General features: G+C 42.5%; 2 protein-coding genes across 2 annotated transcripts; both read right to left on the reverse strand.

The window, feature by feature from the left end:
• Positions 1-2,582: 2,582 nt before the first annotated feature.
• LOC125738056 (epiphycan-like) lies at positions 2,583-9,607 on the reverse strand. Its single transcript, XM_049006583.1, has 7 exons — positions 9,481-9,607; positions 8,390-8,602; positions 5,464-5,617; positions 5,190-5,348; positions 4,628-4,830; positions 4,225-4,320; positions 2,583-3,547 (listed from the first exon to the last, which is right to left on the reverse strand). Exons 2-7 carry the CDS (start codon positions 8,582-8,584, stop codon positions 3,386-3,388), a joined length of 969 nt encoding a protein of 322 aa, XP_048862540.1. The 5' UTR covers positions 8,585-8,602; positions 9,481-9,607; the 3' UTR covers positions 2,583-3,385.
• A 23,702-nt stretch (positions 9,608-33,309) lies between these two features.
• LOC125738043 (lumican-like) lies at positions 33,310-41,644 on the reverse strand. Its single transcript, XM_049006538.1, has 4 exons — positions 41,582-41,644; positions 36,047-36,282; positions 34,699-35,986; positions 33,310-34,519 (listed from the first exon to the last, which is right to left on the reverse strand). The coding sequence occupies exons 2-4, from the start codon at positions 36,254-36,256 to the stop codon at positions 34,371-34,373; spliced, it is 1,647 nt and encodes a 548-aa protein (XP_048862495.1). The 5' UTR covers positions 36,257-36,282; positions 41,582-41,644; the 3' UTR covers positions 33,310-34,370.
• Positions 41,645-63,518: the final 21,874 nt, after the last annotated feature.

Genomic DNA, 63,518 nt, shown 5'->3' on the forward strand with positions numbered 1-63,518 from the left:
GACCTATTAGGTCTTAATTAATATAGTGTGCGTAAACCTGTTGGAACTGTTTACGAGATGTGAGTTTGAATCTTCACTGTAATTATATTGACTACTGCGTAAAATTGACTTGTGATCATTAATGTTACATCATAATATCTGTGAAACTGTGAGTGGGACAACCACTTAAATTACAGCCGTACTTACAGAATTACAAAAGCATTTACATTTATCGCTATAGCTATGGCAATTAAGTTTAGGCTTATTATGAACTGGCTTTCATTCTCCTCACAAATTATCTGTGAGGTCATGTTAATTTTAACATGTATAAGCTCCAGAAGGTTTGCATGGCAGTAATTTATAGCTGTATCCATACAGAACATTAAATACTTGTGTAAAGGTCTTCTGCAAAAGTACTAATCGGGCTCTGTAACTGAAGCAGGGTGCTTCCCTTACACATCAGCTAGATAACACAGGAAAGACACCTGCGTAGCAAAAACCGGATGACATAAAGACAACTAAGTATAGTAGTGCAATTACAGTAAAACATTTTAGCAACTACATTGTCTACGCTGTCTTTCAAAAGCTTCAGAGAATGGTTGACTCATATTTTCCAGGAACACCTGAAAATTTGTCTCAAACGAACCTACACTGACCACCACCAGTTCACAGTCTACCATTGAGTTGTTCTATTGAAGTGATTTGCTTTGCACTGTTAGATGCTGTTTGTTTATTTGTATTTTGAGCCTTACTGGCTTTTTATCTGCCGTACTTGTATTATCTGCTTCAGTTGAATGATGCCTTGGGCATAGATGTCTGCCAAATAAGTAAATTGATAAATAAATTTCCCCAGTCTCAGACACCATTTTCTTTCAAACATCATTTAGCTGGAAAACCTGCCATTTGGGAAAATTATACTAAAAGTATAAAATAATTCATGGAACATATTGATCCACCCTTAACATATAACACTTGGTCCATCACCTTGGCAAACCTTTTCAGGTACATAAAGAAATGAATGAATGAGACTCATTGGTCCCTAAGATTTACTTATGCTGCAAAAATGGGTAAATCTGTAAATAGTTTTAAGGACCAGCCGTGCAACTGAAAATACTAATTTTATGAAGAGTGATTCTTCTGTATTGTCTAGCAAATTATTCTATCTACTGCTCTTTCAAATGTGTAGTGGAACACTGTATAAGGGAAAAATTTCTCATTTTCTGCTTATCAGCCTGAGCGCTACTGCTACAGCCTGACTGATTCTTTATGTGAGAGTTAAGAGTGGTAAGCAGGCAAGTTGGACACCTACAACCACGATAGACAGACAGACAGACAGATAGAAAATAGCATAAAATACAATACTCATCGCCCTTGGATTGAATATTGGTGCTGGTCATTATCTATATTGGTCACTGAAAGTCAGTTACACACTCATCTCTATAATATACAGTAGAAGCTAAGACATTGTCTTTGCCTGACACTAATGGTCAGTTATTCCTGTGGTATAGGTTAGATTATGTTCTCTTGACATTTGTGCTGCATTGCATGCTCATCCCTTCCATTTTCAATATGAGGTTTGTTGACAGAGACAAGTGCACAGCTTGCAAAACAGTATAATCTGTAAAGCTTCTTATATTTGAAACGCAGACGTATACTAGGAGCATCCCCCCAGGGAATGTAAATACTAATATGAGACAAACCCCGTATTCCCTGATTCATCTCCCCGCCCCTGCTGTGACAGACGCACCCAGCACTCCAGAATAAGGAAAGATCAAGAGTAAACAATTCTCCTAATAGAGTCACATCCTTGCTTCTGGATGAAAATGACTGTTTCGGTTATGATTGTCATCACTATCCCCCCTTTCCTTTGAGGAGTTCTTCTCACCCCCTTTTTCATTTTGTATTGATGCTGCCATCTCCCATAACCCCTTAGCAGCCCCTTAGGGGTTTCATTCAAGAAGGCCCAGGGCATTCTCTAAGATCACACCCACCCTGGACATCACCTGTTTGGCTTCTTACCATCAGGCGAAACCTACAGAGCCATGAAAAACACATGAAAAACAGCCTCTTCCTAAGATTTATGGCCGGACTGTGACACTCTTAATGCTGCCACTATAACGAACCACATTGAGGCAGGGGATCCAAATATAGACCAGACATAGAACCATAACCAAAAGCCAGAATCATTAAATTAAACAGGTCAGAAAGCCAGAAGGCCTATGCTGGAGTGAAGGGTAAGGTCAGCATATATGCAGAAACAGGAGAATGAAGACACACAATTTCACCAAGAAGCTATCAGGTTGGTTGAAACAAAATCTTGGTCTGGATTTGTACTTTCTACCTGAACTTTTCTACCTGTACCTGAACTTTTTACCTCTGCCTCTTATGCAGACTTTATTCTGTTAGATATACACCTTATTTGGTTATTTTGGTAGAATGACATACTTACATCTACCAGACACATTATTTAAGCACAGGTTTTCGTGACTTAAAAATGTGTAAATTACAGTGTAATGGTACTGCAACCCAGATTTTGTAAATTGTTTTATTTTTACTTAATGTAATTCAAATTACACATAACGTATTACAAATGCAACATGGACTTTTAGAGTTCAGTGTGTACAAACATTTGTCAGAAGGAGGTGAACATGAACCCACCAACGCTATATTCAAATGCAGTAAATGCTGCTGCTGTGTATGTGCAGACCTCTCTTTGTTATTGTATGAAACACTGCAGTTTGCTTCAGAATCAGCTTGGAATACAGTACATTAAACACCATCTTTATGTAAAGCATTTAATTAAATATAGCACCACTGATGATACGGAGGAAATTGATCTGTCAACTTGAGAAGTATTAGAAAAAGGTGCATCAAAATGATCATTTTAGAAATTGCTTTTATTTCTCTTATTGTACATTGCTTATGAATTACATTCATAAAATTTTGCACCCCCATGACTGGCTGCAGTTAAGATTACAGGGCCAGACATAGTTTGATTGCATGACTGAATTAATGTTTATTTGACTCTGTGCTCGTCTGCACTCTATAAGAGTGGATGGATTTATGTCTGAGTTATTGGTCTTTTTATGTGCTTATATGCGTTTGTCTATTTTAATTTTTGTGTGTGTGCTTTGTTTTTGTGTTTGCCTCTATACAGTTTCTGAAGGACGTGTTTGGAAGAATATTTATGTGTAGACTAGCGTGTGTCTTATTTGTATATACTTAGTTTATATGTTTGAGCTTGTACATTTTTCTGGGATTCTGTGCACATATGAGTGAATGAATGAATGAATGAATATGCTGCATTTGTATTGAAATGGTTTTGAATGTCTTTATATGTATGTATTATAGATGCTCACTTTTGAACATGTATGTATTTATATGTGTTCATATAGTTTTACACTAGTCACCCAATGGGAAGACGGGGCAAGCAAATGTAAGCCTGTGGGGTTTTGCTGAGGTTGATGGGGTTTCCGTCCAGTCGGATGTCCTCCAGTGCTCTGCGGACGTAGTTGCGATCCTTCAGGTTGCAGAATGTATCCTCATGTATCATCTGGATGTTGTTGTTCTGAAGGTTGAATAGGCAAATCCAGTAAGACACAAACTCTGATCACGCAGACCCTCATATACAGCTAAATTTGTGAGTGTTGGATAGCTACTAGCATTTAACTATGTTCTTGGAAACTGGAGTATGCTGAGAAAGACCAGATAAACATGGGGAGCATACTGTATGAAGCCTTGAGGTTGGGACTACAGTCATAAGCCAATGCATGTTATCATGGTCATTTAAAAATGCTATTTATCCTCCTTGGAATCCCTTCCAGGGGGCACCCCTGCCTTATGCCCTATGATTCATGGGAGAGGCTCCAGCACCCCCACCCCGCAACTACTCACGGGTACTGAAATTACTTTTACAACTAACCTTACAAGAGCTAGATACTAATTATGCTTCACATCCTGGCCTCATTAAAGTTCCACAGCCCTCACTTGCAAAGGATTTATTTTTAATTATCAATATAAAAAAAAAACAAAAAAAATCTAGTATAGTAAAATTCCAATTCATTTGCTCAGTTACTTTCTACATTTGCCTATGTTAAGGAGGGCACAGGTTGTAATCAACTATTACATGTACTTCCTTAAGAGCACAGCCTTGAGACAAATTGAGTGTAACAGAGATGCACGTAATTTATACTTCAGGAATTAACCATCAGAAACCAGCTGTGAGGTATTTGGCAGAGGGCTTACCTGCAGGTGTAAGGACCTCAGGCTGTCAGGCAGGGGCAGCGGAATGTAGTCAATGTCATTGTCAGTCAAGTAAAGGTATAACAGGTTGGGCATCTCCTACAAAAAAGCAATTTTCCACATATTACAAAGGAAGAAGTTGGTTTAAAATGCACTTATTTATTCTAGAAAGCAGAATCCCTGGAGTAACTGGGAGTCAGGGATCTTGCTCAAAGGCCCAATGGTGACATCACTCTACCAACCGAAGAATTTGAATGGGTGTCCTTTCAATTATAGGCATAGAGTCCTAACCCACTGAACCACACAAGGAAGCAATGTTTGAACGGAAAAATTACCATTGAATGTAATGTTATTGCAGAGACATTTCTGTGGAATGACTTTGCGATGTCCCTTGCTTGTGTCTCACCTTAAAGGCCTCCTTCTGGATGCCCTGGGAACCCAGCTGGTTATGGCTCACATCGATGAGAGTCATACTAGTGGGCAGTCTGGGCAGCCGGGTCACTTTGTTCTCTCGTAGTACCAGCTCCTCCAAGGCTGGTAAGGCTTTCAGTGCATCCTGATGTACCTCTGTGATTGTGTTACTGGTCAGGTCAATTCTCTTCAGTTTATCTACAGTGCAACAGGACACACAACTTAGTAGCTGTTCTTATCATTTGGATATATTTAGTATCTTACATTTGTAGTGCAGTTATAGTTTGTTTAAATAAATTAAAATAATCTTAGTCTCCCAAACCTGATCTAGAATACCGTAAATTGAGTCACAATTATTCAGTTATATGATTCATAAGTATAAGAACTATAACCATATTGAATGATGAATAAAAGATGTGTTAGTTTGCATTGATAAAACAACAATTGAGAAACAACATGGTTATTCATTATGAGAGGTTTTATTCAACGGGGGTATTAAATGAGTTAATGCCACTGGTTTGGATGCCAAGCAATGCAACTGTTCAAACGAAACATACTCATCTCTGCAAAGTCAGACTTGTGGACCTTGGAGATCTTGTTGTAACGAGCATAAAAGTGTGTGGTTTCCTTGGGTAGTGGGGGGATATTCTCTAGCTTGATATCATCACAGTAGACTGAGCCCCCAAGGCAGGTACAAAGCAGGCAGGTGGGCATGCCTGGGGTGGGAAAGAAGGAAAGGTAGGCTGAAGGGGCAATGCTGAAAACAGATGTCAGCCGGAAGAGACCCTCAAGGCATAACACTGTGCATTGAGCATTGAGTGTGCTGCAAACCTCCTTGAGCATCAGGCCCCATGAGCACTCCAGAGCCCCCGGAGCTCGGGGAAGGCACACGGGGTTGCAGGGGAAACTCTTCCTCTTCTTCCTCCAGTGAGGCTGCAGGGGAATGGTAATTGTCTTCTAAGGGAGGCAGTGTGCCAATCTCGATCTACAAATGACAAAACTGACTTTGAAATCTGACAACCCATCTTTAAATTATTCCTTAAAATGTGCAGGTTAAAATGTCCCTCCGCCCCCCCCCCTCCCCCCACACCCACCCATTGCCATCCTGTAAAATAAACTTCTTTAGATATCTAGTCTGTAAGGATTATACAAATACATAAAGTTTTATTTATTTGCAAGAAAAACAAAATACAACCCCAGGGTGAACAAATTTATCTTAATACTGATCATTTGTAGTTTGATTTAAATTCAATTAACGTGTATGATTTACTAGTCGGTTAAGGCGCTATGCAAATTCACAAATGGAAAGAAAGTTATGAATCCCTAGCAACAGCCTCTGATCTGGAGGATGCTGAAGTGTGTCTCAGAGAACTCAAGGGTAATATAAAAGGATCTGCAGGCGGCATAACAATGTGCATAAATGCACAATCAGAAAGAGACTAAAAGTAGGTCTTTGTGGGTGGCCAGGGGGAAAGAAATCTCTGCTCTCAAAAAAATTGTTTGAAATTTGTGAGAGATTCCCGGGGGTTAAAATATGACTTCTGGAACAAAAGGTCAAAGACACAAACCACGCTCAGCACAAAAAGATGCCTGTCAAGAACTTCATGCCAACTATATTGGTGGGACTATTAGGGTTTGGGCTGCCTTGTGGCTTCAGGTCTTAAAAACCTGTATTAATATTAAATTAAAATATTAATTCCACAATGTACCAGAGAATACTTGAAGCATAATGTAAAGCTATCAAAAAGTAATTCTATACTGAAAAATAGGTATTTCAATATAAGAGGAGAGAATAATTTGTAATGAAAAATTGGGGGAACTCAGCTCCATTCCTGCTAGAAATAAAATAGCCACACCCCAATAAACAAAATGTAGAACAGAAAAGAAATGTAATTCAGACCTGCCTGACAGATTGGCAAAAATTACAGAGGTCAGTGAAATCCACCTTGGGGAAAAATAATTGATTACCTCTACTGTAGACCTACACTGAACTACACTCACAACTGCATTTGTTTTGCAGACCAAAAGGGGGAGCTCATGACACACAAGAGCTTGTAGAACACATCATCAGTGCTTTGGCTGAAATTTGTGTTTCTAATGAGAGTCTTTGTCTAACTAAGAGACTCAAAGTAGCAGAATACTATGAACTCACTATGCAGAGTAAGCAACCAGAAGCTAAAGAGTGTGAATCTGTGCCTTTGAAGAGGAGAAGGTTTTCCACTCTGACTCAAGTAACTGCATAAATTTTAATATTTTAAAATCAACAATATCATGAAATGGAGTGATAATCTCCATTTTACCAACTGCCATAGGAATAGGGTCCTCATGTCTCAGATGAGTGGTTGGACGATGGGTAGATAGATAAATATGAATGTTATTTTGTGCTGGATATCAGACAGATAAAAGGCTTAAATGAATTGTGAATTATTGAATGATACAAAGCTTTGCCTTGAGAGATATGAGTTTCCACTCGGAAACAGCCAGACCTGAGGCCAATAGTCACTGTCATCACTTGTAACTATAACCTGCCCAAGAATCAAATTTGTCACAAAAACCTGCCTGTAGCAACGCTTCATATTATAATGCAGCATTATGTAATAATAAAGTGTGGCAAATATGTATTACATAATGTGTTATAACACACCATGTAACAATGCATTATGTAATACACCACACTATGTAATAACTCGACAAATTTCTAGCCTACATTAAAATTTTATAATTCAACATTAACCTATTATTATTATTATTTATTATTATTATTATTATTATAGTCAATCTATGTTCTTACCCTCACCTATGGTCATGAGCTGTGGGTAGTGACCAAAAGAATGAGGTCGCGAATACAAGCTGCTGAAATGGGTTTCCTCCCATTGACTGGGCTCTCCCTTAGAGATAGGGTGAGAAGCTCGCTCATTCGGGAGGGACTCAGAGTAGAGCCGCTGCTCCTCCGCATTGAGAGTAGCCAGATCAGGTGGCTCGGGCATCTAGTCAGAATGCCTCCTGGACGCCTCCCTGGTGAGGTGGGAGGAGGCCCCAGGGAAGACCCAGGACACGCTGGAGGGACTACGTCGGGATCCCCCCAGAGGAGCTGGATGAAGTTGCTGGGGAGAGGGAAATCTGGGTTTCCCTGCTTAGACTGCTGCCTCTGCGACCCGACCCGGAAAAGCGGTAGATAATGGATGGATGGATATTATTATTACATTGTCCAAAAAAGAGCATCAGTGTATTTTTTGTGATCTACCTGGCCAGGGTGACTTCTGTACCTCTTTGACAGAACAGCAGGCAAAAGTTCAAATAAAGAATGACCTAGAAAATAACGAGTGTGTTAAATCACTCGTTAATTTAGTTATAAAGGGTTTTGAGAATCACTCATTTATTAATGAATGATCTTAAATACGATGTAACAAACTACTTAGTGTCACAAAGTTTTCAGGAAATACACCCTCAAACATTTACCTAAACTTACTAAATCTGTCTAATGAAAATTCGTTACATTTTGTCGAGTTATTACATTATGCAGTGTTATTACAAAATGTGCTATTACACAGCCGAAAAGATTTTGGGTCAGTTTTGACCCACCCACCCCCCTTTTAACTGAATATATTGCATTTAATTTAGGAATGTGTAAAAATCAGTGCAACGGGTAGGTTGGAAAAGAAACATTTCACAAGTAATTCAGAATGCATGAAGTTACCCTGATTCAGACCATTTTTATCATAGCTGAGCCATACCAAAGTTAAGATGTGGTTCTCACCTGTGGCTCATCAATAGTCAAGCCGTCATCATAGTCTAAAATGTCTTGGTTCTCTAAGTTCAGACTGTCCAGGTCCACATCGTAGTTTGCACTGTCATAAGAGTCGAATGCCGCCTGCCGGGCATGTCTGGAAGTAACAGCCAGAGTGGCTTTCAGGGTGAAAAGCACCAGCATGACCTCCAGCAGTGTCCTCATTTTCCTGGCGTTGCGAAACTGACAAGGACAAATTTCACAAACAAAATGTCAAAATACCTAATATTTAATACTCGAATGCTTCTGGAAAAATTGATATACTTTGAACATTAGACTGTACACATAGGTGGACTTGAAACTATTCTTGAAGGTGGGGTACACTTGATAGTCAGTATATTTACCTTTACGTGAGTGACCACTACAAACTACTTATGGTGGGGGGGGATGGTATGAGGGAGAATTAAAAATCAAATGCAATTTACCCTTTAATACCAGTAACTGTTCCTACAGGTCGATACACTTCTTGTACCAACTTTATTCCAAAATTCCTTGGGAGCTTTTCGACTGCTCCCAAGTTGCAGTTCACCTCTGATGATGAGGTTATGGAAGCAGTGCAGACCTGGATTCAGGAGCAGCCAAAAAGTTTCTTCTCCCAACGAATGTAGAAGTTAGAAGAAGACTTTGTGGAGAAGTGATATAACTGTTATGTTCATTTGCTCAGAGTTACTGGCATTAAAGGGTAAGTTGTCTTTACTTTTTGATTTACCCTCATGTATTTTCAAAGGGGATGGTTTTTTTGGTAATTTTTTTTACAGTAGAGATGGAATCCACATGCACCCTATGACAACATGAGCCATGATCTTAACACTTGATGGATTGTTACTGGAGGCACCATTTCTTGCATAATGTTTACACATATTTGTTATGACTGACAAATTCTTTATAGCTTCCAACGATATTCCCAGAGTGGCCCCCTACTCCACCACACAAAGCAGGAGGGAGGAAGCAGCGGAGAAGGGTTCGTTTCTCTCTCCGCTGCCTGCCCTGCTGTGTGTCAGGAGGAGCCAATTCCGATTCCGAGCCCGGCGGTGTTCGCACCAGACATGACCACCGCTTACCTGCAGTCACCCGACTCTCATCTGCCCACAGCCACCACCGCTACACAGCAGTACATCCCTTTTCAGGGACTCGCCTGGCTCTTAAAGGGGCCAGGTCTGTTTGGGACGTCATCCCGCAGATCCCCAGAGCCCTTAAAGAGGCAACGCCCTCTAAGAAGGAGCAAACCCCAGCTGTGCCGGCAGTTCCTGTGCCTCTGCCACCACCCAAGGTCCCTACACCACCGCTGCTGCCCAATGTTCTGCCCATCATGCCTGACTTGCCGCCTTGCAGAGCTCCAGGCACGGCAGTTGACGAGCCGTCCATGGCTCCACCCACGCCTGCTGCGTTGCCGCCCTCAAAGACTCCTGCTCCTCTACCCGTTCCTGAGGTCCATGTTGCGCCACCTGCTGCTGCGCCTGAGGTCCTGGCTGTGCTGCCTGTGCCTCCGCCTGAGGCCCCTGCTACGGCTGCTGCTCTGTCCGAGGCCACTTCTGCCTCCTGCTCTGCCTGAGGTCCCGGCACCGCCTCCGCCCGATGCTCCGCTCCGCACTGTACCTAACCTGCCCGCTCCTGATGTTCCGGCTCCCACTGTGTTGCCTGTCCCTGCTCCGCCTGTCCCTGCTCTGCCTGCTCCTGCAGCTCCGCCTGAGGCCCCGGCTCTGCCCGCGCCTGATTGTCCAGCCCAGGCTCCACTCAAGGTTCCTCTGCCTCCACCGCCTGCTTCACCCGTCCTAGCTCCTGCGACACCAGTTCCAGTCCCTGAGGAGGTCCCGAACTGTTGGATTACTGCTCCTTTCCCCTTGGAAGAGAAGGAGCTCGAATGGGACCCCTCGGGGACCTCCCTGTTTTCCCCCATCCTTTCCCTTTCTGGTCCCTGGTTTCATCCCTCCTGTCTCTGCTCCTCGTCCCTCTGTGTCTCCCTTGTTCACTCCTGGCCCTTTCCTTTCGCCTACTGGTGTTTCCCCAGTGTCTTCTTTTCTGGTTTTTCTGTCTGGGTTTCCCGTTCTGTGTCAGATTCTGTCCTGGTTGTTACCCTTGTGCCTATTTTGTTTGTCTGTCCTGTTCCCGGTCCCTCGTTGATGTTCTTGGTCTTGTTTTCCAGGTCCCATGTTCCCAGACTTGTCTCGTCCTTTGCCTCCCCTGAGGTACGTCCGGAGTGCGTGCCTTTGAGGTGGGGTTCTGTTATGACTTGCTCGTATTTAGTCCGCGTTCAAGTCTTTTTCCCCAGTCCGGTAATTGACATTGTTTTACTGTGTAGTCTCTGTCTGTAATAAAACCCTGTTTTCTGGACCACCATGTGCCCAATCCTGCTTCCCCGCTCACTGCTCGTTCGTCCCTACACATGGTTACGACACATAATGTATTCATTAAGTATTCAGAAATCATTCATAAACATCATGCATGTATACCTTTACATCCTAACATCCCTTAACAGCTGTAATATACATTAATAACAAACATTATATAATAATAATATCAAACATTATAATTGCATAATCATGTAATGTTTGTTATTAATGTATATTAAAGCTGTTAAGGAATGTCAAGATATTAAAGTGTACTTGCATGCTTCTTTTGAATGTTGTATGAATGCATTATGAAGGTAGACTGAATGCTCTATAAATGCATAATGAATGCATTATGAAGGTGCACTTAATGTAAAGTTTTACCAAATAAACTAAGGCTTGCATGTGCAGCTTTTTAGCATGGTTTGCCCTTTTAATAATCTTCGCTCTGGCCGTGGTGAATTGAGCTCATTGTGATGCCGGTGGACATGCTGAATCATGTTCGTTGTGCTATTTGTGTATGTTATCACTCATATAAAATGTTTGCATGCAGTTTTTGTCTTGTCTGTAAATTTCTCACCATTTTCGTTTGTGTTTACCGGAAAGCTAAAATGCTTCCACACCGCCAATTTAAGATCGAGGGGTGTGTCCTCAATTTAATATTCGCTCGCTATCTTGCGTTCGGTCAAAACCAACCAAACATACAACGTTGATGTGCATACGCAGTGACATCTGACATTGAACTGACGTCGTGAAATCAAATGTAATATTACACCAGTTTTTCTAAGTAAAGTACCGTGAAGTACTCCTAAAGTAGCGATTCATTTTCTACATCAGCCGGTTTAAATCATCATATATTTACATTGATTGTTAACCGATTCGCGATTCATCATCACATGCCTAGTCATCATTATTGAAAATATTGGGCCACAATTCTGTCGCTAGCATAACATCGTCTCTAGCATTTCCGCATCGCCTACAGTATACAAAAAAGTGCTGCTTGCAAGAAATTTCAAAGCAATGCATAATGTCTGTGTGGTTGTGAGAGGCCAACTTCGCCTAGTTTGACTATGAATATAAGTTGCTAATAAATCTTTGAGGTACAATATTCCCCCTCAGCTAAAGCAGTATGTTTTGAAAAGAGTATCCTTTATTCCAAATGCAATAAAGGATCTTGCAGATTACACAAAACCCTCTCTATATCACATTCTTTTCTTATAATTTGCACATTGATATCAACCGCTGTGAGGCAGCAATGCTAACCACTGCTCCACCATGTTGACGAAGCCATGACTGAATGAATTCCATGCACGAACACTGATTAAGTGTGTGAGCTAATCCTTGTTTACGTAGAACAAACCTGCTCCAAGGTTTGAGGATTTGGATGTGTTGCTATTACAACATATCCAGCAAGAGTTTTGAAAAACCGACAGATCCAGGATCATGCCAAATCGTCAACAATTATATCCGGCTAAACAGTAAAAATCACTTAAAAGCACCTGATCAAAAACACAGGGCATTTCTAGTAACCGGTAAGGCTCTTCTGTAGCTCAGATGACCATGATTTCCATTTTGATCACCACTTGGCACAGCTTCTCCTCCCTGAGCTCCTGCTCTCTCAGACACTGCCAGACTAGATCACACCCTCCTAAGACCAGGTCAGGTCGCATCAGGCAGAATCCATGTATGAAAAACACCCCCATGGCAATGAATAATGCATCATTTACATTTGAATATGCTAATCTGGTTAATATGAAATATATAGAATAGTAATTCAATCAGAACTGTATATACCCAATATCATGGCTAGCATAGGGGTCATATAATAACCATAGCTAAAAGGAGAAATATCCTTTTAATTTTGTTTGACGCTTAAAACATTATGGTTACATTTGTGATTTGTACTTCTTCATTTGTTTATTATTTATTTATTGTTCAAATAAAAAATTTGTAATGGATACAGTAATATAATGGATTCAGGCAAGGGTGTGTTCAGGAGATTGGGGTTGGGGGGGGGGGGCAAAAAGAAGATTCTGCTTAAGGCCTCAGTTTCGCTAGGGCCAGCACTACCTCTAGAGTAGGGGTATTCAATTAAAATTTAAAGAGATCCAGTTAGACAAAATGTCTTGAAGCAAAGGTCCGGAAGATCATAATGTCTAACTATTTAGTGTGATATATGTTTAAGTACATTGCACGTAATCAATACCTGATTGTCAAATCAAATTAATTCAGTACAATTCAAAAACTTTTTGACAATATTTATTGTCACGTAACATAGAACTGAACATGTATGTATGACTGCCGATATTTATAATGTTGAGTGGTATCACATGGGATGGCTTAACTTGCATGCAATTGGCCTGTGCATTCTTCCATCACCGCTCACCCATCAAGAAAACAATTGGACCGTATGTAATCCTTACAGCAGCAGAGTTACTGTCACCCCAAAAAGCCGTAAAACTGTAATACAGTCTGTTTATGTAATATATTTTAGTGTTCATGGGTTTTGGAATTGGTTTCGATAATCCCACACCGGTAATAAAATTTATGTCTCGCTTTAATATGAGTATATACAAACTTATCACTTTAATCGATATTACAGTAGGATATCGGCGGTCTTATTATTTTGAAAAGATATAAAACATGGCCTTATGTGTTTCTCATATTTGTTGTATATTTGTCGGAGTAACAACGCAAACGGGATGACAAGCCATTTCAGGCAAAAACATTGCATTTTACTTTTCATTTCAAATAAAACGCGAGGTTACCACCTTCAGCCAGCTGACTGGAGTATGATTTCCAGTTCGAGATGTCTGCACACATATGTAACAATTTTTACCTTGTAAATAGTCTGCTTTTGTATTTAACTGTGTCTGCATGAGTCTGAAAGCGTGACTGTCATGCCAAACGCTTGATTTGGCAACCCTGAAAACGTACATTTTGTATTTCATCTGAGCTGATTTATATAACAAATAACATTACTTAATACAGTTGTTAAAAAAGCGGAAACTTCAACGAACATGAAGTCACCAACAAACTACGTATATTTATCCAACATGTTGTATAATACATGCCGTACTTGAAACTTTTTCAGTTTTACGATTTCAGGTCAGAGCAGCCACTCTGTTAGAAACATTTCGGCTTTTTGGTTAGCTTCTCTGCTACTGTTAACACTTATGGCGCGCAAAGAAAGGGCTACATACACCGAGCTACTTCTTGCTTGGAGGTTAATTAAAGGCGTTTGACGTTCATTAGGGTGGGAAACGGCGGTTCTAGTGCTAAACCACTACCAAAAAGACTACTAAAGCTGCGTCAGTTAAAATAGAAGCGCCCCGACAGCTTTTAAATCATAACCTTCTGTTTTGGCTATCGGTCCGAGTCCGTACGGGACAGCTTCTGGGTCCGGAGCCGGACCGCGGTCTGCCTGTTAGTAACCTCCGCTCCAAACTTTTCAGCCTGCAACCCACAAAATCACAATGCTAGAAACTTGCAACCCACATTTTGGGAACTGTTATAGAGCCACGCTTGATTTATTGAACAGGACCTTCTCCAAAATTCTCAGACTCATACCTCTTCACAGGTTCATCTTTTGGTAGTTCAATTTATTCCAAATTTTGAGATGTTTACAATCAGTGGATTTCAACCAGAGAAGCCTTGGGCTGGGTTGCACCAACATGGTTTAATTTATATACTAGATTAAATCAAAATATTGCTATCATTCCTGTTGCACCAAACTGTAAACCTAGTTTAAATTTAGTTTACAATTGTGAATTTGTTTACATTTCGTCGGTATCCATCATAGCAGAGACTGCACCTAAATTAATGCTATTTTATTCATAGTTTAAACTATTTTAACTAATCCTGGGTTAAACTTAAGATTTGAAATGCATCTGATTAATTAAACACCAGTTTAAACCTAGAATTGCTAATCCTAGATGTAGGATCTTAAAACTATATTTGTGATAATTTGAGTTGGATATTGATTTGGGTTTATGGATTGAAAGTATAATGGGTCTTATGTTGCTGAAGGAGATTAGTTTGTGATTATTATTTACAATAATATATCAGATTAAGTCAAGTCAAGTTTTGGATCTTTAAGAGTATCACGTGAGAGTAGAGGTCATTAAGGAATTAGTTGGGGAAGGACAGAGCCGCACAGTTTTTTGACCTCTGTCTCTCTTAATTTTGGAAGGAACTCTGCTTCTCTTTTTTGATTTTCTAAGTATTTCAGATCTTTTCCTATACAGAAAACTTTGTGTACTGTATTGTTATTTGATTTAGTAAATAGTTTTAAGTTAAGCGAATGGCTATGCGTATTTCTTTTGTCGCCACTTCTTTTCTTTTGTCTTACGTTTTTCGATGAGAGAGCAAAGCGTCAACCTTAGGCTCCATTTTTGAATCTGGACACTACACTAGATTAAGTGTAAACCAGGATTAAATTCATCTATGTTGGTGTAACCCAGTTTTGGAGTCTCACAGATAACCCTATACAGAAACACTATTCTGGCAAACTTGAGATGAGACAGCTGGTGAGATGAGCGAGAGCTAAGGGAGGCCTGGGGTAAAGTGGAGAGGTGCAGAGACTGCTCCTCAGCCTGACAGAGAGCTATTATGAGGGGCTGTCACTTCACACTCTTGCATGTACCAAAGAAATTCCACCAGGACATGTGGACAGGAAGGCAGAAAGTTATGAATGCAGAGAAAGGTCTCACATCTGGAAGAAAAGAGGCCTCACACACACACACTAACACACACACATACACACACCTTGTCCACACATGCATTTATATATGCAAAAACATGTAAAAAACATCATTTTTGTATGCATGTGTGTGTGACTCTGTTCATTTTAATGTATAAAATATCAAACTTTCAAGTGAACTGTATTAAATAAAATTTCCCTTAATATTTGCATCAGTAAACATTTGTAAACGATTTTAAGTAATTTCACCAGGCAAGAATCAAAATATGCAATAAATTTAAATAGAAAAGGTGTAAATGAAAATACATATCAATTTCAGTTTCAAACTGAAAATATTTTAGAGCTAATCCATCAATAATCCATCACAAAGAATACATCTAAATTGTATTTCTGCTACATATATGACAATCTTCATGCAAAATTATTTATAAAAACCTCATCATCATCACCATCACGCTTTCATTTTGTATAATAAATATTTATATGGAAGAAGATCCATTTTAAAATGTTTTTAAAATAAATAAGCTGACAAATTATATCATAAATCATAATAAGAATGATATTTTAACATAAGTTAAACAAAAAAATTAGAAATACAGGAAAGACTCTGAAAGAAAATGGTGCTCACCTCTGCTGTCTGCTTTCAAATATGGCTTTCAAATGTCAGCAAGTTGTGAGTGTAGAGAAAGCATAAGGCCAATGGAGCACCGTCTGTTCAATGGTGTGTGTGTGTGTGTTTGTGTGTGTGTATGTGTGGGTGTGTGAATGCATATATATGTGTGAAAACCCATTTATTGAACAACAACTTCTACACCGGTATGACACATAAAAACTCAACCTAAATCCTCCCTACTGTTATACTACAAGTTTGAGATCATTTTCTTCTTTTCTTCTTTTATATCTCCACACACTAGATTGTGTGTTTTGAAACTGATAAACAATGGAAGGTCTGTATTGGTAGTCAAATACCCTGACCTAGTTAAATTTGCTGTGTAGTTTGAGATGCACAGATTTGCAGTCAAATGTTTTTTTTTCCATTAGACTGAACACTTCATCTTTTAGTAAAAACACTAAACATATTGATGGCAGTACAATAAATGTTGCAAGATCACGGAAACATGGGAAATTAACAGGATCACCATAAGCCACTAAACCAAACAAAACTTTGCACAACAGGTACTTGCTGGAAGTCTTGATTTGATATGGAGGTCTTGTTTTTATATAATTGTATGATATGGTTATCAATGATCCAAAATACAAGTTAGTGGTATAGTGAAATGTGTTCTGTAACAATCTGAACCGCAAAAAGTTGCAATCCCAGGGGAATGGGTCCCGCTAGACAGTTTTATCCCGCCTTCCTATTAATTAACAAATAAACATGTAGGTATCATGTCGAGGGCAAGGAAGGAGGCGAAGGCAGGCATAGGGGAAAACCAAAAGGGACTTTAATAAGAAAACTTCAATACAGGCAGGATAAAGGAAGACCACGAGGGGTCAAAATGGGGACGGAGGATGAGGCAGGAACACTAGGCACAGGGCACACAGAGGAGCACAGGCAGGTATCAACATTAATGACTGTACTGGGGATCACAGGACTCAAGGACGCTTTATACAGGGCATGTGAGGGAGCAGACGAGAGGCACCTGGGGTGATCCACATGAGGGCTGTAACAAGAGGTAAGATTAAACAAGCAACAGATGTGGCTTGTCAACACACACCAAGACAAGGACACAGACAAACAATAACATGGGACGAGAGTAGCCCACACAAAACAGGACCTGGGGAAGAAAAAGCATGATGTTACCAGGGCCAGGTAGGGGACATGAGTGGGGCAAGGAACTATATGGAGACCAGACCTAACAGGACAAGACCAAACAAAAGTAGGGAAATGGATAACGATTGGATAAGGGGGAACTAGGACCAGGACGAAAAAAATGGAACACCATAGAGACACACTGGGTATACACCAGTGCAATCATGATGCACAGACAGAAGCACCGCACTGGTACCACACATGGACAAGAAACCAAATGAGACAGGGAATGCAGGACACGACTGCCACACAGACTGACACAGGGCAGACAGGTGAAGGGTCTCCAGGGACAGACAGACAAGGCAGGAGACAAGGTGGGATAAGGCACTGGGGCAGAAACTGAGGCAGGGCAAGGTAAGAGAACGAACACAGGGGCGTTACAGGGTAAACTGAAAATGGGGCTTGGCTTTGGAAGAACGAAGATGGGAGTGGACCTTGGGGCACAAACTTAACTGAGGCAGGAGGGGACAGGATTGACCTAGGGGGTCCCCAGAAAGCAGGGGGACACGAACCCCCCCTGGGTCTCAGGAGGCCAATAGTGCCAGGTTGAGTCAAGGGGAAGGCAGGACTGGGGCCAAGAGGCACCACGGGAGCCGCAGGGCAGGAACAGGGGGGCCTGGGGGAAGAAGCTGTTCAGGTGAAATGTCTTTGTATTCAGGCTCTACTCTTGTACTCAGGGCTCTTACTCTTAGCTTTCAGGGAGACGCTGGGAGAGGGGGTGACTGACTAGGGTGAGAAAGGTCAGACTTTATTTTCTTATTTGTATTGCACATCCTTGATGAATATAGGGCTTCAGGCAGAAGGAGCTGACAGGGTGTCCACGTGGTAGTAAAAGGTAGTAAATGAAATCAGACAAAATTAAGGCCCTTGAAAGGTATTAAAAGGTAGTAAATGGAGTTTCCCTTTTGTCTATGTGTTTTAACTTCATCTAATTAAAAAATAAATAATATACATGCTAACAGGACCGGAGTCAGAATTAATAGCCTATCAGAGTGACGCTGATACCATTTCTCTTCCTTTTACCTCAGTAGAGCCAGGGTGATCTAACGTGTTAATATTAGCAGAGCCTCTGAAATTACCCAGTAGCCACTTGGTGGTGAAGAGGGGAAATGAAAGTTTACTAAAAGTTGGCTTGATAACCCGTCATTTAAAGAAAAAAAAACTCTAAATCTACCCTGGAATAGCATCACCGTAATCAAATCTCACCGGGAATCCGCCAGTCATCAACAGCGGATTCGCGTGCGAGGGTGCACTTCCCTCTTTCGTTGTTTGGTGATGCTATACGGACCGGGGCAGATGCAAACATAAGGTCAGCTACGAGCACAAACATTGCCATCACACCACCTCAACAGCAACCTAGTGCGACTAGCACCACAGTGGCTGCAGCAGACAGACAGCAGACCTTACTGTCACCAACGTCGGCTCTCAGAGCTGAAGTTCTCTGGTGCCTGAACACCGCAGTTAGCCATCATTCATACAATTCAAATGAGGGTATTGGGGACCTATTCAGAAGCATATTCACTGACTCCGATATAGCTAAAATTTTCGCATGTGGCAAGGATAAGACTGCATACATGATTCGAATTGGCATTGCTCCGCATTTTAAGAAATTACTTGTAAATAATACAGGTATTGTGTATACAGGTAAAATTGTTAAACTTTTCTCTTAAGATTTATTTTGGGACATGTTCAAACTTTTATTGTTGCTCAACAAATAAATACCAATGGTTGCCACCCATTGCTATTCCATGGACTCCATGGGTTTTTTAATCCACAGTGTTACCACGTGATGAAATAATTCACTGCTTTAGTCTGTGTGTATGAGAATATGTGTCTGTCTTAGTGTGTGTGAGTGTGTGTCACATGTCAGACATAAAATGTTATTAATGTTTATGGCTGTTGTCTAGTGTCATTTCTTTTAAGAAGTGTGAATTTGACTTTATTAGGTGGGGTTAAGGGTTATGGTTAGGATAACCCAAGGGCTAGAGGTAAGGTAAGGACAAATGAAACTCAGCTTGATACTGCAAAAAAAAAAAACAAATAATATTTTATGAAAATACTCAATAAAATCAGTTAACCATTAATTTTCCTAATATTTATGATGGGTATTAAGATTTACCCCTCTCTCCCCCCAAAAAAAGGCGGCTGCCCGATTGTTGGTAATAAAAAATATTGTGGAGGTAGTAAAAAAGGTAGTAAATTCAACTTTAGGATTCCTGCATAAACCCTGTGACAGCCAATAATCTTCTCTGCAAATTGCACATTTCGTTGCAGTCTCCACAAGTTTGATGATGCAGAGCCAAACCAAACAGAAACGGAAACTGTAAGAAAGGATTCTACAGAAATGGAGTTTGTAACAATGGGTGTAACAATGTATTCTACCTACAGCAGTAATATTCCACCAGACCAGGAGAGGGCAGACGTAATGCAATAAACACAAATACAAGCAGTGCAATGAAATCAATATACTTTTATGAACTGTTGTAAATTAAAGTGGTAATACAGCTTACTGTGGGATTCTGAAATCCTTGTCACAAAATTGTGCCCCCCCAAAAAAAAAAAAAAATTTTTTTTTTGCTGAATTGTATTAATTTCAAAATGCCATAATGTTGCTTTTGAAAAGAGTACACAGTGGTACAATGTCTGGACAATATGCAAAATTAGGCATGTAGGTACCTCTACACCTCTTCATATAACTGCTCACCATAACTACAGGAACATCTATTCTTCTACTTTTATTTTTTGTTGACCACTGCTCTAGGAAAATCAGGGCTGGCACCTATTAGAAACATTTAGTAAATTTCTTTGTGCATGGCCAGTCGATGCACACAGATGTGCACCACCACCACAACAACAACAACAATAATAATAATGGGGCGGCATGGTGGTGCAGTGGTTAGCACTGTTGCCTCACACCTCTGGGACCCGGGTTTGAGTCTCCGCCTGGGTTACATGTGTGTGGAGTTTGCATGTTCTCCCCATGTCGTCGTGGGGTTTCCTCCGGGTACTCCGGTTTCCCCCCACAGTCCAAAAACATGCTGAGGCTAATTGGAGTTGCTAAATTGCCCGTAGGAGTGCACGTGCGAGTGAATGGTGTGTGAATGTGCCCTGTGATGGGCTGGCCCCCCATCTTGCCTCGTGCCCATTGCTTCCGGGATAGGCTCCGGACCCCCCGAGACCCAGTAGGATAAGCGGTTTGGAAAGTGGATGGATGGATGGGTTCGGGTGCCATTGAGGAGAAGTTTGAGAACTGAAGTGGTGTTCATCTAGCTATCCAAGTTGATATCAGTAACTTTTTGGAGAACAGAAGACATTTCTACTAGTTCTTATTGTGTTACTCGTAATTTTCATATGTTCTTATGTAAAATTTAATTTTTTTGTTCTAAGAAAATGTGCACTTACTACCCAGATAAATAGCGTTAAACATTTCTTTTGAGAGCCTAAGACTTTTGCACAGTACTGTATGTCTAATTACAGGCATTTAAACTTCTACCAGAATCTTTTATCTTAGCCAAAACTCCCAACCAGTGCAATATGTAATTAACAATTTGTGCATAAACTTTCTTATTTAAATGTACTGTAGCAAGGCTTGGGTCTTTAGTTACTACAGCACTCATAGCCTTTTACCCACTCAGTATGAATAGCACACATGTATAAGGCAGAATGCAGGTATTTCCATAGAAACCATGTGACGTAAAGTGAGTTTCCTGTTCACATGCTGAGCGCCATCTTGGTTTGAAGCCCCTCACCCTAACCCTCCTGTGCTATACCTGCAGACTCCCCATTGCTTCCGGGATAGGCTCCGGACCCCCCGTGACCCAGTAGGATAAGCGGTTTGGAAGATGGATGGATGGATGGATGGATAATAATAATAATAATAATAATAGAGACTTTTTAATGATTCCTGTTGGCAAATTCTCTTTTCACCTCCCCCATCTTGCTCTCCATGAAAGCCACACATAACAGTGCCTAGAAAACCCCGTGTGAGGGCTTTGCTCAAGGACACATACATATCGAGGCTTGGCTTGAACTGGTAATATTCTGAGGCACAGAAGCTTAGCCCTCTGAGCTACACCCTGCCCATGTCCATCAAGCACCTCTGATGATTAAATTTATGTCACTCACCCTGTAAGCAGCTCATACGTCTCATCTGAGGTGTTTTTTAAATGGACTCAGTTCTGCTGTCTGTATTGTTCTGCATTATCACTCTGGATGGTGGTGGATGGGTGGGTGGGTTTTCCAGAAATCAATGACCATTTCCAGTTTTTTGTGTGTTCAGCTCCAAGTTATTAATATCACACCATGACATCAGTCATTAACTTCCTTACAGTAGCCATACTCCTCACCTTTCCTGATGTGACCAATCAGGTAGTGTCATCCTCAAACTTGTTTTGTGAAGTGCAGTTGGTGGTGTACAAAGAGAAAAGTAGGGGACAGACACATTCTTGTGGAAAACCAGTGCTGAGAAAGATGGGGCCTGAAATTTGGCTGCCAATCGTCACAAGCTGTTCCTGTTGGCCAGGAAGTTAAAGATCCAGTAACAGAGAAGTGGTTGGACATTGAAAGTTTTGAGCTTCTCAAATAGTAGATTAGGATTGACAGCCTTAAAGGCAGAACTGAAATCCAAAATAGAATCCAGAAAGAAGTCTGAGGGCTGTCTAGGCGTTGCAGAATGTAGTGCAGGATCATGCTGATGGCGTTATCAATAGATCTCTTTGATCTGTAACTGAACTGTATAGAGTTGAGGAGAGCTTAGGCAAGAGATTTTTTTTTTGTTTTTTTAGGAAGAAGAATTATGACTGAAGATTCTGAATAGATGCGTACTGTGCTTTGGCACAGGCACTGATTGAAGAGGTGGCAAAGAAGGAAGGGCAGTGGAACAACACTGTCAGAATGCAGCAGGTGAGATTCAGTCAGGGCCAACTGCCTTCTTTTTTGAATATGCATCTCACTTTTTAGTCAGTGGTAATGATAGAGGAGGAAGACTTTGAAAAGAGATCTGGCAGTGGTGGAGGAGGAGGCAGTCAACGTATCAATCATTATCATTATCAGTTTTGCATTGCTTGCCTAGGCCATCTTGGTCCATCTGGCCTTTTTTCCAAGCACGGAATCCAACTTATCACCAAATAATGGGTTCTGAGCTCTGCACATCCTTCACCTAATTGTCCAAAAGAAAGTCTGATGACACAGATTTAACTACAGAATGGATCTCTGAACTTTGACTGAGGTGGCTATGGTATGATGGTATGAACATCCTTGCGTCTGTTATCCATCTTTAGGTATCCCCACACCCTGGATGATCGTTAAGGGGGGGAAAAGGGAGTTTCATGGGCCCAGACACTAGGGGAAGGAGGGGTGACGTAGGGATAATGGTAGCTCTGGTTTGGAGAAGGGGGGTGCAGTCCCATTGGATATATAATTTTTGATTATATATATAAAACTGTCTGTAAAATGTGTGGAAATAATAAAGGTGCAATGGATGTGGACTATAGTTTTGCCTACACTTGCATTTCAGTTTTGGTAAACATGCAATTAAGTACATGTTAAAATATTACTTTAGACTCTTTAAGAGGAATTTAACAGTTAATGTACTCACTGCAGTGGAGTTTAAAATTCCTACACAGCTGGCCTTAACGTTTAAGTAATGTGACATCAAAAATATATACGGCAATTATAGATTTTAAACTTAATTTCCTGCCTTATGTAAGTGTCAGTCTCACTATTATCTAGTTATATGTGCACTGAAAATGCTCCACGGAAACTAAACAACTAATTACCCGCAATACTTAACTGAAGTCAGTTTGTTGGCATTTGACAATCAGAAGCTGGTGTGCGTGGCAGTGTAAAAAAATTGAGGATGAGAGGCATGCTGAGCTATCCAAACTATGGTGCAGTAAATCACAGCAAACCTCAAACTAGCACATTTCACAGATCACAGTCTGCATGAAGATTTTTCAGCTGCCTGACATCTCTGTGGTTTACCAGCAAAATGAAGGAACACTTCTAATTTTCAGTTTTCAGTTCAGCAGAATTCTATTTTTTGAGTAATGTAAAAGTAAAATATGTTAAAGACAACAACCTCCAATTAGCCCAGATAGGAAGGGGAGTTACTTAAGAACAAAAAAAATTAAAACAGACACACAAACACACACATATAATTCTGGGGGGTCCGGAGCCTATCCTATCCTATAGGGGTCAGACGCAACCAATGATAATAATTATTATTCCCAGCCATTTTCTGTACCCACTTGTCCTGTTCAGAGTTATGGGGGGTCTGCCTATTTGAGAGGCTATGGGTGCAAAGCAGGGAACAACCCAGAATGGGGCACCAACCTATTGCAGGGCACACTCATACACACCATTCGCTTACACATGCACACCTATGGGCAATTAATCTCAGCATGCTTTTGGACTGTGGGGGGAAAACTGGAGTAAATCCCACAATGACATGGGAAGATCATGAAAATTCCTTACACATGGAACCCTGGAAGACACTCGGAGGTTTGAGGCAACAGTGCTAACCACTGCACCACCATACAGCCCCAAATAAGTAATAATAATAACAGTAATAATAATCTATTGTAATTATTATCATTATGTACATGTAGGGTTGGCATTTATCCGTCCTTGCCCTTCATGTCTCTTCCCTGCTTGAGCAGCATGGGTTGCTGGCCATCCTGTACCCTCCTCTGTTTTAGTTCTATGTCCCTAGTGTGTTTCCCCTGTTCCCCAGACTGCTGCTAAGCTTAATGGGCTTGAGTGGACAGGGGGCCTGCCTCATCTATCATTTAAATATTATTAGTTTTTCCTGTGTTTGGTATTGTGTATCTTTGTCTTTGCTTTTTGTCCTTGCTTTTGATTTACCCTGCTCTGCCTGGTTTTCTATTTGCATAGTCTAATGTTCCTAGTCTTCCCCAGTACTATTACCCTTTATTGCTTGTTAGGTTACCTGGTTCCTGTTCTTTGTTAATTGGAAGTAGTTTCACCTGTTGCTTGTTGTTTCCACGTGCATCTGATTGCCTGTGTGTTAGGGATGGGCGTATCAATACTCTGGTATCAATACCCCCCGTTCGATACTTTGGACTCGATACTTTGGACTCGATACTTTTTTAAATATAGCGATACCACAAATACAAAATGTAGAATTTGCTTTCACCTCTGATAGTTTTAGGCATTTAATTTACATGAAAATCAGCCCGGGCATATTTTAGATCGTCTTCCATGTCACATGATTATGGCACCCTATTGGATGTCAAAGCCGAAGGCTCACTGCGCAGCCTCAGTCAAGCACGACCTCAATCCTCGCTTCACTGCAGCTCAGAGTGAGCTGAGAGTGGCAGCATGGGCGGTCGAGAGAGGAAACGAAGTGTATTGTGGATCCATCGTGTGGTTCTCAGTTCCATCTGTATTGATTCCAATTTGGTGCCACATGCTTTTATCTTGTAGGCCCCAGGATAGCGCCATTTCTACCAGCTATAGGCCGTGGTACGTCTGGGATATTATGCTTAAATTCTTTATTAATTATTGTTGGCTATATGCTTTATAATGTCATACCCGGCTCGTACGATCCTTGTGTGTGCCACGCCCCGTGGTTATCCACGTGTGCTTCCCTGATCGCACCCAGCTGTGTCTGATTATGTTTGCTCAGTCTTGTGTATTTTAGTCCCTGTCTTACCTTAGTTCAGCGTCCGTCATTGATGTTTGTGAATGTCAGTGCCAGTCTCCATCCTGCCCTGCCCGTTTCTCAAATAAATCCACGTTTTCCCCGATTCCCCCTCTGTGACGAGTACCTCGGTCTCATTGACCAGGTGCTATTTTGGATTGCCCAGCCCGGCATCCGGGAGGATCCCACGATATGGGATCTCATCAGCCGGAGCTGGGATATCCTGGACCGGCTGTCCCTGGAGGACGCACACCTCGCGGAGGAGGTGCGCGATAACTTCCGGCGGGTGGCCGAGCTCCGGGAGAGCGGTGGGTTGCGCTGCGTGAACCGGGAACCGTCCGTCCGCCTTCGCGGACAGCGCACAGTCTCTCTCCCCGACGGTGATGCGAAGAAGGAGGAGGAGGAAGAAACCGACAGTCGCCCCTAAGATCGTCCTGGGAGCGTGCGCGTTCGCCCCCGCTTCCCTCTCAGCCAGTGAGCCAGAGGACTCCCTGGCCGTTCCTGAGGTCACCAGGGCTGCGAAGCTGCCGGGTCACCGCTGACGTACCGCCGTCCCTCGAGCGGTATTTCTCCTGGCCCGAGATGCTCCCTCCGCTTCTTCCTGCAGCTCCTGCGCAGTCCGATACGCTCCCTCCGCTTCTGCCTGTGGCTCCTGCTCAGTCCGAGATGCTCCCTCCGCTTCTGCCTGTGGCTCCTGCTCAGTCCGAGACGCTCCCTCCGCTTCTGCCTGTGGCTCCTGCTCAGTCCGAGACGCTCCCTCCGCTTCTGCCTGTGGCTCCTGCTCAGTCCGAGATGCTCCCTCCGTTTCTGCCTGCGGCTCCTGCGCAGTCCGAGATGCTCCCTCCACTTCTACCTGCAGCTCCAGCGCCCGAGCAGCCGCCCTTGCCAGCGGATCCGCCGCCCGAGCGGCCGCGGCTACCCGCGGATCTGCCGCCCCCTCTGCCTGCGCATCCGCCGCCCGAGCAGCCGCCGCTCCCTGCGGATCCGCCGCCCGAGCAGCCGCCCCCTCTGCCCGCGCATCCCGAGCAGCCGCCCCCTCTGCCTGCGCATCCCGAGCCCACGTCCGAGGCGCTCCCTCTGCCTGCGGCTTCCGCGCCCGAGGTGCTCCCTCCGCCTCCAGTGACTGTGCCTCCTGTGGCTCCTGTTTCTGGCCCCACTCCAGTCCCTTCTGCACCAGTCCCCGAGGAGGTCCAAGAGGACACCACCGACGCTCCTCCCTCCTCGAAGGTGGAGGAGCTTGAATGGGACCCCTTGGGGACTCTCTTGACTCCTCGGCCCTCACCCCGGCGAGCTCGACCCCTACCAAGGGTCCATATGTCCGTGTCCCACAAGGGGAGAGGACACAGACGCAGGGCTGGGGTCCCTCCCACCCTGCCCCCTGGCTCGCCCTCTCTCGCCTACACTGTGGTTTGGTTGGCGCCTGCGGGTCCTGGCCCTCCGGGTCGGCTGTCACCTGTGGGTCCCCCTCCACAGCATCGTCGCCCTGCCTCGCTCCCCGCTCCGGTGCCTTGTCAGTCGCCTGCAGGCTCCCCAGACACCTGTGATTCCCCTCACTGCCACGTCAGAGGACGTCGCTGCCTGCTGCGGCTCCCCCCCCCCCTTGCCCTTGCCAGGGTCCCCTCCAGCTCCCAAGTTCCTTTCCCTGGTGATCCCTCCACCTCCTTCCTCGGCCCCTCTGTTTTTTCCAATTCTGCCTGCCTTGCTTGCTTCTGCCTGTTGCCTGCCCGAGCGATCACCCATTCATAGGCACCGATCGTGACATATAACACATTTTATACTTATTTTACACACGATTACTTAATTTTATACACACTCTAAAATCTAGAGATTGCTGGGATACTGTGAGAGAGTGGTGTTGAGCTGCAGCGATTGTTTTGGGATTGTTTGTGATTGTTTTTGGGGTGTTTGGAACGTATTTTCTGAGTGTTTGTGTGCTTTAATTGTTTAGTGGGTGGCTGTGTTATTTCTATTTATTGTTCTTATTTTGGTCGGCGTGAGTGCTTGTCTGTCCTGTCTGTTTATTAACAGCGCGATTGTTACGGGCAGTGAGCTGCGTTTTCTGTTCGCATTTATCTCCGTAAAAAACACCGGCGGGGCGAAATAGCTAATAATATCTAACGTCGGTAACGTTACTCAGCGCCAGAAAAGGACAGTTGCTCCTGAGCTTTGCTCGGTCGCCAGTCGGGGCCGGGAGGACATTTTCCACTTTTTTCCCCGCTCCGGCAGTAGCCTGCTGTGAGGGGGTTTTTGTGGTTTTTCGACCTCCCAAGAGCAACTTCGATTTCGTTTTGTTTTTAGTTCATACTTGGTTCAGGCAGAAGTAATTTTGGTAAGTAGTAGTAAATTTATCGGATTTAACATTTTAAATAAAAATAATAATTAAGTTCCGTTTCAACCCAAGTAACTTATTTTAGTGTACTCGGCACTTTATTGCATTTAACGTTACGCTAATTAATCTTTAAAGTTAAATACGCTATATAAATTTACTGGGCTGGGAGTACGGGGTCATAGTGAGTTAGTAAATTATGGGGCCGGCTCAGTGTTGCGTTTGCAACATGTTTGCCCTTCTGGACGTTAGTGTCCAGTCGGACTTCATCTGCGAGTGATGTAAGCTAGTGGACTCGCTCATGGTCAAGGTTCGCGGCCTTGAGGAGCAACTGGCTCTCATCCAATGCAACAGTGAGTTAGAGGAGCAAGTTAATACGCCTTTTAGGGAGAAGGTGTGTACGCCACTAGCCGGGAGGGGGGAGAATGAAGAGCAGAGAGGTCGAGAGAGCTGGGTGACCGTAGGTCGTAGACGCAGGAAGGGGCGTACACACGTTGCAGAGGCGGCATCACCTGAGGTGACTGTGTCGAACAGGTTTCAGGTTCTTCCAGCTTTAGAGCCGGAACGGACTGGGGAGGCAGGTGGGCCCTTGGGCACTGAGGAGCCCCCTCCCCCCAGGAAGAGGGAGGTTGTGGTAGTGGGGGATTCCATTATTAGGGGAGTAGACAGTTATGTGTGCACGTGTGATAGAGGGTCCCGTACGGTGTCTTGCCTGCCTGGTGCCCAGGTAGGAGACCTTCCAGATCGTGTGGATAAGCTTTTGGCCCCAGCTGGGGTGGATCCAGTTGTCGTGGTGCATGTTGGCACCAACGACATAGGCAAGGGTAGAAGGGCTGTTCTGCAGGATAAATTTATAGAAGTCGCCAATAAGCTTAGAAGCAGAACGTCCACGGTGGTATTCTCTGAAATACTCCCCGTGCCACGTGCAAGTCAGGCTAAGTTAGCTGAGATAAGGAAATTAAATGCGTGGCTAAAAGGATGGTGTAGGAAAGAGGGGTTTAGGTTTATGGGGCATTGGAGGACCTTCTGGAACAGGTGGGACCTGTTCAAGCCGGATGGGTTGCACCTGAACCAGAGGGGAACCAGTGTATTGGGGAGGCGTATGTGTAGAGTAGTTGAGGAATGTTTAAACTAGGGACTGGGGGGGCAGGGAGGTTAGTTAACTATGTCAGTGGGGGGAAACGGAAAGCCCCAAATAATCATATTGTAAGTGGGCACCGTAATAGGCCTACCCTTTGTTGTCTGTATTTAAACGCCAGAAGTATTAGGAATAAAATTCATGATTTAGAGGCTTTTATCTCATCGGACTCTTATGATTTTATAGGAATAACTGAAACGTGGTTGAGTGAAAAGGATGGACAAGAATATAATATGGATGGTTACACGTTGTTCCGTAAGGATCGTATAGGAAAAAAGGGAGGTGGTGTTGCAGTATATGTAAAGGAAAACTTGCAGGCAAGGGAACTTACTGATATAAATAAAACTACGGAAGCAATATGGGTAAAATTAGATGCTAAAAACTCAAATAGCCTAATTGTCGGTGTTTGTTACAGAACACCTAATATAGCTGCTGAGGAAAGCAGATTGTTATACAGTGATATTAGGATTATGAGCAATAAAAATGATGTGGTAGTTATGGGTGATTTTAATCTACCAGGAATGCAGTGGGACATTGTCACTGGCTCTTCAGAAAATGAACTGGAGATGGTGGAATTAGTACAGGATTGTTTTTTTACTCAGTTTGTTAACACCCCTACCAGGGGAGATGCCATTCTTGATCTTGTTCTCTCTAATAACCAGGACAGGATTGGTAAATTAGACGTTTTAGAACCACTTGACAGTAGCGATCATAACATGGTCAAATTTGAGGTTAAGTTTAGTGTTCGAAGAGCTAAGTCCAAATCAAAAATATATAATGTTAGGAAGGCTGACTTTAAGTGTATGAGACTAAAACTAGAAACTGTGAACTGGATGGAGTTAAATAACAAAACTGTTGAAGAGGCCTGGGAATTTTTTAAAAGGACATTATTGCAAGTGCAAGAGGACTTCATACCTGTTTCCAGCAAGAATAAATCTAGGAAATTGCAACCTAGGTGGTTTACTAGGGAAATAAAGCATAAAGTAAGGAGGAAAAGGGCTTTGTTCCAGCAATGGAAAATAACTGACGATGACAGAATTAAGCAGGAATATCTAAGTCTACAGGCTGAGTTAAAAAATGATATTAGACGAGCTAAAAGAAATGTCGAAAGGATGGTTGCATTGGAAGCTAAGGATGACGTTAAAAGTTTCTTCCAGTATTTTAACTCTAAAAGAGCTCTAAAACCTGAAATTACTAATCTGCAGGATAGTAAGGGTCTTATAATAGTAAACGACATTGATATAGTAAATGAGTTCAATGATAGTTTTGCACGGGTATTCACTGTTGAGGACCTTAGTAATTTACCAGTTATTACCTATCCAGCATTGTCTATAGCTAATATATATATAACTGAAGCAGATGTTTTGCAAAGCCTAGCTAAGCTCAAAATAAATAAATCACAGGGTCCTGATGGCATCTTACCTATAGTGTTAAAAGAGATGAGGGATATTATTTGCCGACCCTTAACTTTACTGTTTCAAAAATCCTTATCTGAAGGTGTGGTACCTTCTGATTGGAAGCACGCCTTCATAACGCCTATTTTCAAAAAAGGGGATAGAAGTAATTTCTCTAACTATAGGCCAATCAGTCTAACTTGTATAACTGGTAAAGTTATGGAGGCTATAATCAAAGAGAAAATGGTAGATTACCTGGACTCCAATAACATTTTGCGGGATAGCCAGCATGGATTTAGGAGAGGTAGATCCTGTTTAACAAATCTGTTGGAGTTTTTTGAGGAAGCTACTCAGGAAGTTGATGATAAGAAGGCCTATGATGTCATCTACTTAGATTTCCAAAAGGCTTTTGATGTTGTCCCCCACAAGAGGCTCCTACTTAAACTCAAAGCGACAGGTATTTTAGGTACCGTAGCGACCTGGATTGATAACTGGTTAACAGATAGGAAACAGCGAGTAGTTATAAGAGGCACAATGTCACAGTGGGCTTGCGTTCATAGTGGGGTACCGCAGGGTTCGATTTTAGGACCACTATTGTTCCTAATTTACATAAATGATATGGATACCAATATATACAGTAAACTGGTGAAATTTGCAGATGACACCAAGGTGGGTGGTGTAGCAGATACTGAATTAGTGGCTCAGCAGCTACAGCGGGATCTTGATTTAATTAGTGACTGGGCCGATACCTGGCAGATGAAATTTAACGTCGATAAATGTAAGGTACTCCATCTAGGGAGCAGAAATATAAAGTACAGGTATTTCATGGGTGTCACTGAAATAAAGGTAGCTGATCATGAGAAAGACCTTGGTGTGTATGTTGATGCTTCCATGTCCCATTCTCGCCAGTGTGGGGAAGCAATAAAAAAGGCCAATAGGATGTTGGGGTATATCTCCAGGTGTGTGGAGTTTAAGTCAAGGGAGGTAATGCTAAGATTATACAATTCCTTGGTGAGACCTCACCTAGAATATTGTGTGCAGGTTTGGTCACCATATCTTAAAAAGGACATTGTGGCCTTAGAAAAGGTGCAGCGTAGGGCCACAAAAATGATTCCTGGTCTTAGAGGAATGTCATACGAGGAGCTAAATCTGTTCAGTCTCAAGCAAAGGAGATTGAGGGGGGACATGATCCAGGTATATAAGATTCTAACAGGTTTGGATGCTGTTCAACCAAATAGTTACTTCAGGATTAGTTTAAATACACAAACTCGTGGCCATAGGTGGAAATTAGCGGGAGAACATTTCAAGCTGGATTTAAGGAAGCACTTCTTTACACAGCATGTAGTCAGAGTATGGAATAGCCTTCCTGATAATGTAGTGCAAGCTGAATCCTTGGGTTCCTTTAAATCAGAGCTAGATAAGATTTTAACAACTCTGAGCTATTAGTTTAGTTCTCCCCAAGCGAGCTTGATGGGCCGAATGGCCTCCTCTCGTTTGTATAGTTCTTATGTTCTTATGTTCTTAATTCAGAAAACTACTTGCCTCAGCTGTAGACAGTGGTGTGTGGGGATCGTGGCTCTATGGACAACCGCGACATGGAGAGAGAGTGGGAGTTATTTTAACAAGGATTGCCCACGTTATTCCTTGATTCTTGTTGTCAAAATGCTTAGGATGTTTTATTTTAAATAACACATTGGCTGGAAAAGAGTTTCATTACTTAAAAAAACGTTGTGGTTAAAGGATCTTATTTGAAATGAAACGGTAACATGTGTCCCTATTGTTGTCGCCATTTTGAAATGTGTGTTGGCGTGAGCGTGCATGCGCAAGATTGGTGCCGTCTCGGGCAATCATTTCAGCTGTGTTGTTCAAACAGGCCGGTTGCACGTACCAGAGCTGTGATGTTTGTCGAACCATTACTGAGGCCGATACACGGTTGTTTAGATTCTTCCTCAATTCTTATTGCATAAATGCCTGTGGCTCCCGCGCCCGATGTACTCCCTCTGCCTGCCTGGATGCATCACATTCATACTAATTTAAAATAGCTCTATAACAAAAGAGCTAAATGTGTCCTAAATTCTTGACTGTTGGCCATTTCTACACCGCCCACCCGCTGCTAGTGCGATAAGAAAACCCCCACTGCCTATCTGTACTATCACGTATAGCGTGGCACTATAACGAAAAGGAGTTCATTGCGGCCTAAATTCTTAGGCCGCTGTGCGTTCCTATATACAGCGTATTCAGCATACTCAGTTAACCACGATTAATGTTTTTTACTACTTAAATTATTAAAATAAGTAAGGCTTTATTCTACCAAAGTTCTAAAATTGTTTTTGATGTATGTTGCTAAATATTGTTCACTAGCTCCTACAGCTATTAAATTAATAATAAACTAACAAAATACAACAAAATAGTTTTTATTCCTTAAATGTTATTGTTTAAAATTTTGTACTAATGTGTCATATATCTTTTGAAGTTATAGTGCTTTATTCTTTTTGAATTTACCAGTGTTAGGCCTTCAACCTAACACTGATAAATACCGCTAAGGTCTTTCTTTTAACATGTTGGTTAAATGTAATGAGTTTAAGTGCTTTCTTCTTTTAAAACAATGTGTTGTATGTTAATTGGTTTCGCTTGTGCTTGTTTAAACTCAGCATTTGCTCTTCTTTTTCTTTCGGGCATGTTTGTACTCGTTTAAATTCCGCCTGCTTTTCTTTCTTTCAAAATAACGCTAAAGTTTTTCTTTAAAACATTTTGGTGCTTTCTTTTAAAATACTCGTGGCGCTTGTGCCTACTCCTAACAACACATGGCTGCGGCCAGACGGACACCCGCTGGACGTGTATCTTACATTTATCCTGCTATATGTTTTATTACACCTTATAAATGTAATAAAAAATAACACATAAATAAATACATGTAATGTATTTTCATTCTATTAAAGTTTAACGGCAACCCTTATCACCCAAACCATATGGCCCCCTATCGGCAACATGTGGCATAAGCATGTATGGTACATGTATATGGAGATAACCCCTCGACCAGTCAGAATAAATGATACGCCCCCCCTCTCGCTTATGATGTCATAGAAGGAGGAGCATTAAGCTCCGCCCAGTGTACCAGGTAATATTTTTCTCCATATTTCTCAAATGAATTGACTTGGCGTGTCACTAGTAATGTAATATTTTTGACCATTCAATGCCCCACATACCTTCTGGGATAGGCTCCGGACCCCTGGAATTATATGTGTGTATTTGTGTATTTTTTTACAGGAAAATGGAATTGCAGAGATCTGAATAAATTTTGTGTGTGTTGTTTATATTTATTGATCTACAATTTTTATCTTAACAGATGTTTAAGGTATCTGAAACTGCAAATGTATTTTAATTTTGAAAGTTTTAAATAGCCCTGCATTGAATATAATTTATTATTCATATAACTTAGGTAAATAGAAAAATTAAAGAAGAAAATGATGATCGTTATGACGATGACATATAGCAAACAGCTCTTTTTTAAGACTTCAAGGCACAAATTCACATTTGATCCTTTATTAAGTTGTTTGAATACAGTTTTAATAATCCAGTCAGACATATACTTGTACAAGCAGTTTGTTTTAAGCAATCGTTTAGCTCCTTGAGAGGACATCTTGAGCATTGCTACTTTCCTTCTGCCATTGCAGTTATATTTAAGCATGATCTGTACATTTACTGTAGGTCTAGTTTGAGTACATTGTCATTGCACAGCAAAGGAATGTAATTTCAAATAGGAAGTCAAAATATTATCCGAGGATTTTTTTTTTTAATTCTCTGAAAAAGATGTTCATGTATGCTACTAATTTGCTTCATGTGTAAAACATACAACCATTATCTACACCTGTTCTTTTTGTGTATGTGTAGAAGGTGTGCAATACTTTTTGTATTACTAACAATTACGCATTAGCAATCATTCTAAATAGTACCTTATCCACTCCTTGTTTACAGCAGACCAGTGATACTGAGCTCACACAGAGTTGTTATCATAGCCAGGAGCATATAGTGTAGCTTTTGATGCATATTCTATAAATGAATATTCTATACCTGTATTGAAATTTTGCTTGCAGATCTATTGTAACAATCTACTGTGGAGCCAGTTTATTTTTATATCAAATAACCAAAATAGAGTTATCATCAAATTATGGCTTTCACTGTAGAATTTAATCGAAATAATGGGCTGGTGTGGTCAAGCCTTGTTCCCTTAATTAAAATTGCAACACAGAGATAAGCTGTGAGATAGTATGGGACGAAGCACTTGATCCAGGATGATCCATGGATAACTCCAGAAGGTTAGTATGGCAGAGGCATCCAGGTTGTGGTTCACTCCACAAAGTTGGTATGGTTGAGGGATTCAGCCTGTGGTTAGTATGGTATGGAGTCCTAGGCCATAGTTTACTCCCGAGGGTATATATGGTAGAGATCTAGGCCGTAGTTCACTCCACAGGGTTCAAATGGAATGGGGATTTAGGTTATGGTTTACTCCATAGAATTGGGATGGAGAGTTGTCAGGGTTCTGATTTAAATTACTAGGCTAATAAAGAGAGTAGGTGGATAAGAGCTTCTAATCAATAAGTAGCATAGTGACTCGGCGGAGGCAGGTTGATATTTCCTTTGGCAAGCTACTCTGCGATATATTATTGCCATCCAGGCGCAAATATGTTAGCCTAGAAGAGGCTCCTGGAAACTGGCAGAAGCTGGATAAGTCAAATCCTAGATGGAGGAGAAAGCAAACTTTAAAATGGGCACGAAATACTAAATTACATGTGAAATACAAATGAATGCAAATTTGTATCTGAAATACAAATATGAACATGACAGACACAGCGACAAGCTTAGAAAAATAGATACACAATATAATGTGAGTGAATGGACTAAGAAAAAAGACTTACTGTTGATCCTGTTAACTTGTAGGTAGAGATTCTCCAATTTCTCATTGACCTCAGGAATTGTGTGGAGTTTATTATAAGAGAGATCCAGTTCAATGAGAGACGAGACGTTGAAGGTGTCTACAGGGATTCCTGTGTCAACCAGCTGGTTATGAGAGATACGTAGATACTGCAAGGACAGCAGCTCTTGCACGTAGCCAGTAGGAATGCTGTTAATATTGTTCTGGTCTGCATATAAAGTTTCCAGGGAGGTTGGTAGGCTTGAGGGTAGATTATTGAGCTTGTTGTCACTGATGTCCAGATACACTAGAGACTTGAGCCCAATGAAGGCCCCATCAATAGACTCAAAGGTTAGCTGATTGCCCTGAAGGTAAAGAGCAGTAAGATTCTCCAGTCCTGAGAGTGTAGCTAGGGGAATCTTGGACAGCTTATTCCCTATCATCCTCAGCTCATTTAAGGACTTAGCCAGGGGTTCCACTGGCTCTGTCAGGTTATTATAGCTGAAGAACAGCTTCTGAAGATTATCTAACTTGTCAAAAGATCCCTTCTCAATGTTTTCACTTGTGATATGGTTATGATCAAGGATGAGCCACAGGAGGTCAGTAGCATTGTCAAAGACATTAGCTTTTACTTCCTGTATCACGTTGTTCTGCAGATAGAGGTATTTGATACCAGAGGGTACTAGTGGGATGAAGTGGAGATTGCGGTCATCACAGTACATAGCACTGGGGAAATCGATGGGACAGTCACACTCCAAAGCACACTGGGGAATCACCGGATTGGAGGGCTGAACATAACTATCATAGTCCAGCTGCTGGTGAGCATAGCTCTCATAATATGGCTGGTGTTGACCATAGCTGTTGTATTCTGGCTGTGGTTCTATATAGCGGTCATAGTCTGGATGCAGTTCAGGTAAACGACTGTAATCCACCTGATACTGGGAAGAGCGGTCATAGTCTGGATGCATTTCAGCTACACGCCTGAAATCCACCTGATACTGGGGAGAGTGGTCATAGTCTGGATCTATTTCAGCTAAACGCCTGACATCCACCTGATGCTGGGGAGAGCGGTCATAGTCTGGATGCATTTCAGCTACACGCCTGAAATCCACCTGATGCTGGGGAGAGCGGTCATAGTCTGGCTCTATTTCAGCTAAATGCCTGTAATCCACTTGATGTTGGGAAGAGCGGTCATAGTCTGGATGCATTTCAGCTACACGCCTGAAATCCACCTGATGCTGGGGAGAGCGGTCATAGTCTGAATCTATTTCAGCTAAACGCCTGAAATCCACCTGATGCTGGGGAGAGCGGTCATAGTCTGGATCTATTTCAGCTAAACGCCTGACATCCACCTGATGCTGGGGAGAGCGGTCATAGTCTGGATCTATTTCAGCTAAGCGGCTATAATCCACCTGATGCTGAGGAGAACGGTCATATTCTGGCTGAGTTTCCGTATAACGGTCATAGTCTGGTTCAGATTCACCGTAGAAGCGATATTCATAATCCTGACATATTGTGGTGCTGAGCAGTGTCACTGCTAGAGTGACCCAGAGACAACCCATCTCCAAGCCCACGTAATCTGTGATACCTGAAAATAGGAAGAGTAGAAATTCAGATTTGCAATGGTGTCAGATATTCTTTAACATAATCTATGAAAACAAATATTATTGGTGATGGACATTACAGAAAAATGCCTTAATAGTATTTTATGATGTGACATTATTATTAGATGGAAATGGAATGTGACACATTATCACTGCCTTAGTCTTCTGGATAGCACACAGACCCACAAGACATGGATTGGAGGATGGAATGGAGTGATTGTATTGGCACTAAGGTCGTAAAGATGCATTGATGGCTTGTGATGGATTGATTATTAAAGAAGCAAAATGATGCATCAATCTGAACTGACTGTAAATTGGCAGGAAAATAAAGATACTCCTACTTCTTGATAGAGCACCCTTGCGTTCACATGCTGCATCTAGATGCACAAAGTAGCAGTGCCAGCACACAAATTTTCAAAATGTAGGACGGCAAGGGAAGGTTCATTAATATTCATCATGAAAGCGCTACCTGATAGTCTTTGGGCTACAGTGATGTTTGCACTATGATGATTTTGGGAAACGTCCCCTATTTTGTAGCTCAAAAAAGTAATTCTTTTTGGAAGCTATAGTAGAAATGTTCAAGACCCTAGGCAGACAACTAGCAAGCAAAAAGTAATGTTAGCCTGATGACGCTATTTCACTGCCACCAAGAACAGAGCTATATCTGAGCCATAACGAGAAAAGACGATTTTCCATTGTACATTATGCGAGCCATACCTAACCCACACCCACGCTGACATGGCCCTGCTTACTAGCATTACTAAATTGAGCTGTTTGCATCACCACCATCTGATTGGTTAAAATATATGTTGATACTAGTGATTCAGGATGCATGGATTATCTGAAAATGGCATATTTTATATTTATAGGGGCGGCATGGTGGTGCAGTGGTTAGCACTGTTGCCTCACACCTTTGGGATCTGGGTTTGAGTCTCCACCTGGGTTACATGTGTGCGGAGTTTGCATGTTCTCCCCATGTCGTCGTGGGGTTTCCTCTGGGTTCTCTGGTTTCCCCCCACAGTCCAGAGAAATGCTAATAGGAGTTACTAAATTGTCCATAGGAGTGCATGTGTGTGAGAATGGTGTGTGAGTGAATGGTGTGTGAGTTTGCTCCGTGGTGGGCTGATTCCCAACTCTTGCTATTTTCAGATTTGTTTCCTTAAGTAATGCACTACCAAGAAACTCACGATACCCATTACAGTCTACTACATCTCTTTTTCTTTCTTTTTTTCTTATAGAATAATAGCTTACAAAGTACAGAGTGTGGGTGCAAAGAAGAAAACAGAAAGTAACACAACATGAACATTGAGCGACATGGATGTAAACAGTCTCTGCAGTAAGAACAGAATATCCACTAGGGCCAGGGTTCTCAACATTTTCAACAGTGCTACCTATTTATCACTGCAAGTTGTGAAGGCACACTGTGCCACGGCAGATGGTATTTAATAACCAAGTACCGATATGCATGTTTTATGGAATATTATTTAGCACTATATAACGTAGAACACAAGTATTATGATATTATTAAAAAGTATGCCAAATATCCATGATGTAATCATTACAATGTGAACATTATAATGTAATCAACACAATGTAATCAACTGAGTATGTATTTGCACCTTTTGTTAGTCTGAGATTCTGTTAGCTACTTTATGTTAGTTAATATTCACTTTTATTAGTGTATATTTTATCACTATGTTAAAGGACAAATATATTATCAACCTTCTAGTTAGACAATGTGCAACAGGCTGAAACTGCCAAGGTTTACTACTGAAGGAAGGGATTCGCCTGAGTTCACCAGAAGTTCACGGCTGAGCATTTTTAAAAAACCAAGTGGAGCTGCTCACGCCACCATTATGTTCAGCCAAGAGACCAAACGGTAAAAGAAATGATGGACAAACTTATCACCTAAGGGTGTGGATTTAAGGGAAAAAACAATGATTGTGAATGGCTGAAGGAATGATGATGCTTAAGTGACGAGATATTTTTAAATGATAAGAACTTATATAAAAATTGATGTAAAACAGTACTGGACACACTTTTACGTGTCCAGCCTTGGTTGTAACTTCATTGTTGCAATAAAGACTGAATTCTGGATACTGCACAAGCGGACCTCTGACTTCTGATTTGGCGGGGAAGGAGAAAAAACCACGACAGTTTCAAAAAATATATTTTTTTGGCACGGAAACAAAATTCACATTCAGACCCAGAAACAAACATGGGGTACGGTTCACATAATTCACATAAAAAATTAAAGATTTGTTTCATGTATAACTCAATGGGTCTTATTTTCCATTAGCGCAAAGTGCGATGTAAAGTGGTTTTGCTAATTTCGTACCAGTGCATTGCTCATTTTCATACCAGGCCTCACTAAAAATGTCATTTTGCTTTTGACCAACAAAAACCATGTCTAAAGCCAGTGGCGCATTGTCAAATAGCATTTAAGTAGCATGTTTTAGAAACAGGCGGGTGCACAATGCTTGTTATTAACACAGCTCAAGATGCACTAATGTTTTTTTGTGATTTTATTTAATTTATATATGTTATATAATAGAGCACAACTGGCCATTTCATGTAAACATAGTTTACATACTTTGATGAAACACCAAGAGAAAAACAAATATTATTTAAAGAACAAACCGCATCGTTAAGAAAAAATTCGAGTTCATTATCAGAAATAAGCATGTACTGTAAAAGTAAGGCCATTTGAGATCAGCTGGCGGAACAGCTAAATTGACCGGCTTAAAAACTGTAAGCTGTGTTTTGTTTGAACAAAGATTGCACTATATTATATATATATATAGGGGCGGCATGGTGGTGCAGTGGTTAACACACACCTCTGGGACCCCAGTTCGAGTCTCCGCCTGGGTCACATGTGTGTGGAGTTTGCATGTTCTCCCCATGTCGTCGCGGGGTTTCCTCTGGGTACTCCGGTTTCCCCCCACAGTCCAAAGACATGCTGAGGCTGATTGGAGTTGCTAAATTGCCCGTAGGAGTGCCTGTGTGAGTGAATGGTGTGTGAGTGTGCCCTGCGATGGGCTGGCCCCCCATCCTGGGTTGTTCCCTGTCTTGTGCCCATTGCTTCGGGGATAGGCTCCGGACCCCCTGCAATCCAGTAGGATAAGCGGTTTGGAAAATGGATGGATGGATGCATATATATATATAATATGCAGACCCAAAATTAAAATAAAAAACACACAAGCATTATTAAGTCAACGTTCCCAGTCACTGTGCTCATTCAGCAGCAAGTTTCCGTTTCCCCATCTCTTGTCATCAGTATACCGTATCAGTATATTTTGGCATTGCGCGGATAATCTGGTTATGCCAGAAAATGAGGACACACTCACTGCTACCTCATCCCATGCCTGCTTCACCTCAAAAGGCTTAGGTGTAAGAGTGGTGCCCCCGTAGTTGAACTGCTCACGCATTTCCACCTCATACACGCGCACGTCTGTTTCCTCAAGCAAAAACGGATCTAGTTTGCCAGGCAAACGCGCCATTGAAATACAAATCTGCTGTAGATCATGTGCCGCTGCCTTTTAAAGGTGAGGTGACGTGCCATTCTAATTGGATTATTGCTTCTCACGCCCAAAGCAGGGCTCTAAATAATTTAGAGAGTTAAGACAACCTTTTTGTGCTTCGAGCTACTACAAAGTCTCTTTTTCCGGCTGTTAAAATAGCAAAACTTATTTGGACACGCCCACAATTGTTAGTTGCGCATTGCACTTTATACTTTACATTAAATCATCAAAATAGAGCCCATAAGCTTTAACAAGAACAGTTCCAAAAGTACTGAAGGAGTCTCCAGCAACCATCAGTGTTCATCTCCTTTCCTGTGTTGGGAACAATCCAGCAATTACATGGAGCTGGGCAATATGGCCAAAAATGTTATAAGGGTAAAAACTTTCATATCAGTCGATGTCAATAATTATCACGATAAATGTTGAATCCTTATTTCTTTCCAGTTTAAAGGCTTAATTTTGCTCCTGAGTTGAAGTTGAAGAAACCCGATGGTTAATTGTAGCTATAAACTATTCTTTATCATCAAAACATGACACTTTCCAAATAGTAATGAGGGCCAAAATGACCCTTCCAGAACCCTGCAGCTAAGCTGAGCTCTCAGTTCAAAAAAGGGATCAAACCATGCCCAGAAGGAAACCTAAACTACCATGTGGGCTCCAAAAAATATCGCAAATGGTTCATGAAGCCTCATTTTGGCCATCACTACCAAACAGCATTTTGCATTTCAGAAGCCTGAGATAGAAGATGAATTGGTTATTTTAGTCATCGCTGAAAAAAATTCCACCACTGGCATTCTTCCTATTGTTACTTAATTCTTTCTGGATTATTACTCTTGGGATTTCTCATGGGCTGAATTTTACTGTGGGCTTTCGTTTTGGATCTCACTGGATTACCCCTATTGAATGGGTTGCCTTGGACTTCCCTGCTCTCCTGATGATTTCCCCCTTTGTTTTGTTAGTCTGAAATTCTGCCTGTTATTTAATTATCTTATTTGTTCAAGTAATTCCCTGTTTTCACTTCTCTATTTGTGCTTGTGCTCCATTGCCGGTCCTAACAAGTTGTCACGGAAAACGTTATGTTATTTTTTGTTGCAAAGCATGTCACTGGCGACATGGTTCATCTTAAATTATATCACACTTTTATAGAGTATCTATCATATTTATATTGAGGGAAGTTAATGAACTATCGTTCTTTTATTGACCAGCCCTACATATACATATTTGAAAATCAAGCCACAGGTAACCATAAATATGCTAACTTTTATTGAATACTTCATTCCTGAAGACTAAGAACAGTCTCTAAACAAACTGAACTTTTTACACCGTCATACGATGACAATGGTCATATAATTCGATGTGGACGCTGTTTCCAGGTTTTGCCACATAATCTTCATCTGCAACAATTTACTATAAATTTAAGAAAAAATAAAAAACTTAAAAAAATTATGCTTATTTATTTTCCAAAAAAGTACCAGGTTGCTAGCAACCGGACTATTGTAAAGTAATTGGATTTTTTATTGCACATTTAAACTGCTGCATTTGCAAACAGCACTCAACTGCTTTTTTACCCTTAGAAAAATAATAGTGTTTCCTGAAAGTCCCACATATACAAGGGTTAAAGGGGTAGGAAGCCATAAGGGCTGCAGAAACCTTAACACAAACTTCTCTGTACACTCACGCTACATTCCATTACCATTTTGCAGTGTCACACTAACCATAATTCTGATCTATAATCTTTTAAAGTTGTAGGCATGGCACTTACTTTTTTGTCTCTGTTCACAGAATTGGAATGTTGCAGGTGCCACGGTGTATTCAGAGTAGATGCTAGTCAAGGAAGAGAGGGAAGAATGAAGGCGGTGATGGGAGGTTTTGCCAAACCTCTGTGGTCCTGAACTCACAGCCACAGTATCCCAGTTTGGAGGCAGCATGAATGGTGACAATGAGCTACAGTATCATCTTAAAGGCTTTATACTGCAAGGCATGAGGGCTTTGAGATATATATGCTAATGCCAAAGAATCTATTTATATTGCTTCCCATCAAATACCCCAGTCCAATAACTACCCTATGGATTATCTGACCCCTATAATGTCAAGTAAATTTGTAAAAAGTACTCTGATATTTCCAAATAACCCCTGTGAACCGTATACAATATTTTATCAACCAGTCCATCAATAGCAGGAGATTGTTTATTGCGATGAAAATTTTAATTTACCATGAATGAACATGTTGTTCATTGCCACACATCCATCACTGAGAGAGATCATAAAGAAAACATAAGAGTATTACACAAGTATCAAATATAGTGTGTCAGTAAATAAAAGCAATATGAATGATTAACAGAAGTGATCATTCACTCAATGAAGTACAAATTTCAAATGATGAAAAGCCAACCTAATGATGAAAAAAGCGTAGCGATTAGACTACTACTATTCATCAGTTACTAGTTTCAAATAAAGAGTTTTATTTGTCACATGCATCAATGTATTGGTACTGTGTATATGAAAAGCAGTTACAAAAGCAATTACATGCCCATTTATTTCATAGATGCTTTTGTCCAAAGCATGATACAAGTCAGATAAAAACAAGCACACAGCTGTCAAGGAGGAAATTCATGCACAAATGCTGATATGCAGAGTGTTTAATAGTTAAGGGATATGAACAGTAACATTTGTAATCAGCAGAGGTAGAGATTTTAGGTCCTGAGAGTACAGATCCAGACCAAGATTTTGTTTCAACCAACCAGTTGAATACTCTGTGACTGTGACTCTTTATACTCAACTGGTTGGTTGAAACAAAATCTTGTGGAACATGGATGAGGTTTACTGAGGTGTTCTCAGAAGAGATTAATCTTAAGCCATTTATTGGAGCTTGTGATAAACTGGAATGGGAGCAGATCTAGGCTTTACGATCTTGCATGATGAACAACAAAACATCACAAAATTTCTGGAGGATTAACACAACTGTCCTGTATATTCTGTGCAGAAAATCCCACTGAGCTTTAAGTGAAATCTGAATTCAGACACTAAGTACTCCATGTCAATTCCTGTCACACACAAAGGCAGCAATGTACTGAGGAGGCAGCTTTAACAGTAATCCTCCATAGAGTTGCTGACCCTGGTGGTGGTGTCAAACCATCTAAAAAATGGCAATTTAACAAGCATTTTAGTATCATATTTTTGAGACCAGGGTTGAGGCTTCTCTTTATCTTAAAAGTTTTGCTTAAGTAGGTGGACATTACTGTAGTGCAGATATTGAAATTCTAATGTCTAAAATAATTTTGTTCTTTTAGCCAACAATATTTCATATACTTGAATAAAATTTTATATTTGTTTAGTTTTAATGGGGTGCCGGGGGGCATGGTGGTGCAGTGGTTAGTACTGTTACCTCACACCTCTGGGACCTGGGTTCAGGTTTCCACCAAGGTTCCATGTTCATGGAGTTTGCATGTTCTTCCTGTGTCATCATGGGGTTTCTTCTGGATAGTCAATTATAACATGTGTGAGTGTATCGTGTGATGGGTTGGCACCCCATCCCTGTCTTGCACCCATAGGTCCAGACCCCCCCCCCCCCCATGACCCTGAATAGGACAAGAAGTTGGGATGGATGGATGGGGTATTTTTAAATGTATAGCTGTAAAGCTTTAGGAAAAAGCTGTAATGTGTAAAGATTAATGTGAAGAAAAGCTGAGTGAAGCTGAGAAATGGAAGGCTTCACCCTGTACTACATGGCAGTGAACCCACTGTGGTCTGCTCCCTCATCTGCAGCCTGTAGCTCTGTCTATCCGAGCAATGCTATGCACCTTTCTTTATAACTTCTGTCTTCTCTGTAGTTAATCATTGAGTATGCACTTGAAAATCTAGATTGAAGATTCAAGCAATTAATTGACAAATGTGTAGTGTCTACACAATGGCATTCTCTTTTTACTATACTAATACTTTTACTATATTGATAGGGAATGCACACAAACACAGCTATCATCAATAATAAGCACAAACAAGCTCTAATTACAATGCAAAGCACAGACTACTATTGCACAGGAAGGATGGTTTCATGCACTGCATGAACTTCTGTCTATAGCAGTCTTCCTCTGATGCCTTTTAGCATAGAAACTCAGCTATAACTGTGTCCATTTATGTGTCAACGTGAGCAGTGTATTGTGTCATGTCAAACATTGGAGTATTTGAACATTGAAGGGCTGTAACAAGATAAAAAATATGAAGGAAAGTCAGTGACACATTGAAACAATCTAGTTCATCCACATTTGTGACCGTTGCACCACAGACCAATTATGGGGCTTTAGTCAGCAGAAAACTGGATGAGATAGCATAGAATTAGTGTAGAATTCTCGCTCTCTCTCTCACACACACACACACACACACACACTCATTCACACCTGAATTTCTGATATTTGTGTCATAGTCAGTCAGCTCTGGCTTTGTACTGCATTGCTGCTTGGGGTGGTTTCTGCAGCAAGCTGGTCATTAAGTGCAAAAAGACCATGATTATCCTGATCAAAATTCTACCGAAAACTTTTGGTCTGCATGGTCTCAAGATGCTGCAGTTCAAATTTTGTGTGAATTGGATGAACAACATAGTACAAGATTTTTATCATTATGCAAATGAGCAAAAAATCTATAGTCCCAATATTTTGTCTGGGAAAAAAATTGTTTCTATGACTCATGATTCCAGAAATATAGGCCAAAATGTAAAACATTACACAATAGAGCCACCATCAGGCTGATGGGTTTGACTTTGCTTGATTGGGTATTGGGGGAATTCTGAACTGCTCCATCAAATTTTGTGTTTCTAGACTTTACGATCTCTCTTCCCCATATTGTTTTAGTGCTGAATAATAATAATAATAATAATAATAATAATAATAACAATAGAAATGAAGAAGAAAAAAATCCTAGCAAATACAATATAGTTCCAGCACTGAGTGCTTGGACCCCTAATAAAATGTAAAGAAAAATATTTATTTTCTTATTCATATTTTTATTTGTATTTATTTTCTTATTCTTCTACAGATTTATTCTTTTTTATGACACTCCTACAGCTTCATGCATATTACTCTGTTCTGTGGGTCACTGTGTGGCTGAATGACCACCTTCAACCCAAGCACCTCACCCATCATGGGTTTGAGGCTGGCTAGAGACTAGCCTCACTTTATCTATGTTCTGGTGCCATGGTTTTTGTTATGCTTCTTGTTAATTATGTTTTTTTGTATCTCTTTTTGGAACCTTGTTTTGTACATTAGTTATCCCTGATTGTTGTATCTAGTCTTGTAGTATGTTCTGTTCCCCCATTCTAGTGTCTCCTTGTGTTTGTACCCTTAGTAGCTGATTATTACTCTCACCTGTTCCTTGTCACCCCCTAGTTTCGTGTTTGTGGTTAATTAGTGATAGCCCACACCTGTTCCTTATTTAGGCCTTGTTACCTATTGCACATAAGTACCTACCTTTGCTTTAGTTTTTGCTTTAGTCAGTTATTGCGTCTGTACCTGTGTTTGTGTTAGTAGCTGGTTTTTTTGGTTGTTAGCTTAGCTTCTTGCTTTAATGTACTTCTTCCTGTGTAGTAGTGATGGGAAAATGAAACGTCATCCAGTGCATGACACATTCCACTATCTGTGTCGGGAAAAGTATTGCTGTTTCAGTGAAACAGCAACATCTAGTGGAATGCAGAAATCATAGCAGGGTGAAGGACACCACTGAATAATGTCGTCCAATCTGGCTTGGGTACACCAACTATTATTTTGCAATTTTCTGAGATAGCCTATTAACTACTTATTTATTCAGTTGCCATAAATATATGTACTGTTATTAGTTTGACTTCGACTAAACCAATAAATTATTTTCTGTGAAGATTTTAAAAAGATTTCCATGTACATGAAACCAGTGAAATATATGTTATATAAATTGAACATAATTGAAAATATTATAGGAACATAACTGTGGGAATGAAGGTGACTGTGCAACTGGGAGTGCCTGTGGACATGTATGTGAAGGGGGTGGATTTACTGATTTTTATTTCATGTCCTGAGAAACTTTCAACACAAATTTCGAGCGACGAGGCACGAGTTTTGTTTTCCTTATATGCAGTACAGACAGCTCAGCTCCGTAAATGACACGTTAACTGAAGGTCACGTGATTATCCTTAAAGCAATACACGAGTTGATACAGCCATTTACGTTGCTCTGGTACCGGACACATGCGTTGGCACTTGAGTATTGGGAAGGAGTGGGTCGGGCGGGCGGTTTTTTTTTTTTTTTTTTTTTACAAATTTTGATTGACTGTTTGGACTTTCAAATATGTAAGAAAATACATATTTGAAAATACATACCGAAGAGAGCAGACCTACTTAGTACGCCTCCTCAGTTCTTCGTTTGTTGCATTTCAAATATATTAAATGTAAGAAAATACAAGAATGTAAATTCCTTGATCCATGTGTATCTCATAAATGCCTTCCCAACTATGGATTTGGATATTTTATGCTGATGTTTCATTCGTGAATATAATAATGATACTATTTGAAAGCAATATTCTGTTTGTCATTCCCATTCTAAATGAACAACCAAGATTTTAAAATATATATCTAGAAAGAAAGTGTATTAAAACATGTTAAAACACGAGGAATTTACAAAATACAGGAACCTGAATGGTTGAACAAGGAAATACAACTCTACAAACAAGTACTTAAGAACATGTACGACATCACTTCTCCAGATTTAAATCTTTGCACCAGCCCATCTCAGTTAGAGACAAATTTAGGTTCATGAAACCATTCCAAGACTAGGATTACAACAATGTGGATCAATCGTCGATGTGGAATGCGCGGGAAATTCAAATTTCGTCATTCTTGGGCATTTTCCATGCGATTTTTACGAAATAAAAAATAATTCGGGTCGGAGGCATTTCGGCGGGTCGGGCGGGGACGAGAACCAATTTTTTTTTTTAAGTGGCCTAATGTCGAATCCTGCTGAACTTGATAGCATTACGGAATATTTAGCATCTACGCTTAATTCCACCCTAGAGAAAATCGCTCTGTTAAAAATAAAAAATAACACTGCTCCTTGGTATAATGACCACTTGCGCACTTATAAATATTAGAAATTACAACGTAAGTGGCGTCAAACTAAACTAGTGGTGTTCGAACTAGCATGGAAAGAGGCTATGAGTAGCTATAAAAAGGCTCTTAGTGCCGCTAAATCAGAGTATCTATCACAGCTAATTGAAATAAACAAAAATAATCCTGGATTCCTATTTACTATGGTGTCCAAACTGACTAACAATCGGACTACTACTCAAAGTGTGCCCGCGTTATTTTGAAAATAAGTGTGCCCGCCAAAACCCCTCGAAACCCTCATTTCTGTGCTTCCTTCCAGGTCTCTCTTTTAGCCAGGCTGTCATTCTGTAGTTACTCTAGTCCTGCCGGAGGTTAGGTTAGGTGTAGAGCAATAATGCTTCTCCATCTTCTCTTTTCCGAGCTGATACCGAGCCGACGCTACACCATGTGAACCCGCACCTGTACTCCTGGAGAGAACAGCATGAAACCAAGTGGGACTTTATAACTATATGGACTCTAATGAATCTCAGTATAAATACAGTTTCATTCACCCCGGTCGCCTAGAGGAGGATGGGGTCCCCTTCCGAGCCTAGGTTCCTCTCAAGGTTTCTTCCTGATACAGGGAGTTTCTCCTTGCCACTGTCGCCTCAGGCTTGCTTGGTGGGGTTCTGGCCGGTTAAATGTAAAGTGCTTTGTGACGATGACTGTTGTTAAAAGCACTATATAAATAAAATTGAATTGAATTCTACACAGTAGTGCAATTAAAATAGAGTAAATTGTGTTTGTCATTGTATATGTACAATGAAACTGTATGCTTACTCCACCAATTAAAAAAACAGATTAACATATATACAACAGATATATATATACAAGCTAGATATACAGTGCTGTATGTAGCTGAGTAGTGAACCAAAGTGCAGTAGTGCAATCATATATCCTTTTAGTGCAGATTTTAAAAAGGTTAGCAGCAGTCATATAGCAAAGAACTATGCAAAAACTGCAAAAGTCATGGGTTTAAATCCCGAATTGTAACCCTTCCCTTTACTGTAAGTTGCAATGGAAGCATCAGGTAAATACAGTCACATAACCATGCAAAACAATGTGATGGGTTTGTTTGTTTAGGTGGTGGCTCCCGATGGGGTGTGGCATCATGCTGCTCTGCTGCCAATGTGTAATTTGTAATTTGTTTAATCAGTGAAGAACACGAGGGAAATAAAATAGAGAAGTCCCAACCTGAATGAAAAAAAGGCCTATGAAATCCATTGCTTGTTCAGTACACAACTTACAATTACAGCTTGCAATTATTACTTTTTATATCTATATGTATTCAAATTTAAAGTATTTCTTTAGTACATTGTGATCTGGTTGACAATACACCATAGACAATCCCAACGGTGGCCTTGAAAGCCCAGAGAATGTCATACGTATTGGCAGTCTGATAATAAAACATGTGAAACTATTTCTTTAGCTGTGCTATAACTATTTGTTGCCCTTTCACATTCACACATTTGACATTCCTGAGTTGGCTATGAAGATTTAATGGGAATATTTTTGCAGCTTGCCGAAAGATCACAGAAGCTAGAAGAAAAAATAAGCAAAAAATAATACGGAGAATGATTTGATGCCATAAATCATATATGAATAGAAATGCATAATATTAGTAATACATAATATTTTTAGTGTAAGTGCATACTATATCTTTAATATGTCTCAGAAACAAGCCTCACTTGTTTGGCTGTCTTTGTCACTGTGGAATCTCCATTTTCTCGCTGTACATTTTTAACTTTCAAGTGCTGTTAGTGTTATGATCAATCTCTGTCAACACCTGTCCTGTTCCTGATCGGCCCGCAGATGTCACTGCTGGTCATCCAGTGCTCTTTCGTTGGTGTTTACCCCAGCCATTTCTACTCTTTTTATTTGGAGTTAATTTTGATGATCCACACCTGCCCCTCATGTATTCCTTATTTCCACTGTTTATATTTGCCCCTCCATCCTGCATTCCCCAGTCCTGGCATTGTTACATGTTTTGAGTTTGAACTCTCTGTAGGTCCACAGAAGGACCTACCCTGCACTGTACCCTGTATATCATATTTAATGCACAACAGGATTTATTCACAGACTCTCCCATGCAAGTTTCTCTGGTTTCCATTGCCCTGCTCCACCAGGTGGGACGGAAACTGGTGGTCCCGTCCAGAATCTTGGATTCCCAGGAGGTGGACAGAATCCTGGAGGATCTGGCAGAGGTACAAGGACTGGGTAGGCATATGCTTGACGCCAGGGCAAAGCAGACTGTCACTTAGACCCTGCAGACTCTTGCACCAAGCACCGGAGGAAAAAGAAAGCGGAGCTTCTGTGCCAGCCAGTGTCTGGTTCACCCGCGGCCTCTTGCAGGTTTGAGGTTGCTTCAACCGCTGCTGCCCTGTGGCTCAAACCTGCCACTCTGTCCACTGCTTCCCCGCAGCATGAAGCTGCTCTGTCCGCTGCTTTCCCTCAGTTTCAGCCTGGGTGCTCCTCACACCTGCTTAGAAGGCTGTGACTCACCTGTTGTCTTGTCAGCACCCACTCGTGAAGCAGTTAGGCTGGCGCCCCCTGCGGTCTTGCCTACTGTCTCATTGGTGCCTTCATCCTGTGGGTCCATGCCTTCTTCAACAATGAAGAGGACAGTGTCCTTGACAGTGGTTCCATCACAGGTATTTCCTTGCCACCCTGGTGGCCTCAGACATTCAGCTGCCCTGTCGCTACCTGGAGCAGCCAAAAAAAGAACAAGAAACTCAGAATCATTATGTTCATATACAGTGCTGGCAGAAAGTCCCATTTGTTGCCAAGAAGAGATTAAATAAATATTTACTTCTATAGATCTCCTAGTTGCTATTTTATGTGGGTTGTCTATGGGCTAGTGATTCTTTCTGGAAAGTTAGAATTTTTGTGGTAGAAGACAGGAGTGGACCCTGAGGTGAGGTTATTTTTCCACAGTGCATGGCCTGAACTGCTGTGAAGTCTAATATCCTACTAATATCCAGTTAACGTTGGACTTTCGTGACACATTCAAGTAAAACTTTGTGCACATCAGTAATGTTCCATGCAAATTTGCTCACTGTCCAGCCCTGAATAATAATACTAATACGAATAATAATTACTATTATTATCCATCCATCCATATCCTACTGCTTTTCCAGGTCGGGTCGTGGGGGCAGCAGTCTAAGCAGGGAAACCCAGACTTCCCTCTCCCCAGCCACTTCTTCCTGCTCCTCCAGGGGAATCCCGAGGCGTTCCCAGGCCAGCTGAGAGACATAGTCTCTCCAGTGTGTCCTGGGTCATCCCTGGGGCCTCCTCCCAGTGGGACATGCCCGGAACACCTCACCAGGGAAGCGTCCAAGAGGCATCCGAACCAGACACCCGAGCCACCTCATCTGGTTCCTCTCGATGCGGAGGAGCAGTGGCTTTACTCTGAGTCCCTCCCGAATGACCGAGCTCCTCACCTTATATCTAAGGGAGAGTCCAGCCACCCTGCAGAGGAAACCCATTTCGGCCGCTTGAATTCGTGACCTCGTTCTTTCAGTCACTACCCACAGCTCATGTCCATATGTGAGGGTAGGAACTGCTCCAATGAGAGCCGAAGGTCACAGTCCGATGAAGCCAACAGGATCACATCAACAGCAAAAAGCAGAGACCTAATCCTGAGGTCACCAAACCGGACACCCTCAGCGCCCTGGCTGCACCTAGAAATTCTTTTCATAAAATGTATGAACAGAATCTGTGACAAATGGCAACCCTGGCAGAGTCCAACCTCTCCAAAAATGAGTCAGACTTAATGCTGACAATGCGGACCAAGCTCTGATACCAGTCGTACAGGGACCGAACAGCCCTTATAAGGTAGCCTAGCACTCCATACTCTCGGAGCACTCCCTACAGGACTCCCCGAGAGCTGAGGTCAGCAGTGACCCATCCCCACCATAAATAGTATTGATGCTGCACTGCTTTTTGCCCTGAGCCGCCAGATGGTGGACCAAAATTGCCTCAAAACCTGAAAAGTTGTTCTCCATGACCTCGCCAAACTCCTCCCTGTAGGAATTATTAGCCCAGGTAAATTAGTTAGTTTATGGTAATCCCAATTTAAATTGCACATCTGGGAACAACATATTTTAGTTGGTGTGGCTTATCCCAATTAATCTGCTCTCCAGAATGGATAATGTACACCTTAATTCAGTTCTTTTAATGCAGAATAGCAAGTAAAGAAATGCTAAAAGGCCACAAAGATCAGATAAGGGCCTCAGAGGAATGTGGAAGGGGGTGGGGTTGTTAAACAAAGAAAGAAGAATCTCTGAAAGTTAGGACACACTAATATACCTGGTTACACTACTTCATTTTCAAGATTCTTCTGATATAAACATGAGAACATATTTGCAGTGGTAGCTATACATATTTATTTATTCAAATGTATATGTGTTTAAATGTGAGGGGTAAAATAGGTGATACTCCGTGAACATGGTTATAAGGGTGGCACACAAAACACTAAGATGTCTAAGGACACACACACAAACATAACTTATCTGTATATTGAAACTAGCAATCATAATATACAGGGTATACAAAAGCCGACTTAGAAGAAACTTTCTTTAGGGTGTTGGCCTGTTGGGTGAGTGGTATGTAAGGCAGGATGTATGGGGAGAGGGTTGCATGCCAGGTCAAGGGACCTCTATCCTTCAGGTCTACTCTGCTGTCCATAGGTACTTAAATCTTTGGGCCATAAAAGTTGAAATGCTCGCCTCCCTTGTTATCTGTGTGTGTGTGTATATGTTTAAGTATGTCTGTGTGTGTGGGCTCACTAACCCCCAATTTGCGCCTAGGTCAGTGAGTACCTCTTGTACCAGGGTAGGCCTTGTTTCAGGCCAGCTGGAATTTAACCTCTGTCATATGTGCATGTGTGATCCTACATGCCACACCTGAGTTTTTGTCTCAGCAACCGCCGAAGCTGCATTCCACTTGGCCCACCAGTAATCATCAGCTGCCTTTGGAGTCCCACAGGCCAAAAAGGCCCGATAGGACTCCTTCTTCAGCTTGACATGACCACAAAGTCGATCATTGAACTGCGGCCTAGGGTGTACTGGTGCCTAGTGCACATTTACGGTTATGTTTGAACATGGTGTTCATTATAGACAATCCATGATGAGCACAGAAGTCCAATAACAAAACAGCACTAGGGTTTAGATCAGGGGGGCCATTCCTCCCAATCACGCCCCTTCAGTTCTCTCTGTCATTGCTCACGTGAGCATGGAAGTCCCCCAGCAGAATAAAAGAGTCCCCAGGAGGAGTGCTCTCCAACACCCCTTCCAAGGACCCCAAAAAGGGTGGGAACTGCTGTTTGTCCCCCCACCCGAAGGCGAAGGGAGGCTACCCTTTCATCCACAGGTGCCCAGCCAGGGGGCAATAAGTATGCCCAACCCTGCTCAGCGCCTCTCCCCGTGAGCAACTCCGGAGTGGAAGAGGGTCCAATCCCCCTCAAGGAGACTGGGTCCAAGCCATACGTCGAGGTGAGCCCGACTATATCTAGTCGGAACCTCATAACCTCGCGCACCAGCTCAAATTTGGCCATCACGTACTGTTTCATCGAAATCTTTTGTCATTTTTTTCTTATATTCGTGTCCAAAAATTTTTGTTTCTGCAAGAGACCAACCAACAATGTTTTGTACAGTCTGGGAATGTCTTGTCAATGTTGTAACAGCCATGATACATTCTGCTATATTTGTGGTGAATATATGCTTGCGCCCCAGAGACACTCAATGACTGCTCTTGTGAAGAAAGCATATCATTTGTACTTCATCTGTAAAATCGATGATCAAGACAAGGAATGGGCGCCTCACATTCGTGGTGCGACGTGCTGTCTGTCTGAGAGCCTGGCTCAGAGACACTCGAAAGACATTGCCGTTTGCTGTCCCGAAAACATGGTGAGAACAGAAAGACCAGGTCACGGACTGTTACTTCTCCGTATGCAACAGGTGAAAATCTATCAATGAAACTGTAATAAAAAAAAAAAAAAAACAGAAAAGACTTAGGACATCTAGTATAAAAAAGTTACAACAAGCTAGTCAATAAGTGCTAACGTTAACCAGCAACGGAATTACAATATAACGTAAATTGAAAGCTAAAATATATAGGCATGGGGCAGCATGGTGGTGCAGTGGTTAGCACTGTAGCCTCACACCTCTAAGACCCGGGTTCGAATCTCCGCCTGGGTCACACGTGTGTGGAGTTTGCATGTTCTCCCCATGTCGTCCTGGGGTTTCCTCCGGGTACTCCGGTTTCCCTCTACAGTCCAAAAACATGCTGTGACTAATTGGACTTGCTAAATTGCCCGTGTGTGAGTGAATGGTGCGTGAGTGTGCCCTGTGATGGGCTGGTCCCCCATCCTGGGTTGTTCCCTGCCTCGTGCCCATTGCTTCCGGGACCCAAGGATAAGCAGTTTTGAAAATGGATGGATGGATGGATGAACACAATGACCAATACAGCTACATATCAGCCTTTTTAACCATTTCATCTAAAAGCCCCTATTCTTCTTAAGCTAACTGTGTAATTCTTTAAGGTCATGTAATTGTGCTAGACTAAGAAAGATGTCAAGTTTCATAGCACACAGCACAGAACACAAACTTTTGCAGTCAACTTAGGCTCTGCATTTGTCATCCACCTAAATAATTAACGACTACATGCAGCCTGCGGGCCACCTGGAGAGTTCACCACCCCTCCCAATTACAGACACTCTCTACCTTCACAATAAGTCACCAATAGCTCAGCCATAGCATTATGATCACTCCTCTTCTTATGACTTCCACCCCAACAAGCATGCCTCAGAGAGAGGAAGGATGCCGCTTCTTTCAAAAATGAGTTATGACCTAAAGGTCAAAGGTCGCAGGTCAAAAGTTCACTTGGGGGCGGGGCTTGGTTGTGGTGGTATGATGTGACGTCATGGGAGATGTATTTATTTATTATTTATTTATTATTATTTTAAATTATTATTTATTATTATTTTAAATTATAATTTATTATTATTTTAAATTATTTAATTATTAATTATTATTTTTTTTTTATTATATTGAGGAGAGTGCTTATGAGTGTGTGTTATTTTTAAGTTATTATTTAAAAAATTATATTTTTATTTTGAGGAGAGTGCTTATGAGTGTGTGTTATTTTAATAAGTTATTATTTTGTTGGGCGCCGCCGGGGCTGAGCGGGGTGGGTTACCTGATGGAGCATGAGCGTACACTGTGTCTGGTGTTGCGGTACTGTGGTAAGGTCCCGGGCTTTGGAGAATCAGCAAAGGACTTAGAACGCTGTGTCTGGTGCAGTACTGCGGTTAGGTCCCCACGGCTTTGGATAATCCTCAGAGAGAGCGATGCCGGAGAGCTGAGAGTCGTGCCGCTGCGCGAGTCTGATGCCGGAGAGCTGAGAGCCGTGCTGCTGCACGAGTCTGTGAGAAACTCTGAGAGACTGAGACTCTGGGGGAAAATGATAAAATTGGAGCAAAGAATGAGAGGAGGAGGCGGAGGGTCTGTCGTCCAATAAAAACGCTTGGCGGTAGTTTTGACAGTGTATGTGTGTTTTCCTCACGCAAGCGTTTGTATTACATCAGCGTATGGGGCCACACTTTTGAACGTCATCTCTAATAACTCGGGCCATACATCAAAGTTGGACATGCTGTCTCCCAGTAAAACCTGTTTGAAGTTTTATTTTTCATATACGACCGCGCACAAGTACAGATAATCTTATTACGTAGGCACGAGTATCACGGCCTTACCCTACGTGCCACACGGGCCATACATCAAGTTGGACACTTTGTCTCCCAGTAAATCCTGTTTTTCATACATGACCGTACAGATATGAGTTAATAGAGAAATGATATGAGTGCACCTGGTTAATATCAATTAAATTTTATTACGTCGAGCGGGGGGGGGGGGGGGGGGGTCTTTTCCTCCTAGGGTAGAGGCGCGAGGCCTTATCACCCGTACCACGCCCCCACCAGCGGAGAATATAGGGAGCTTTGCGCTGTAGGGGCAACACTAATTTTTTTAAAAATACAGACATGTCCGGCACTCCCGAAATGAAAGATTCAACCTCACCTTCTAAGACTCAGCAGGAGCAGGAGGCCGTTATGCGGCCTCCGGGGGCTCCCAGGAAGATTCGTATGCCATGTAGACGGGTACCTATGATGCGACCGTCGGAAGACCCGAGGGCTACCTGGGAGCTGCCCAACGGGGATAAACTGGTCTGCCTCTTTGACAACGTTGCGGAGGATCTGCGCGTCTTTCTGGTCACCGGAGACGGCCCAGACCCCACGAAAGACGACCCGCATCTGGTGACTTTTTCTGAAACGGAATGAGGAAACTTGAAGACTGTCGTTACCCCGATGATGGAGGAGAGCACCGACCCCGACTTACAGCCGGACATTGGTAGAATGGAGATGCACTATAGAGATGCTGGCAATGGTAAACAACGTACCACCTTTATGAAGTGGGACGTGACCGGGGAGCTGGACAAGAGAATGCTGAATATATGGCAGCGGCCTAAATGCGACTGTTTTGGGCTGAGACTACCGTTCGTGATTTGGATGCGGATGATTAAAGAAAAGTCCGGTTACTTCCAGGCGCTGTTTAAGGAGAGTCGGGGCGTAAGGAGATGCAAAAGTTGAAAAAAACTTATAATGTAATATCCATGTCTGGGGTGAGCAAAAGATCGGAATGCTAGCAATGGGGAAGAACGGACAACCATTATCAAGTAGTGTAACATTTTACAGATGTTACACCAAATGTATGCATTTATCAAATGTGTTGTTGCTAATTTAACTTGAACATAGTTGTACATTGTTTATTTTTCAAACATGTTACATAAATTGTATACATTTATCAGATGAGGTTTTTTTTTTTGGTAATATAACTTGACCATAGTTTTTTAGTCGCACAAATGTTTTAAGAAGTAACATGAAAGTTTTTCAAAGTAAGATGTACAACTGTTTTAAGACGTAACATAAAAGTTTTTCAAAGTAAGATGTACAGATGTTTTAAGATGTAAGATGTTTGGGTGTTTTACAAAAACATTTTGTTATGTGTATGCAGCCCAAGCGTATTTTTAAAATGTACAAAGTTTTATGCATTCATTTTGTGAATTAGTTTTGAAATCTAATATGAACATGGCTTTTGTTTTACAAAAGCAAAGTTGTAAAAAGTTTGTAGGGTTTTTATCAAAGGAGATTTTGTTAATGTAACATGAAGTTTTTTTTATTTTCAAAGTTGCACAAGTGTTTTAAAATGTATCATGTGTACGTGCGTTTTATTTTTCAAGCTTGTGTACATTTATCAGAGTTTTTAAAATGTACCATGACCAGGTGTTTTATTATTCAAAATAAAAGTTGTGCATATGTTTTGTTATATGTATGCAGCACGGTTGTGTTTTTAAAATGTACTAATTTTGTGGGGTGGTGGGAATAAAGCGTATTTAAAGGGGTACCTCTCATGGAATCTACCAATCTTTACCAGCTGATGAACCCTGAGCCACATGGGGACTGGGGGTTTTAACCGTGAGACTCGACACCTAGGCATTAGATCCTTATGTCAGCAATGGTCCCCATGCATGTACACAGTGTAGGGTCAGCTCCAGAGAAAGCTGTAACTACGAGTGCAGCTGATTAATAGCATTTAATTTATAACAGTAGGAGCTAGTAAACTGCATGTAGCAGTCGCATTAAAACACGTTAAAGACTTTAAAGAATAAAGCCTTAGTTATTTTTTAATAAAGATGGCTTTTCAGTAAATGTTGGCTTTCCTACAAGGTGACCCCTGAGGCCTATGCTTATAGCATCCGGGTGCCTGATTTGAGATGCTTACTGAGGATGCTATGTTAACACCGGTAACTGAGCTGCACCATGTGTCACACTTAATGAAACTTAGTCCTAATCCAACAGAACCAGTCGTCATCCACTTTGCAGTGAGATTTCTGAGCGAAAAGTGAGCGAAGTTTCATTTTCTTACTTTACCACCTATCGGTTAGTAAGGGAAATGGAGGCGGTAATATGTCGGACACGTCAATGGCACTGAGCGCGAGGGAGTGTGTGGTGTGGCGCGAGCTGCTAGCTGATGTAACGCTGCGAACAGTGGGGCTCTTACGTTTTTAAGATGCGGCTAACTATCCCCGAGACACTTTAGCCAGGTTCGTGTATATTTGCTCTTAAAGCTGCTGTCAACGCCAGGAGGGAGCTGGCTACCAATAACATCTTTAGCTGGTCTTAAAGCTTGCTGTATTTTTCATTCAGTACATACACGGTTTAGAAGAAAACCTAATCGACATTTAAATAAATAAAAAATAAACATACAAAACTATTGAAATCCACCAGAAGCATGTGCATATTTTTCTGGTTCGCATGTTAAAACAATGTCACTGAAATGTCACCACATGTCAAAGCTAACAAGGTAACATGATTGTATCAGCGAAACAAAAAGCCGTCGCCTGGATATGTATAGACAGATCATGTATTGCTCAGCAAATTGACAGCATTATGAAATCTATTTGTATTTAGACAAATATATTGGGAATGAAGCGTCGCGTTTTAAGAGGCAGACATTGAGGCCGAATTTAAGTTGGTCACAAATGTATTTTTCTTCTGCAGCTAGAAGCGTCGTCTGAGCCTGATTTTAACTGGCATGTCGGTGTGGGATTCTTATAGTAGAAGTTATGTGAATTGTGGTACTCTGAAATTAAGTGATATGTGTATTAGAATTGTGAAGTGTCATCTTCCTTTTGTTTTAGGTTCCCCCTGGGCATTTTTATGAACTGTATTGCAATGTCATGAATTTCTGAAGGCATATTATATATGACCATTTCTTGGATACATTTCTTGTACAGTAGTTGCAGTTTGTCAGGACAAGACTGTTTGCCTAATGTGACATGGTGAACAAGTCCTGTGATTAAAGCATGTCTGCTGCTTAAAACATTGTGCTGTATGCTGAAGGTTTCTTGCTGGTACACGTTGAATTACCGTTCCATTAGAATATGCAAGTGTTATTTTTTAAATCATTTAATGAAATAGGTATTTATCTCATCATTGATGACTGTGGTCCACCTGTATGACAAGTAACCTGTCCCGGACAGAGGTTTCTTCAAGGCCTGTTGTAGGAAACCCATGGTGTAGCATTATGAGAAAAGTATACAGGGAGTAGTACAAATGAGCAGTCCCCCTGCCCCTCTTTTACTCATTTTGGATGCTTAAATTACTAAATTGTGTCTTTAATGCTAATCTGTATGATTCTATGGTCTGAGTGAGTCTCCAGTACTACATGAATGGTAAACTTAAAAACTCTACTTCTCTTAGCTTAATAATATTTTCTTTCTTGAGTTGAATTAGTTTGTGTCTAATTTTCATTTTATTGATTTTCTGCACACTTGGATTATTTATTTGCCCCCCTTGTCTTAAAGGCTAGAGGGGGTCTGTACTTGTGACCTGGCAATTATTTTCGGTGTTTGTCACTAAACCTGCAATATAAAATTTGAAGACCGGTCTGTGACCTGTGCTTCGCCTACTACCACTTAGACGTTTTTTGTTCCAAGTACATTTTGGCTGTCAGAAACCAACTCACTATGGAGTACTTGTTTATTTCAAAACAATCCATCAAATCTGGTAACAACCATGGACAAAAAGCATACGCTTGAAGATGTTTTGCAAAGCATGATGGATTATGATAAACAGTCAAGCGGGCAAGATAGTGGGCGATTTTCAGAGAACACGGCACTTGTGAATCATGCAAATCAGAGCTGTCTTTTTGCACAGCATAAAGAAAATGTCACTTGTATATATTAACTAATAGTGCACTGCCGGTTGGATAGTGCATCCCGGCATACCTCACGAGCGCATGTATTTATAATTAGTAATAGATTTAACAAAAGTTTGAATATTTATAAAAATAGAATTACTGTTGACTGTGTACGCTGGGGTTGGTGACACAGTGGTTAGCGCTGTTGCTTCACAGCAAGAAGGTCCTGGCTTCAGTCCTTTCTGTTTGGAGTTCGCACGCTCTCCCCGTGTTCGCCTGGGTTTTCTCCGGGGGCTCCGGTTTCAAATATCACATATATTTGGTTTATATATACAGTGATACCTTGACCCAAACTGTCCTGTTCATGAACAAGTCAGGTTATGAAGCAGATGTTGGAAAATTTTTTGTACCGGTATGCGAATATATAGCAACTTTCATGTGTATGCATGAGCCATTCGCACCTCACACCTGGCTACACGCTCCCTCCTCTTTTATGGCGCTGATGGGATGTATGTGGATCGCGTTTCACCATTGCATTGTTAATCATATTACCATGCGAATGTGATTTCAATACGCGGAAATGCGGCTATTTAGAATGTGAATAACGATCTTCAGTTGAGGATGGCACTACACGCCCCCGATGCAGGTAAAACAAAGAAAGGTGACATGGTTTATTTCTTTGCTGATTTAACCTAATTTAAAAAACTTTAATACTTCCCACATTTTGAAAAGAAAATAGATTACGGATTTAGTCAGCGTTTTTTTTCATGTTTCTACAATAAGATTTCAGTGAGTTATGAACTGAATTACACGAGAAAGATACACGGCATCTGCGACAATGCCGTCAACTCCAGCGGGTTAAACAAAGTAGCCACAGGTAGTGCAGTAAACATGTAATTTACCCCAAACACAATTGTCAGGGGCTCTCGCAATGGAAGACCAGTATCCAGGTATGCAAGCAAGTGTTTGGTTTATTAGCGGACTAATAAACACGGTAACGGGAGGGGCAAGCAGAAGTCGTCGTCGATGGGGGAGCGCAGAGGTCGATAACCAGGGAATCCGTCCTAAAGAGATACATGAGACAGGCAAACACGGGGATGAGGGAACGGGACGTGCCGATCTCGGCGGGGAAGGCAGGTCAGGTTCGGGAGTGGGTCTGGAGAGGGAAAGGAAAGCAGGTAAGGCAAACACACTAGGCAGACAGAGTAGGGTTGGGAGATCGGGAAGACAAGAGACAAGAAACTGCTCGGTACGGCACGCAAACATTCGGCTCAATACTTCGCACTGGGTTGTGGTAGGTTGGATTCCTTTGAACCTTCCCCAATTGTTGGCAACGAATTATACCCGGCAATTCCTGCTTGTATGGGCGTGACGGGTAGCACCGTACATCCGGTGTCCTCCGCCTGTGTGGGCATGACAACAATGAACATATGATTTTTTTTTACTCAGTCTGCCTGACCGCATACGGAAAAGTCCATTCTGAGTGTCTGGTGATATGGTACTGGGGGTCAGTGAAGCACTGTCAGTGGAGACTGCAGGATCAGGCTGATGTTTGCTAGTTCCGGGCTGATGTTTGTCAGGATCATGTTGTAGATGATGACGTTTGTGTCTAAATTTTCCTCTCTGGGGTGTTTCAATGACATAGGAGCGAGATGTGATGCTTTCTCCAGTGACAACAGCGGGTGCCTGCCAGGACATTTGATGGTCCAGCTTAATGAGGACGGGTTCCCCTGGCTTTAGCGAAGGTAGGGGTCTTGCACCGTGGTGCGGATTGAAGTAGAAGGCTTGTTTCTTTTTCTCATTGGCATCCTTATTCCTGACAATTGCAAGGCCTTCGGGGCTGAAGATTTGCTTCCAGTGTTGGAAAAGTAGTTTTGATCTTATGGTCCATAAGCAGTTCCGTTGGGCTCATGCCTGTGGTGGTGCAAGGCGTTGACTGAAAACACATGAGGGTGAGCAGAGGGTCTTTCTGTTTCAAGATTCTTTTTGTGATCTGGACTCCTCTCTCTGCATGTCTATTCCTTTGGGAGTTCTATGGACTCGAAGTGATGTGCATAAGGTCAAATTCTCTAGCAAAGTCTTTAAACTCCTAGCACGAAAATTGAGGCCCGTTGTCGGATACAACCTCATCTGGACAACTGAATCTTGCAAACACTGCCTTTAGTTTCAAGATAACCTGAGAGGCGGTGGTTGATGGCAAATGGAGTATTTTGAGGAATCTGAAGAAATAGTCTGACACAACAAGGTAAGCATTTTGTCAGACCTTTATGTCCATTATGAATGCGATCCAGGATGTCTGCTCTCAACACATCTGGAATCACCATCCGGCTTCCTCTAGTGACAATCCCATTGAATTCAGACAGTTCATTTTTGATTGGAAAATACTTCCTAATTGCTGCTGGCACATTACCAATGTACTCTGACCACCCTGATTTGATATACCTCAAAACCACCTGCAAATTGTGATCGGCTCTTATGGCTGTCTTTATGTGCTTCCCTGATTGTCTCCAGCATTGTTCGATTTCCATGCTTCGTCTTGTCCTATTTAAGTCCTGGTCTTACCTGTTCCCCTGATCCGTCATTGTGGTTATGATGTGGTTGAATGTCTCCAATCCCTGTTCCCACAATAAACCCCGTAGTTTGCCCTGATCTTCGCCTGTCAGCCTGTTCTTACCCGCCTGCCCGCACGATCGCCGCTCAGCACGCAAGTGATCGTGACAGAATGACGGACCCTACCAAAGAGGCAGAGCGGCAGACCGAGAACGATCGGTTCGGTCTGCTGCAGGAGACCCATTACTGGCTCACCCAGCCCGACGTGAAGGAGGACCCCGTTGCGCTGGACCTAGCCAGTCAGAGCTGCGACCTCCTGCTGGCTATGTCCCCTTTGAGGGACAGGAGATGCCTGGGAGAAGTGCGTTCCCACCTCTACCAGCTCGTTCAAAGGATGACGGTGAAGGGGTTGGAAATGGACGTACCGAGCGTTGTGAAAGTTGTTCCCCAGCCTCCTGTCCCAACGGAGGTAGAGCAGCCCCCCGCGAGCGCCGTGATGCCCAAAATGAAGAAGAAGCAGCCAGCAACTGCACCCACGATCGCTCTGGGAGCGTGTACGCTCCTCCCCGCTTCTTTCCCGACCTGGACGTCACAACCGCAGCTCAGCTGCCCACACAGGCAGCTTTCCCCGCAAGGGGAGAGAACCCAGCCGCTGCGGAGCTACCGCCACCCCTGGAGCGGTATGACTTCTGGTCCGAGCAGCTGGCCAATAAGGGGACCAGTCCAATACGGAACGCGATTCCGCGAGTACCCCGGCTTCTTAAAGGGGCCACACCCGTCATGCCCTCATAGGACCTACTGGTCCCGCCGCCTGCGCAACCCGAGCAGCCGCCTCCGCTGCCTCCAGTGCAGCCAGAGCAGCCGCATCTGCTGCCTCCAGTGTAGCCGGAGCAGCCGCCTGCGCTGCAGCCGGCGGCCCCAGCGCCCGTGCAGCCGCAACCGCCACCGCCTGTGCAGCCGCCGCCTGCACAGCCCGCACAGACGCCTTCGTTGCCTGCGCTGCTGCTTTCGCTGCCTGCACAGCCGCCTGCAGCTCCCGGGCAGGTGCCCCCTCTGCATCAGCCTGCAGCTCCCGGGCAGGTGCCCCCTCTGCATCAGCCTGCCGTTCCCGGGCTGGCGCCCCCTCTGCATCAGCCTGCAGCTCCCGGGCAGGTGCCCCCTCTGCATCAGCCTGCAGCTCCCGGGCAGGTGCCCCCTCTGCATCAGCCTGCAGCTCCCGGGCAGGTGCCCCCTCTGCATCAGCCTGCAGCTCCCGGGCTGGCGCCCCCTCTGCATCAGCCTGCAGCGTCGCAACCCGAGGCGCTCCCTCCGCCTCAAGTAACTGTGTCCCCAGTGACTCCTCTGCCCTTACCCCGGCGAGCCCGACCCCGGGTCCTTATGTCTGTGTCCCATAAGGGGAGAGGACACAGACGCCAGGCTAGGGTCCCTCCCGCCCTGCCCCCTGGCTCGCCCTCCCTCGCCTGCGGGTCCTGGCCCTCCGGGTCGGCTGTCGCCTGCGGGTTCCACTCCACAGCTTCGTCGCCCTGCCTTACTCCCTCCTCCGGCGTCTCGTTGGTCGCCTGCGGGCTCCCCGATGGCGGCTCCGCAGTCGCCTGCTGGTCCCCCACCCCTAGCATGTCGGAGGACGTCGCCGCCTATTGCAGCTCCCCCCCTCTCCTTGCCCTCGCCTAGGTCCCCTCCAGCTCCCTCGTCCCCTTCCCTGGGTCTCCCTCCACCTCCCTCCTCGACCCCTCCGTCAGTCCCTCGCCCTGCCTCCTCTGCCGCTCCGAGGTCCCCTCCTGCTCCGGCCTCCCGGCCACCTGCAGCCCCTCCGGCTGCCACCCGTCGCCCGCTGGGGCTCCCTCGGCCTCCCCTTAGTTCCCCCTCCTTATCTCCCTACGCTCCAGTCTTTGTCCCGCTGTCATTTGCTCCTCGTCCTTCTGTTCTGCCCTTCTCTGCTCCTTGTTCCCCGATGTTCCCTCCGTTTACTCCTGCTCCTTTTGTCCCGCATGTTCCCTCTGTTTCTCCCTTTCTTGTCTGTCTCTCTGCATTCCCATTCCTTTGCCAAGTCCTGTCTTATGTCCTGTCGCTAGCTCTGTTTTGTGCTTTAGTCCTGTTTCCCGTCCTTCGTTAACTTTGCTATTCTTTTACAGTTCCCGTGTCACATCCGTCGCCTCCTCCCTGGCGCGCCCGGAGAAGCGCGCCTTTGGGGGGGGGTTCTGTCATGACCCGGCTCGTCGGATCCTCGTGTGTGCCACGCCCCCTGATTACCCATGTGTGCTTCCCTGATTGTCTCCAGCATTGTCCGATTTCCA

Source organism: Brienomyrus brachyistius, chromosome 3, assembly GCF_023856365.1.
Source record: "Brienomyrus brachyistius isolate T26 chromosome 3, BBRACH_0.4, whole genome shotgun sequence".
NCBI lineage: Eukaryota > Metazoa > Chordata > Actinopteri > Osteoglossiformes > Mormyridae > Brienomyrus > Brienomyrus brachyistius.

What these genes read in the sequence shown, in the direction of transcription:
- LOC125738043 (XM_049006538.1), bottom strand. Translation starts at nt 36,256, where the DNA reads ATGGGTTGTCTCTGGGTCACTCTAGCAGTGACACTGCTCAGCACCACA. An exon ending in ACCGCTCTCCCCAGCATCAG is followed by an intron (nt 35,987 to 36,046) that starts GTGGATGTCAGG and finishes CCCCAGCATCAG; the next exon opens with GTGGATTTCAGGCGTTTAGC. An exon ending in ACAAGTTAACAGGATCAACA is followed by an intron (nt 34,520 to 34,698) that starts GTAAGTCTTTTT and finishes TCCTCCATCTAG; the next exon opens with GATTTGACTTATCCAGCTTC.
- LOC125738056 (XM_049006583.1), bottom strand. Translation starts at nt 8,584, where the DNA reads ATGAGGACACTGCTGGAGGTCATGCTGGTGCTTTTCACCCTGAAAGCC. An exon ending in GTCTGACTTTGCAGAGATGA is followed by an intron (nt 4,831 to 5,189) that starts GTATGTTTCGTT and finishes GTTGCACTGTAG; the next exon opens with ATAAACTGAAGAGAATTGAC. An exon ending in TCCAGAAGGAGGCCTTTAAG is followed by an intron (nt 4,321 to 4,627) that starts GTGAGACACAAG and finishes GCTTTTTTGTAG; the next exon opens with GAGATGCCCAACCTGTTATA.